We start from the raw sequence: 64,312 nt of genomic DNA, 5'->3' as shown, positions 1-64,312 counted from the left end.
ATGATTTTGGTATACAAAAAAGGCATGGTGGAGGGTGCCTGTAAAATCTGTCACTCGAGAGGATGAGGCAGGAGAATTGCTTGAACCGGGGAGGCGGAAGTTGCAATGAGCTGAGATCGCACCATTGCACTCCAGCCTGGTAACAAGAGCAAGCAAAACTCCGTCTGAAAAATCAAACAAACAAACAGAAAACCGGTGAGGAAGGTCCTAAGATGGGGAAAGTTTATTCTCCACTTGAAGAAGGGAAAATAAAGAGGACAAAACTGCATAAGAATTGAAGAGAAAGAATGAGTTACTAGCTCTTAGCCCCACAATACTCACCTAAACTCAGCTGTTTTTCGGGATTGCACAGGTGGTCCCTACACATTTTGCCTGCAGTTTGAGCTGTCTCAGTGATATCCTCAACCAGGTTTTCAGCGTTGTGCACTATGATTTTCACACACTTTCCTAGAGTGTGTAACTCTTCGGTGTTTAACACATTATTTTCCACCAAGTCATCAAAAATGCCAACCAGAACGGTAATGACCAGCGACTTCACCATGTGGACCCGAACACCTTTGGATGGTTTCTCATCTGTGAGAATGATAGAATCTCAGATATGGACAGAAGTTTGGATAGCCCATTCTAGGGTAGTGGTTCCCAAATTTTAACGTTCATAAGAATCACCTACAAAGCTTAGTAAGCAGCGCTTCCTGTACCCTAGTCCAAACAATTTTTATTTGATAGGTGAGAATGAGCCCATGAATTTTCATTTCTAACAATTTCTCATGGATGCTAAAGCCTCCAGTGCAAAGACCACACGTGGACAATCTCCTGTCTTGTTCAACTCTCTCCATTTTCATAGATGGTGAAATAGATTCAGAGAAGCAAAGTGAATTCGCTAAGGAACTTGGTGACAGCTGACTCAGTTTAGTCCTTGCATTTCCTACCATCTCTTCAATTTCTTTCACTTGTATCAATAAGTAGTTTGAAAAGACATTGCATTCAACACGTGCAGCAGTAAAACATAAATGCATTCATCTGTAAAATAACACCTTTTTTTGTTTCCTTTATCAAGGCTAGCAGGGAAGCTCGGCCTGCGGAGACTGAGAGCACATATTGTAGCTGACCCATTTGCTGCTGTACGTGAAAGTTCACACAGAGAGCAGAAATGTGCAGGAAATGCAAGTTACCCTGTTCAACCGCCAGGCTTCTCACCCTCACTCTAACAGAACACTTATAAAATGGGTGAGAATTGCAGGTCAGGATGAGTTAAAAGAAGAGTCCAAAATCAAAGGAAAAGCTTAAGAACAGAGATCCAGATGTTTCTACATTTCTCTTTCATTTGAGACATTGTAACATATTCATGAAGACACTTGGTTCGCATTTTTAGTGCTGTGACCCAGCTCACGTATCTCCCGCCACACCCAGAGTAAAATAATTAGGTTTTGGGAGACCCTCTCCACTCTGCTTTCTTCTTTCCCTTGAATATAACTTTCTCGAAGGACAGCCATAAACAATAGAAAAACTGAAGCCACTCACCAGCCATGGCTGCTCCTGCTCCCTGGACAGGAAAAAGCTATGAAAGCAAAAGCAATTTCAACAGCCTTGCTCTCCTCTCAGATGACCAGCTTGTTGATATTGCCATAGATGGAAAACTTCAGGTCCTCAAATTCTCTTTTTCTTTGCCAAGATAAAATTAGACTCCTGATCTCATGTATAACTGTTTTCCTTTGGAAAATAGGAAGCAGAAAGTGTTTTTTTTTTCTTTTTGACATAACAAAGTGAACAGAATGAAATCAGGTACACTTGCATGAGAACCCATCTCTGTGTTCTTTCCCGTCTATTTTTAACACTGTTAATAAATCAAATTACACCTCTGTTTGTCTCTCTGGTGCCATCAGCCACTAAATGGTCAGGAGTCTTTACTTCACTGATACTTACTCAACCCCAGAAGTGTGATTTTGGAAGATAGGGGAAAGAAGCTGACTGAGGACTGCCAAATGGTGATACTCCTTTCACTATTTGAGAAACCCACATAAGTGAGTTTTCTTCTCTTTCCTGATCCACTCATTTTTAAATTGGGATGTTGTTTTTTCCACAAGATCAATGTATTTTTGTTCATTAAATGAACAAGAGACTCTTTCACTTATTTTGAAACAGATATATGTGTGCCATTAACATCAAACAACAGAAAAGTTTATAAAATGGAAAAATATAGATTCTTAAATTTCACATGACAAGGTAATCACAATGATACGTTTAGCTTGTATCTGTGTGTAGTATTTTAAACAATTTTATAAAACACTTAATGCAATACTGATTTTATCTACGGCTCTAATCATTGGCCTCCTAGCATTTTTTGGCCTTTACTTCATTCTGAACTGGACTTATGAGTTGGCTTTGGCCAACATGATGGAGCAGAGGAATCTGATGGAGTGTCCAGTCTGAGTTTTACAAATCCTTGTGCCCTTCTTCCTCTTGAACACCTGAAACTAAATGAGAATGAGCCTGGGCTAGATTGCTAGCTGAATAGAGACCTCATGTGAAGAAGAGCCCAGTCATCTCAGCCTAGGCCATCCTAGACCAGCCTCCAGCCAGGTGTTTTCCTAACTTATCAGGTATCCCAGCCTTGTCAGCAGAGATGCCTACCCTACACATAGATGGTCTCAGACACAATCCCAGCAGTGATGAAAAGAAACATTCAGCTGACCAGCCACCTTGTAACAATAATAAATGCTTCTTGTGTGAAGCCACTGTATTTCAGGGTGTTTTGATACTCAACACTAGATAACTAACAGACACATAATCACCTACAGATTTTTTTCTGTAGTGGCAGTATCTTAAAATTATCTTGCTGATAATTTGCTTAATTTAACTTCCACAATATGTGACAAACATTTTAAAAAATCAACACATGAAACACTATCTGAGTTTTGATGGCTGTATACTATTTAAAATGTGGATAGATTATAATTTTAAAAGTTTTTTCAGTAGTACAGAAAAGACTGCAATAAAATCAGATTTTATGATTTTATCTTTGGTCCCACAAACTAGGTGTAATTTCTCTAAGTTATTTGCCTTACTTTTTAATGAGAATCTTTGGAACAACTAATAATGCCTGTTTGATCTATTTAATGATATAAAGATTACAAACAATGCTATTAACTGTCTCATATGAAAAATGAAATGTAGCTCATTCACATTGCCAGTTCTTTCTCCTATTCTATCTAATATTTGATAATAGTGTAATTTCCAATTACTTCCTTGATTCATTTTGAAATATAATGTACTTAACTCACACTTCTTCTTTCATCAATTTTGCATAGTAGCTTAATTCTCCTCTGTGTAAGTTGATCAGAGTTTCCCGGGTACAATTTACTCCATCTCTTCTCACCTCCACACCATTTTTTCCCAATTTCCTATTGTAGTAAAAATACATACTCCCAAACTGACCATCTTAACATTTTTACATGTCGTGTTTGGTGATACTAAATACATTCATAATATCATAACAGTCACCCCCGTCTACCTCCAGAATTCCTCTTTATCTTGTAAAACTGAGATTCTATATCATTAAATAATAACTCCCCATTTCTTCCTCCCCACTGTTCCTGACCATCACCATTCTACTTTCTCTCCTTATGAATAAGATACCCTAGGTACCTTATATGTAAGTGAGATCATACAGTGCTTGTTTTTCTGTTGCTGCCTTATTTCACATAGCCTAATGTTCTCAAGGTTCATTCATATTGCGACAAATGTCAGAACTTCGTTTTCAAGGCTAAAATTCCGTTATGAGTGTATACCACATTTTGCTTATCCATTTATCATTTATTGGTTAGTTGGGTGGCTTCCACATTTTAGATATTGTGAACAATGCTGCTGTGATTGTGGGTGTATAAATACATCTTTGAGATCCTGCATTCAATTATTTTAGGTACATACCCATAGATGGAATTTCTGGATCATAGGGTAACTCCACTTCTGATTTGTGCAGAACTGTCATACAACTTTCCACAGTAACTGTACCAATTGAAATTCTCACCAACAGATCACAGGGTTCTAATTATTCTACATCCCTACAAACACTTGTTATTTTCTGTTTGTTTGTTTTGATGGGAGTCATTCTAATGGGTATGAGGTGCTACGTCACTATAGTTTTCAGCATCATCGGCTTTCATCCTATTGTTGGGACTAAGTCGCAGTCGGTTTTCTTAATTGGATATTACGCGAGCCATAAAGATCAATAATCCGGTTAGCTTCTTCCACTTCCTTTAGACTCACCCACCATTTTTAGTGAAATTATATTCTCTATTAGAAAAGAAAAGACACAGTTCATTTGTCTTCACCTTTATTGAAATACAAAATGTTAAGCATGCAATCTGTACCAGTAAAGGTGTTTCTTGAAGTTGATAAAGGAGGGCTGGGCTGCTTATAGTTTCCTGCTGGAGAGAGAAAGAAAAGGTTAAGATGGTCACCCCTTGCTGCCTTCTTCCCATTCCTCATCATGATTCTTCTTCCATCCTCTTCCATGTGCTCTTGACACTTCTCTTGACTTCCATCTGTGACCTGTTAATCTTTTCACTAAAATGTGATCTTCATAAAATCTAAGTAAAATTATGTTACTTCTTTCTTCTAAAGCACTAGAAAGGCTTCTTGTCTCACTGAGATAGTAATTTTTAAAGGTTTACCATGTGATAACCAAGAACCATGAGATCTGGCTTCTCACTGCTTCTCCTAATTTGTCTCTGCCATTTTCCCCAGTCACATTCTCTTTTGGTCACACTGTCTCCTTGTAGTTCTTTAAACATGTTTAGTGCATTGCTACCCTAGGGCCTTTGCACTGGCTATATTCTGTGCTGGGACACTTTTCCTGAATAAGAACCATATGGTTCACTTTCCAATTCTGTCCATTCTTTGTTCTCATTTCATTATTTCAAGGAAGGCTTTCCTGAGTGAAATATCTATAGGAGTACAGCATCCATCATTTTGTATGTTTCTTTGTCTTCATTTATTTTTCCTCTTACTTTATTTTATTTATTTATTTATGTTAAGTGGGGGCAGGTAAGAGTTATAGAGAAAACAACATAGGAAGCAGTGGGAATAAGGAATGCCCCACATTGGGAAAGGAGGAGCAAGCCTTTCCTTCTGCAGTTCTCCATTGTAAGATTGACTTTTTTATTCCCTTTCACATGCCTTTATGGATCATAGCACAGTCTGCAAACACATACTTGTTCATTAACCCACATTTTCAGTATCTGTATCTCCCACCAAAATGTGAGTCCTAGATAGGCTGATGTCATGCATGCCTCATGTACCTTTCTGTCACCAGGATGGACCCAATGACCTAACAGACCACTCTCAGTTTTTATTCATTTCATAAATGAAGTAATTAAAATTATTTCAAAATATTTTTCGTTCTCTAAAACTTAAGAACTTGTAGCCTAATACGTAAAGATTATGGTTGGCATTATTTTGTTTTACTTTGATCTCCTGGAATTTTTTTTTTTCCCTAAACCATATTTTAAACACTTGAATGACAGAAACTAGGTATCTCTCTACTTTCCCTTGACTGACAAAGATTGTTTTTTCCCTCCTTTTCCTTTTCCTGCTCTGTGGTCCCCATACCTTCTTCTATCCATCTGTCTCTTCTCTTTTGATCACTCAGTTTTGTTTCTCTACTCATGTAAAACACAAATTCTGAAAGGAGTTTAATCTAACAAGCCTCCTTTTATTTCCTCAGAAGAATTAACCAGATAGTTTGTATTTCCTGTTTAAACTGTGTTATTGGATCCTGACGATGTCTTCCCCTTTCTGTCTCATTGTTGTCTTAACCTTTGGTGGAGGTAGTGCTGAAGAAACCCTTTTCTCTACTCCATGGCATGCTTTCCTTTAGCTACCTAATATGGCTGTAATATTTAATTTTTACAAAGAGTGAAACTTTACCTCTGCTTTTTGATATTCCCTGAAAAAAGGCTGATTGTAGAAGCAATCTCAAGCTGCAGTAGAATTAATGTGTGATTGTACAAAAGAGATATGCCCAGAAGAATAATTAGTAAAAGGAGAAAGTAAAAGACAGTGAGGTGTTGAACTCCGAAAGTTTCAAGAGGTCAGAAATTCACCTTAACTTTTCGAGTTTAGGATTAGTAAAGGCTCATGATTGCGACCGAACTGGTTGTTCTTCCAGTCCTTCAAAATCTTCACAGCACTGAGTGACTGATTTGACCCTAAACTCTTTTTCCTTGCACAATGCAGGTGATGCAGGTGCATAATTTTGCATTCAGTGCACTGTAGTGTTTCCTCAGAGTTGTATGTTCTGTCTGCTAATACTTCTATGTTTGTTGACTGTCATACCTTCTCAAGGAGACTGTGAGCTATTAGGGATCAAGGGTTTAATAAAAATCTACTTAGCATTTCTCAATTCCCTTTGCTAAAGGTACAAATATGCAGATTCTCTTCATGGATTTTTCAATAGTAAGCTCTAGGATTTGGGAAAAAAAAGATCCCCTTTGCACATCATGCTGCCACTGTCATAACTGTCTTTCTTCTCCCCATCTCTCCTGCTGAGTTCTAAATTCTTTGAAGTCAGGTACCTGCTGTAATTTGTATCTGTGTTCCTAAAGGAGAAAACCCAGAAAATGGTTTATTAAGGAAAAAAATGGTGCTATTAGCCAGTTCAGGTCTTAGGAATCAACTCTAAAGACTCTAAATCCATAACCCGTTCTACGTTTCAGCTCCTGTTTTTTCAGGGGTAAAAAACAACAACAAAATGTAATTTATACATTCAGTGCAATTTCCATCAAACTACCATTGACATTCTTCACAGAATTAGAAAAAAACTACTTTAATTTCATGTGGAATCAAAGAAGACCCCGGCTAGCCAAGACAATCTTAAGCAAAAGAACAAAGCTGGAAGCTTCAAGACTACAGTAACCAAAACCGCATGATACTCATACCATAAAGATATATAAACCAATGTAACAGAACAGAGACCTCAGAAATAACCCCACACATCTACAACAATATGACCTTCTACAAACCTGACAAACACAAGGAATGGGGAAAAGATCTCCTGTTCACTAAATGGTGCTGGGAAAACTGGCTAGCCATATGCAGAAAACTAAAATTGGACCTGTCCCTTACCCTTCATACAAAAATTAACTCAATATGGATTAAAGGCTTAAATGTAAAACCCAAAACAATAAAAACCTTAGAAGAAAACCTAGGCAATGCCATTCAGGACATAGACATGGGCAAAGACTTCATGGTGAAAAAGCCGAAAACATTTGCAACAGAAGCCAAAATTGACAAATGGGATCTAATTACACTAAAGAGCTTCTGCACAGCAACAGAAACTATCATCAGAGTGAGCAGGCAAACTACAGAATTGGAGAAAATTTTTGCAATCTACCCACCTGACAAAGGTCTAATATCCAGAATTTACAAGGAACTTACACGAATTTACAAGGAAACAAACAAACAACCCCAGTAAAAAGTGAGCAAAAAATATAAACAGACACTTCTCAAAAGAAGACATTTATACAGACAACAAACATGAAAGAAAATCTCAACATCAATGATCATTAGAGAAATGCAAATCAAAACCACAATGAGATACAATCTCATGCCAGTCAGAAAGGCGATTATTAAAAAGTCAAGAAACAATAGGTGCTGGTGAGGCTGTGGAGAAATAGGAACACTTTTCCAGTGGGAATGTAAATTAGTTCAACAATTGTAGAGGACGGCATGGTAATTCCTCAAGGATCTGGAGCCAGAAATACCATTCAACCAGGCAATCCCATTACTGGGTATATACCCAAATAAATATAAATCAATCTACTATAAAGCCATATGCACACATATGTTTATTGCAGCACTATTTATGATAGCAAAGTCATGGAACCAACCCAAGTGTTCAGCAATGATAGAGTGGATAAAGAAAATGTGATACATATACACCATGGAATACTATGCAGCCATTAAAAGGAATGAGATCATGCCCTTTACATGGAAGAAGCTGAAGGTCATTTTGTTAGCTGAAGCTCAGCAAACAAAAACAGGAACAGAAAACCAAACACTTCATGTTCTCAATCAAAAGTGGAAGTGGAACAATGAGAACACATGAACACAGGGTGGGGAACAACACACACCAAGGCCTTTTGCGGGGTGGAGGGGAAAGGGAGGGAACATAGAAGACAAGTCAATAGGTGCAGCAAACCACCATGGTCCATGTATACCTATGTAACAAAACTGCACGTATTGCACATGTACCCCAAAACTTAAAGTAAGATTAAAAAAGAGCCCTCTATGACAAACTCATAACCAAATTCATAGCCAATCATAGTGAATGGGCAAAAGGTGGAAGCATTCCTCTTGAAAACCAGCACAAGACAAGGATGGCTTCTCTCACTATAACTATTCCACGTAGAACTGGAAGTTCTAGCCAGAGTGATCAGGCAACAGAAGGAAATAAAAGGCGTCCAAATAGGAAAAGAAGTATATCCTCCAATATACAAAATTTGGTAGCATGCATGTAATGTATCTTTATAATAGAATGATTTATATTCCTCTGGGTATATATACCCAGTAATCATCCATACTATTCTCTACATGTGATATTTTCATCTAGTTCTGATATCAAGGTAATATTAGTCTCGTAAAGTAAACTGAGAAGTGTTTACTCCTCTCATAATTTTTGTGAAAATAAAAGCCAAAACAGAGTGAAGGGTGGCAAGGTTGTGAAGAAAAAGGAATGCTATCCAGCACGATGGCTCATGCCTGTAATCCCAGCACTTTGAGAGGCTGAGGCAGGTGGATTACTTGAAGTCAGGAGTTCGAGACCAGCCTGGCCAACATGATGAAACCCCATCTCTACTAAAAATATAAAATGTAGCCAGGAGTGGTGACACATGCCTGTAGCCCTAGCTGCTTGGGAGGCTGAGGCAGGATAATCACTTGAACCTGGGAGACAGAGATTGCAGTGAGCCAAGATTGTACCACCGCATTACAGCCTGCGTGAGAGAGTAAGACTCCATCTCAAAAATAGATAGATAGATAGATAGATAGATAGATAGATAGATAGATAGATTAAGGAATGCCTATACATTGTTGGTGGGGACATAAATTAGTTCAGCCACTGTGGAAAGTAGTTTGGAGATTTTTGTATCCAAAGAAATATAAATCATTCTATTATAAAGATACATGCAAGCAATGTTCATTGCAGCACTATTCATACTAGAAAACACATGGAATCAATCCAAATGCCCATCAATAATAGAATGGATAAAGAAAAGGTGGTACATATACACCATGGAATACTATTCAGCCCTAAACAGGAATGAGATCATGTTCTTTGCAGGGACATGGACATGGATGGAGCTGGAAGCCATTATTCTCAGCAAACTAACACAGGAACAACCAACCAAAAACTGCATCTTCTCACTTATAAGTGGAATATGAACAATAAGAACACATGGACAACAGGGAGGGAAACAAGACACATTGAGGCTTGTGAGGGGCTCATGGAAAGGGAGAGCATCAGGAAGAATAGCTAGTGGATGCTGGACTTAATACCTAGGTGATGGGTTGATCTCAGCAGGAAACCACCATTTCCTTTGTAACAAATGTGAACATCCTGCACATGTACCTCAGAACTTAAAATAGCTTGGAAAAAGAAAAAAGAACTTAAAACAGAACTGCCAGGGAAGCAAAAAACACTTCCAAACTCACTCTACAAGTACAATATTACTCTGATACCAAAACCAAACCAAGATACATAAAAAAAGAAAGAAAATTATTGGCCAATATGATTGATGAATATTGATGCAAATACTAGCAAATTCAACAACACATTAAAAAATTATTCCTCATGACCAAGTAAGATTTATCCTAGGGATGCAAAAATGCTTCAACATATGTCAAATCAATTTATTGTAATACATTGTATCAACAGAAGAAAGAACAAAAAACATATAATCATTTCAATTGATCCTGAAAATCATTTGACAAGATTAAAAATGCCCTCATCACGAAAATTCTCAAAAAACCAGGTAGAGAAGAAATACTTCAGAATAATAAAAACTGTATACAACAGACCCAAACATAGTATTATACTGAGCGGGAAAAACTGAAAGCCTCTTCTCTAAGATCAAAACATGGCAAGGGGCCCACTTTCAACACTGTTATTCAACATAGTGTTGGAAGTTCTAGGCAGAGCAATTAGACAAGATAAAGAAATAAAGCGCATCCAGATTGGAGGGGAAAAAGTAAAATTATCCTTGTTTCCATATTATATGTTCTTATATTTGGAAAAACCTGAGGGCTCCACCAAAAAATCTATTATGGCCGATAGACAAATTCAGTAAGATTGCAGGATACAAAATCAATCTACAAAATTGGTAACGTTTCTATTGGCTAGTGGTAAACAATCTGAAAAGAAATTTAAAATTTTCATTTACAATAGCTACAAATAAAATAAATACCTACGAATTACATTAACCAAAGAAGTAGAAGACCCTTACAATGAAAACTATAAAACATCAATGCAAGAAATTAAAGAGAATGTGAAAAAAAATTAAAAATTCCTTGTTTGTGGGTTGGAAGAATCAATATTGTTAACTTGTTCATACTACCCAAAGCAATCTCCAGATTCAATGCATCCCTTACCAAGATACCATTGACATTCTTCACAGAATAATAATAAAAAAAAAATTCTAAAATGTATATGAAACCACAAAAGACCTGAAATAGCCAAAGCCATCCTGAGCAAAAAGAACAAAACTGTAGGAATCACAATACCTGACTTTAAATTACACTACAGAGCTGTAGTTATCAAAATGTCATAGTACTGTTGTAAAAACAGACACGTAAATAGAACAGGTTACAAAACGCAGAGATAAATTCATACACTCACAGTGAACTCATTTTTGACAATAGTGCCAAGAAATTCATACATTGGTGAGAGGACAGTCTCTTCAATAAACGGTGCTGGAAAATAAAACTAGATATCCATATGAAACAGAATGAATGCAGACCCCCAACTCTTGCCATATACAAAAATCAAATCAAAATGAATCAAAGGCTTAAATCAAAGACCTCAAACTATGGAACTATAACAAAAAATGGAGAAACTCTCCAGTCCTTTGGACTGGGCAAAGAGTTTTTTAGTAACACTCAGGAAGTATGGGCAACCAAAGCAAAAATGGACAAATGGAATTGTATCAAGTTAAGCACCTTCTGCACAGCAAAGGAAACAATCAACAAAGTAAAGACAAAACCCACAGAATGGGTAAAAACATTTGCAAACTATTCATCTGACAAGGGATTAAAAACCAGAATATAAAAGGAGCTCAAACAACTCTATAGGATAAAATTTTAATAATCTGATTTTAAAATGGGCAAAAGATCTGAATAACATTTCTCAAAAGAATACATATAAATGGCAAACAGTATATGAAAAGGTGCACAACGTTAGAGAAGTGCAAATCGAAACTACAATAAGGTATTATCTCATGTTAGCTAAAATGGCTTTTATCTAATAGGGAATAACAAGTGCTAGCTAAGATTTGGAAAAAGGAAACCCTCATACACTGTTGGGGATAATGTAAGTTAGTACAACCGCTATAAAGAACAGTTTGGAGGTTTTTCAGAAAACTAAAAATAGAGCCACCATATGATCTAGCAATTCCATTGCTGTGCATATACTCAAAAGAAAGGAAATCAGTATATCGAAGAGATGTCTGCATTCCTATGAATATTGCAGCACTATTCACAATAGCCGAGATTTGGAAGCCAACTAAGTGTTCATGAACGGATAAATGAATAAAGAAAATGTGGTACCTAAAATAAAGAAATAGTGGAATACTATTCAGCCACAAAAAAACAATGAGATTCTGTCATTGGCAACAACATGGATAGAACTGGAAGTCATGGCCGGGCGCGGTGGCTCAAGCCTGTAATCCCAGCACTTTGGGAGGCCGAGACGGGCGGATCACGAGGTCAGGAGATCGAGACCATCCTGGCTAACACGGTGAAACCCCGTCTCTACTAAAATAAAAAAAAAAACTAGCCGGGCGAGGTGGCGGGTGCCTGTAGTCCCAGCTACTCGGGAGGCTGAGGCAGGAGAATGACATAAACCCGGGAGGCGGAGCTTGCAGTGAGCTGAGATCCGGCCACTGCACTCCAGTCCGGGCGACAGAGCGAGACTCCTCCTCAAAAAAAAAAAAAAAAGAACTGGAAGTCATTAGGCTAAGTAAAATATGTGAGGCACAGAAAGACAAGATCATATGTTCTTACTTATTTGTAGGAACTAAACATTAAAATGATTGAACTCAGTGAAATACAGAGAAGAAGAATGGTTACCAGAGGCTAGGAAGTGTAGTGTGGGGTGCAGGGGAATTGGGGACAGTTAATTCCTCCAAAAACTGTTAGAAAGAAGGATTAAGACCTAGTATTTGCTGGCAAAACAGGGTGACTAAAGTCAATGATAATTTAATTGTACATTTAAAAATAACTGAAATAGTATAACTGAATTATTTGTAATACAAAAGACAAATACTTGAAGATATGGATGCCTCACTTTTCATGATGTAACTATTATGTATTACATGCCTGTATCAAAATGTCTCATGTAAGCCTCAAATATGCTACGTGTATACACATAAATATATACCTAAAATGGAAAATTAAAGAGATAGAGAAAAAGAAAACTAGACTATCATTTAATATAGGAATCCTCTTACGCAGTATATATTCAAAAGAAAATATCTCATTCTTCCAAAAAGACACATGCAGTCATATACTCATCATAGCACTATTCATAATAGCAAAGACAAGGAATCAACCTAGGTGTTATCAAGGGTGGATTGGATAAGAAAATGTAGTGCACACACAACATGGAATACTACACAGTTATACAAAGAATGAAATCATATCCTTTGGAGTGACATGAATGCTTCTGGAGGACATTATCCTAAGCATATTTACTCAGAAACAGAAAACCAAATACTATGTGTTCTCAGTTATAAGTAAGAGCTAAACGCTGGGTACACATAAATAGAAAGATGGGAAACAATGGACACTGGGGTCTGCTAGAGGAAGGAGGGAGATAGAAAGACAAGGGTTGAAAAGCTACCTATTGTGTACTGTGCTCACGACTTGGATGACAGGACCAATTGTCACCAAAACCCCAGCACCATGCAATATTCTCAGGTCACAGAAGTGCACATGTACCTCTTAATATAACTTTTCAATTAAAAAATGTGGGCGACAATGGGAAAAAATTAGATTTTGGAGAATTTTGGATTTTGAATTTTTGGATGAGGAATAACCACACTTAGGGCTAGATACCTTGACCCGAATGGAGTTTCAGTACTACTCTCCAACCGCTTCAACTCCTGAACACACACACACATCTGCCCACAGGCATTCATACAACCTACTTCTTTTAATGTCCTAGGAAGATTTAGAAACATCTTGTCAATGTCACTCAGTGATGAGCATCTGTGCCCTACCATCTGGAAGCTCAAATGAAAACCAGACCTAAAAAGAGAAAGTCTGTAGACCTTTGCTCTGATGTAGAATCTTTAACCAGAAAAACTGCAACAAATACAGCAAAATGAATAACAAAAATAAAAAAGTACTTGCACCTGCAACAAGTATAGCAATAGGAATATCTAAGCATTGAATGAGCTTCCTCAGGGTTTTTAAAATCTGCTCTGGATCTGATAGCCGTGAAGGATACAGGCAAATTAGTCCATTCATTCCATCTCTTCAGGGAAGGCCAGATCTGCTTTCTATGTTTCCAACTGCAATAGTCCAGCATCCAGTGTAGTCAAGTGGTAGAAGCATCTTTAGCCCACTGTTCAGAAAATATCCTCCTTGTCACTGGAGAAGGGATATTCTTGCCAATTTGGTTTGATAAGTGTCAGAGTAAAAAGTCACTTGTGAAATGTTGGCAAGAAACATTATCTGTGAATAAACCACATCATAAATCCCAAGACTGGCTCTTGCCTGAAGAAAAAGAAGAAATATTGCTTTTTTTCTAAGTCAGCTAAGGCATGCAATGGAATTCACTTTGTTTTCTAGACACTGGATTATATTTCTAGTGAATATATTCAAAATTCAGTGAGTATATTGTTACTGATATTTGACAAGCATGCTGTATGTGGTGCAGATATTAGAGTAGCATATTCCCTAAGTTCAAGAAGTCATCAATTTAGTAGAGAGTAAGAGAAAGGTAAAATGGGGCAGAGGAAAGTGGTCCATGGAAAAGACATACTTAAATGTGCATTTCAAGAGTGATATTTACCAACTGTGATTTAAGTTAATTATGAGCTCTGAAATGCAATTGCCTCATCTATAAAGGGGAGGATAATAATTCATACACAAAAGATATCTGAAACATCACAAGTATATGGGATAATATACTCAATCTCTACAGTATAATTCTATTAATAGCTTCTCAATTTACCAACTTAAAATAATTTTAATTAGAATTAAACAATATTCACAAAAAATATTTACACAAAATTTTAACTAAATACAAAAATGGTGCAACAGAACAAAAGTGAAAATCTAGAAAAGGTTGACTAGGGAAGAAATACATAATATTGGAGGAAAAAAGTTCTTATGGACAACAGAAATAGTAAAGAAGAATTAATAATTTATTACATAGTTGACACAGAAGTAATGAAGACATAAATATTATACAAAAGAAGGTGTAAGGGAAAAGTAATGGCAATAGCTCTGTATATAATCATGGACACTTTCTTTAGTCTAATCTTTTATTCAATGGTAATGGTAATAAAATGTATTGAATAATAAATTGAAATTTTATATAGAACTATGTCTGTCACAGTTAGAGGAAAGTTTTAACTAAGTCTTGTTTCAGTTAAGTGAAGTAGGTAAGAGATAGGATGGAGACAAGTGTCTCTGCAAATGTTTTGTGAAATTAAGGAAGTAGATTTCACAAATGTTTTGTGAAATTAAGGAAGTATTTGTCTTTTGTATTACAAATAATTTTTCTTCAGGTTATTTTTCTTCAGGAGAGCACCATGATATGGTTGGAATTTACACAGTGGAATGTGGAGCTAGGTGTAATATGGGAGTTATAGATAACTAAATTGGAGTTTCTGAGAGTCATCTGGAAAGGAGGAGTAAAAAAATGTGAAAGAAAAGAAAGACACAGAAATCAGCAAGATTGATGTGGAGAAAACAGTGGACCGACAAAGGGCTTCAAAGACAGAGGCAAATGTCATATGGAAGGCTGGGATCAAATGATTTTAAAGAACAGATCTATGTAATATTAAAGTCTACTAATTACACTCAAGCTAGAAATGTCTGGGTCTTTTGTGTGGTATCATTGTTTTTGATCACGGAAAAAATTAATTCTAACTCAGGATAAGGTCAGCACAATGTGGAACCAGTCTGTCTCCTGAGGGAGGGCATCTCATTATAGACAATATGAGCGGAGCCAAGACCTTCAGGCCATAGGTGGCCAGGAGAATGCAAGTCCCAGGAAACTGCCAAACATAGTGAATGAAAAGATTCAAATGACTTTTATTTAAACCTTGATAAGGAAGTTAACCATGTTAAGTTACAAAGTAGAAACATCTTCAATGATAGCAGTTGTTTAATACCTTCTTTACTCTGGACCACGCTAAATATTTTGCATACATTAACTCATTCAATCCTTAGAACAATGATATCTATATTCACATCTATTAGTAAGGAACTCAAAGAAAGCCCAGAGAAGCTAAAAAAATGAAATTAATTTACCAAGTACTAGATGGTTGTGTCAGTCTATAAAAGCAAAGTTATCACACCAAAGCTCAAATTTAGAATTATTCAGATATATTATGTTTTATGTACTTCATACGTCTAGGTAACACCCACTTTAAGGTAGGGTTCCAATGTGCTTCTTTTGCTTTTCTGCTTCTCTACCCTCTGCTCCCACTATTCAATAAATAGTTGAAGTCTGGGCAAATTGGACTGCTGAATGATCCCAACATTGCAGACCTTTTCTATGTGGAGTCAGATTCTAATGTACTCCAGCATAGATCATTTTCCACCAAATTCTCTATGGTTGCTCACAGTTTAAGGAAAATATTTTGCACCTCAGAGAAATTCAGTGATTACTAATTCAGTGAATATATATATAATCTCCTTGGATAAAGGGAATTGAGTTTATAACTTGGAGCCAAGCTTGAGTTGGTTTTCAAAAATCTTATCTAAAGTCAACACCAGTGTCTGTGCTCTAGCGGGTGAGTGTATGTTTCTGTATTGATAACCCCAACAAAAGATATCCTGTGTAGAAACTCATTATCTGGTGTAAAAGAGCAGAAAGAAATAAAATCCTCCTCTTTGTGGGCTTTTTTAGTAGCATCATCCTGAAAGTCTTCTAGATACGGTCAGCTTGTGTTTCCAGAGGCTTCTATTGAGTCTTTTAACCACACAACCCCACGGTTCTCAGGAAATACAAGATTTGTCTTCTGCAACTAGCAACTGCCAAGAGAACCACATTCTCCTCTTAACCTGTGTGCAATCATATTTATTAATGTGTTGACTCTATCATTTATTCACATGCCCCTAAACACATACATCCCAGTAACAGTCTTTTCAACAAATTTTACCTTTTCTAATCCTCAAATTTTAACAACATTCAAACATCAGAGTCTCAAATTTAAATACTGTGATGGTTAGTACTGAATGTCAACTTGATTGGATTGAAGGATGCAAACAATTGTTCCTGGGTGTGTCTGTGAGGGTGCTGCCCAAGGAGATTACCATTTGAGTCAGTGAACTGGGAGAGGCAGACCCATCTTAAATCTGGATGGGTACCATCTACTCAGCTGCCAACACAGCTAGAATAAAGGAGGCAGAAGTTGGAAGGACTTGACTTCCTGAGTCTTCCAGTCTCCATCTTTCTTCCATGCTGCATGTTTCCTGCCCTCAAACATCAGACTCCAAGTTCTTCGGTGTTTGGTCTCTTGGAGTTACACCAGAGACTTGCCAGGGACTTTTGGGCCTTTGGCCATGGACAGAAGGCTGCACTGTTGACTTCTCTACTTTTGAAGTTTGGGGACTCGGACTGATTTCCTTGCTCCTCAGCTTGCTGACGACTTATTGTGGGACTTCACTTTGTGATCACATGAGTTAATTATCCCATAAAATCCTATATATATATATAATATATATTTATCCTATTAGTTCTGCCCCTCTAGAGATCCCTGACTAATACAAATACAGAACAAACATCTCCCAACCAGCAATACAATTCACAGAAGCCACATTATTGTGTACTGACGGTATGTGTTCTTTCACATTAAGCAGTAAACATAAAGAAAGGGAAAAATCCTGGATGCATACGGATGAAGTCAGTATTTGAATGTCTGGTGTTCTCAAAGACATCAGCACTCACCACCACGGCAGGCCTGGATGATGATCACCTTGGGTTTGTCCTTCAAACTTGGACAGTTCCTGATATTCAACATTTGAAAGACTTCTTTGACTTCTAACAGATCTGGGACTTGCTCAGACTACTTCTTCCCACAAATCCTTCCTGAATACCATGAGACATGAACACCAGGAAGGGACTGTCAAAGGTCTTGTGCTCTGGGCAATGAGCAAATGTCTTCAGTTCTGTAGTCATGTCCTGAAAGAGATCCATACTACTGATTTTGCACTATGTGATTCACTATTATGGCACCTTAGAAATCAAATAAATAAATACCTAAGGGATTTCTTAAGGAATTTCATGACAAACAGTGAGTGGCAAGGAAAATTCTAGTCTTAATTTAGAGAAAAGTAAAGAGAGTGTTACAGAAATCATCCTGAGATTTCTTATGGAGAGAAGGTGGCATTATTGAGTTAATAAAACATTTCCCAATTAAGTTTTACCAGGCTCTTACCGAATGACTCTTATGTTAAAAGAGAACATGTAGCATCCAGAGCCCTCCATTGGCAAGTTTGGATTTTAGATTATCAAGAGGTTACATTTCCTGGTCATACAACTAAGCTTTCTAAGATTATTTAGGAATATGAAAGCCATTACCATTGTCCCTATGTGTGATAAAACTTACTGAAACAGTGACATTTTCTTTCACATCCATGCTGTACCCCAGAGTTTCCACCAGCATCGTTATATCTCTGACATCAACTTCAGCTCTGACCCTCCCGGGAAGAATGGCATTCCTCGTGGATAATGGCATTCTTCTCTGTCCCACTTTGTGTTTCTTACATCATCATCTATGTGTGAAGCCATAAAGAAAGAGGTACATTCTTAGGAGGACAATCTTGATCTAGTCATTAACACCATTGAGTGAATTCACTGCTAATGGAACACATTCCAAGCCAGAGGAGATTTCCAGTGGTGCAATACAGGCATCTACTTTCATATCTTAGAATCAGCATTTTACGAATATTTTAGAGAAAAGAGAGCTTTTCAAGGCCATGCATAATTAAACACCCAGAAAACACTAAGATACAATTTAACGGAAGTAGTCTTAATTAAATGTTTCTTTAAAAAATATATGCTTGCCTATTTATTTACTTATTAGTCATGATAGCAATCATTAGACATTGTTTTAATGAGCCTTCGTGCCAACCTTTAGGATTTCTTCTTAGTACACATCAGTTATTTTAACATTGTCATGTTGCAGATTATCAGAACCATAGAATAAAAGATGTCTAAGCTTCTGGGTTGAGAAGAGCTGCCTATTAGAAAAGAATGACGATTTTAGAATTTTCATGAATGAGAAATAAGTTTCCACCATATCTGAGCCATTATAAGTGTTTCACCTTTTTAAAACATCCTGCATTAATGGTTATAGGCGTGTGTAGTCTCATTTATATCCCTAAATTATTGGAATGCTTTAATTTCAGGATAGATATTTTAAATTACCTATTCATTAAGGATTTACGTATTCACGTGAGTGCAATAAAAATGGGAACATTGTTTGTCATGTTCATTTTTCTCTATCTAGTCCATGGAACAGGGTACAGAATACAGTTAGCATGTGAATAATTATTTTTCTAGTGGTCTAGTAAGTAATATTAATTCTAATGAAATTATTTAGTGAAGTGTTCTTTTAACAAGTATTTACTGAATGCACACTATGGGCAACCAACTGTTAGATGAGTCCATACTTATGAATAAGTCAGACATTTAAAAATTTTATCTTAAAGCTTAAAGTCTAATGGGGGAAACTGAATTTATTTTTTAAATTACCAAAACATGTAGTAAAAGTTATGGTTAAGGAATTATATGGCATTTCAGGAATAGGGGCTCTGAAATATAGTAGTAGAAGTAGAAATGGAGAGAGAGATCCCAATTCGAACAATAAATCCATAAACTTGGCAAAAGTTTGAATGTTGGACGAGAGTGAGAAGAAAGAGCTCAAGATGAGTTTCGGGTTTCTGGATTGAATAACTGGTAATGGGGACATCATTAACCAAGATAGGAGAAACTGAAAGAGAAGCAGCAGGGGGGAAAAATGGCACATTCAACTGTGGGAATGTTCAGACAAAGGCGTCTCTGGGAGATGTGAGTGAATATGTTCAGTAGACGCTTGAATTGTAAAGTCTGGCACTTAAGTGGAAATCAGGATTTAATACACAAATTCAAAATTTGTTCATACAAATGTGTACACAGGAGTAGTGAAACTATCGGAATAGCCTCTGTGGAAGCAGAATAGATTAAGAAGAGAAAAAATAATATGGTCAATCCATGAGAATTACCCATAACCCTCTTACCCTGGGATTATCCTATATAGGATTCAAAGAACGCTATTTCCTTAGAAGCACCATTACCTAGGAAGGAGAAAATACTGCTTGAGAGTCTTGTGTGTTAAGGTAACTTCCTAGTGTACCTAAAGAAAGATGGACATTGAAATAGCATACTCTCTACTAAATTTTTTTCCACTTACTTGACTGATTGATAATAAATCCTGTTCAAGATGTAAGTCACTTGAAACCACGTACATCACTTGGGAAACAAGAGGGTCTTCACTGAATGACTGGACAGTTATTTAACAGCTAAGGCAGAATAGATGAGTATCTGTGAGTGACACCTTTGATCTCCTGCTTTGTATGGTGAAAGTGGAATTGAGACATCGTCAGATATAGAATTAATAATTCTCTTGACATGTGTATGTCGAGGTGGCTCCTGAGGCATCACAGGTGTGTGAAAGTAAAGTTGCCTAACTCAATTTGATGAACACTCTGGAGGAAAAAAAGACATATATGCTTGGACTCCTAGTTTTGCTAAGATTTATCACAGCAGAAAGTGGTTAACGGTCTTATATGAAAAATGAAATGTAGCTCATTCACACTGCCAAATTTCTCTCCTGTTCTACATACTATTTGATGGTGGTGTGATTTCCAATTATTTCCTTGATTCATTTTGAAATAATAAATACTATACTTTACTCTCATGTCTTCTTTCATCAGTTTTGCATAGTAGCTTAATTCTCTTATGTGTAAGTTGATCAGAATTTCCTAGGTGCAATTTATTCCATCTTTTCTCACCTCCAATTATCCCCCTTTTCCCCAATGTCTTATTGTCTTAAAAATACATACCACAAAATTGACCATCTTAACATTTTTAAATGTAGTATTTGATGCTAAATCCATTCATAATGTCATATAACAGTCACCCCCATTTTCCTGCAGAATTCCTCTTTATCTGGCAAAGCTCAAATTCTATATCATTAAATAATAACTCCCCATTTCCTCCTCCCCACAGTCCCTGGCCATCACCCTTCTACTTTCTGTCTTTATGAATTTGAATACCCTAGGTACCTCATGTAAGGGAAATCACACCATATGAGTTTTCTACTGCTGCCTTATTTCACATAGCATAATGTCAAGGTTCATTCATATTGTAACAAATGTCAGAACTTCCTTCTCTTTTAAGGCTGAATAAAATTCCATTATGTTTATACACCACATTTTGCTTATTCATTTATCAGTTATGGGATAGTTCCACATTTTAGATATTGTGAACAATGCTGCTATAAATGTGGGTGTATAAATACATCTTTGAGACCCTGTTTTCAATTACTTTAGTTATGTACCTATAGGTGGAATTTCTGGAGCATATGGTAACTCTACTTCTAATTTTATGAGGCACTACCATACAGGTTTCCATGGTGGCTGTACCATTTGAAATTCTCACCAACAGAGCACAGGATTTCAATTATTCTACATCCCTGAAAACCCTTGTTATTTTCTGTTTGTTGGGGGTTTTCTTTGATGGGAGTCATTCAAATGCGTATAAGGCAGTATCTCACTATAGTTTTCGGTAACATCTTCTTTCATCCTATTGTTGGGGGTAAGTCGCAGTCAGTTTTCTTCATCAGCCAAATATAGATATTTCATGAGCCATAAAACTCGAAAATCCAGTTAGCTTCCTCCATTTCCACTCACCCACCATTTTCATTGAAATTATATTCACTATTAGAAAAAGACACCATTCATTGGTCTTCACTTTTATTGAAATACAAAATGTTAAATATGCTAACTGTACTAATGAAGGTGCTCCTTGAAGTTGATAAAGGAGGACTGGGTTGCTTGTGGCTTCCTGCAGGGGAGAGAAAGAACAGAATGTCAAGATGATCACCCTTGTTGCCTTCATCCCATCCCTCATCATGATTCTTCTTGCATCCTCTTCTATGTGCTCTTGCCACTTCCCTTGATTTCCATTTGTGACATCTTAGTCTATTCACCAAAATGTGATCTTTGTAAAACCTAATTTAAAGTATATCACTTCTTTTTTCTAAAGCACTAGAAAGGCTTCCTGTCTCACTCAGGTAACAATTTTTAAAGGTTTACCATGTGCTAACATAGAACCATGAGATCTGACTTCTCACTGCTTCTCCTAATTTGTCTCTGCCATTTTCCCCAGTAATGTTCTCTTTTGGTCACACTATCTCATTGCAGTTATTTAAATATATTTAGTGCATTGCTACCCCAGGGCATTTGCACTGGCTGTATTCTGTACTGGAACACTTTTCCTGCATAAGAACCACATTATTCACTCCCCAACTCTCTCCATTCTTTGTTCTGATTTCATTATTTCAAGAAAAGCTTTTGAGTGAAATATCTATAGGAGTACAACATCCATCAATCTGTGTTTTCCTTTCTCTTCCTTTATTCTTCCTTTTATCTTTTTTTGCTTTCTGGCCTGTGATGTATTTACCAGTTTATGTTTTCAGAGTCTGTTTCTACTCACTAGAATATAAGCTGTCTGAGTGTAAGGAATCTATTTACTTTGTTAATTGGCATATTCCAAGCATCTAGAACAGAACCTGGTGCACAGTTAGTGTTAGCAAATATTGGTCAATAAATAGTTCAATGTCCAAATGTCACCCCACTGGATGGATTAGGCACTGAAAACTGTTATGCTGAAATGATGCAATATTGTGATTGAAGTGTCAGAAACCAAGAGTAAAAAATTATGCGGTAAATGTTGGAAGTATTGAGAACAACTTTATACATTTCACTGTAAAATATAATTTTAAGTATGCATGTTGGAGGGAACTTGATAATAGTCTTATAATCTAGTGTGAAATAAAGCTGTTATGAGTGAAGAAAGTAATCACTTGGTACAGACTCAATGTACCCATTCTATAACATTGTGATCAAAATAATAACAAAAGTTACATGGGAGCTTGAAGGAACTTCTGGACTGTGATTAAGGATTCAGAAGCCAACTCTGAGTGATTGGTGATCTGCATTGTGAGAACAGTCTGAGAACCAGAGCCTAGATCAACACAAACTCTACAGTGTAGGATGTATTTTCTACTATCTGGTATGTCGGTAATGTGGTATTTGCTGTGACATCCTCACTTAGAGGATCAAAATGTTGCTGTCTCCAGAGTTAGCTCCTTTGTTTACTCTGTTTTGTTCAGGGTTTGATGCAGTGTTTGGTTACTTAGTCTCTCTCTCTCTCTCTCTCTCTCTCTCTCTCTCTTTCTCTCTCTCTCTCTCTCTCTGTGTGTGTGTGTGTGTGTGTAAGAAAGGGAGAATAAAAGAGAAAGACTATGAGAGATAAATGAATATAAATAGTAATGGAAGGATGAGCATGTTTCCACTTTAATAATTGTTATCCTGAGTTATTCATTATCACATTCTGCTGCAGCTTTTCTTACTTCCTTGATTGATTGATTGCCTGATTAATTGTAGAGTTGGAGGAATCCAAATGCATATAAGTCAGAAAAAAAGTAGCAGATAATCACCAGACTACATCAACAAAAACACCAACTTGACCATCCAAGTACTCAGCTGTCCTTTGTCATTGGACCTGACCACCAATATCACTCCCTCATTTATTTTACACACCACCAACAACTCTCAATACTTAACCATTTTCAATTGCCCGGAAAGAGGTAGAAATATCTTGTCATGGACAGTCGTTCTATGGTGGGCATTTGGGCTTTAGCCCTTGGAGTTTCAAATGATTGCTGTACCTGAAAAATAAAATAGGCTATAGATGAGATAAGACTCTTTTGAGGTCTCAGAAAGCATCTTGCACCATGAACCAGACAACACCTGGAATGAAAAGAGCTTGCACGTTTCATAGAACCAAGACCATGGGCATTCTAACTCCTCAACATTGCCCCCTGCCTCTTAGAATTAACACTCCATGTCAGACTGCACTCTTTACATCAAAATAAACACCTTGTGTCTAATCCAACGTCTTTCAACATTCATTTTCTCTATTTTCCATTTCTGACCTAGAGATCTGACAATAAGTTATTCCTTGGAAATTGTTCATGAAAACTGCATAAGGAAGGACTCTGTACTTTCAATGCCCACCAAAGCTGATTCCTCAACTGAAGGAGAATTAAATCCGAGTATCTTATCTTTTTTTTTTTTTTTTTTTTTTTTTTTTTTTTTTTGAGAAGAAGTCTTGCACTGTCTCCTGGGCTGGAGTGCAATGGTGCGACCTCAGCTCACTGCAACCTCTGCCTCCTGAGTTCAAGCAATTCTTCTGCCTCAGTCTCCCAAGTAGCTGGGATTACAAGTGCCCGCCACCAAGCCTAGCTAATTGTGTTTTTTTGTATTTATAGTAGAGACGTGGTTTCACTATGTTGGCCAGGCTGGTCTCAAACTCCTGACCTTGTGATCCACCCACCTCGGCCTCCCAAAGTGCTGGGATTACAGGGGTAAGCCACCGCGCCCAGCCCCAGTATCTTATCTTTAAGACCCAAACACTGAACAACTTTCATATCTCCGCCACCAAGCTGATCTTGAAGTTTTTTTGCATCAACTAATTGGTAAGAGTCTACTTATCCTAAAACCAGAATTTTCAGTTCCTTTTTCTATGAATATCCTTGAAAGTACAATGTCTAACTCCTAATTATCCAAAAAGATTTAAAAGATTTAACTTCCTAGATCTCTATTCACAGGAACTCTGTCTCAATTTATGCTGCATTTCCTCCTCCTCCTCCTCCCTTCTCCTCCTCCTCCTCCTCCTTCTCATTCTCCTCGTCATCCTCCTCCTTTCATTACTTTTTTTTTTTTTTTTTTTTAAGACAGGGTCTTACTCTGTTGCCCAGGCTAGAGGGTAGTGGTACAATCTCAGCTCATTGCAACTTCTGCTTCCTGGGCTCCAGTGATTCTTCCACCTCAGTTCTCAGGTAGCTCAGTTTACAGGCTCTAGTCAATATGCCTGGCTAATTTTTGTATTTTTTGTAGAGATGGGTTTCGCCATGCTGCCTAGGCTGACTTCAAATTCCTGGATTCAAGCCACTCCACCCTCCTTTGGACTCCTAAAGTGCTGTGATTACAGGAATGAGTGACTGTGCTAGTCCTGGATGGTTTCTTCTTTAAATGCCAAGGTGTATCTTTATTTTCCCATGGGAGTTTTACTGTTTTCTACAATTTTTACTTTACTAAAAATTATACTATTCTATGTTAATGCCAGTCCCATTTTCTCTTTAAACAAGAGGCAACATTTATCTATGTATTTATGCATGTATTTATTCAGTAATTATTAGTTGAATATCTGCTACATGCCCGATTTGTTGAATTACTGAGCAAATCTCTGCTATAATGAAGTTTGCATGCTAGTGAGTAAATACAGGTTAAAAAACAGACACATAAATAAACTATGCTGAGTGGGTGGAGGTACGAGCTATGGAGAAAAATAATATAGGAAGTAGTGGGAATAAGGAATGTCCCAAGTTGGGCAAGGAATAGCAAACCTTTCCTTCTACACATTTTATTGAAAGAATGACTTCATTTTGTTCCCTCTCACATGTCTTTATGGATCCTATCGCAATCTGTAAGCGCATATTTGTTGGTTAACCCACATTTTCAGTATCCATATCTCCCACGAAAATGTGAGTCCTAGAAGATAGGCTTACATCATGTAGGCCTCATTTACCCCTCTGTCACTAGGAGGAACTCCATGACCTAGCAGAGCACTCAGATTTCATTCATTTAATAAACTAAGTAATCAAAATTATTTCAAAATATTTTTCCTTCTCTAAAACTTAAGAACTTATAGTCCATAGCATAAAGCTTATGGTTGACATTTTTTTATTTTACTTTGATCTTCTGCTGGGATATATTGGAATTGTCTTTTCCTTAGCCATATTTCAAACACCCGAACGACAGAAACTAGGTACCTCTCTACTTTCACTTCCCTGACAAAGATTGTCATTGTGAAGTGAAAGGTGAATCATGACAAATTCTTCCTGAAGAAATAAATGAATAACTAGAAAAGAAAGAGACACTTACCTTCCGAAATACTTCCTCTAGGTGGCAGCACCAAGAATATTTCTGGAAGCATGTGATGAGCTGTGTGATGAAGACGGAGCCCATTGTGCTATCTCTCCAGGACACGTTATCTATGATGATACAGATGGGTATGCCTTGGGCTATGACTTTCACTATGTTTTTGTTTATACTTTCATTTTGAGAATTTTTTAAAAAGAAAAGCGTAGCTTGGGAATTATCTTTACAGATTTGTAGGAAGCACTTACAACCTGACATTTACCCACTTTCCACAGAAAGTAAACAGAAAACCTAGCAAAAGGTGACCAAAAGTTGCAGTTCGTAAGCATTGCAGGAGATTGTGTAGTGAATGACTTTTGATTCTTGGGATTGACTTCCTACTACAAAACTCACTCTCATTCTCTCGGCTTTTATAGGGGCTTGAGAAATAACTGGAATTATCCCACTTTACAGAGGAAGGAATAGAAGCTCAGAAAGATGAAGCAACTTCCCCATGTTCACACATTGAGTAACCAACAAAAAATTGCTACCAGGCTCTATGGTTGTTTGCAGATTATGCCACGCTGTCTTTCACCATATAATAAACAAAATGATGAACACATGACAAGTTTCAGTTATAGAAGACAAAAAAAGTGATAAAAATCTACTGTACAGGATGGTGCTAATAGTAACCAATACTGTTTTATGTACTTGAAATTTGCTAAAAGAGTAGATTTTATGCTAAGTATACTTCTCACACACAATCACGGAATGATGATAATAATTAACAGAGAAGTGGAAGAATCTTTTGGAGAAGAGAGATATGTTCATGGCATAGATAGTGGTGGTGATTTCAGGAGTACATACATATCTCCAAACTCATTAAGTTGTACACATTAAATATGTACCATTATTTATGTCAATCATACCTCAATAAAGTGTTTTTAAAAAATAAGATTTAAAAAATATACAAATCAAAAACAGTTAAATGTACGCTCCTTAAGATAATTACCTAGAAGTGAAATACTAACCAATGTTCCCTGAGATTAGACCTAATCAACCCCACAACTTTGGAGCCTGGTAGCAATTTTTTGTTGCTTACTCACTGTGAACATTGGGGAGTTCCTTCATCTTTCTGAGCTTCTATTTCTTCCTCTGTAAAGTGGGATAATTCCACTTAATTCTTCTACTCATTTTAAAGGGTATCCACAGTTCTAGGAGGGCATGCAATGGCACTGGTCATTGTAGAATCACATGGGAAATATGGAGAAGAAGACTTGAAGTTGATCATTTGAGAAAGAGAAGTCATTCCTGGAATCCATAAAAACACTACGTAAAATGTTAAATGGGCTTAATAAAAAAAAAAAAAACAGAATTCATCATATGTTTAAATGGTGAGTGGTGAATGGGTTTCCATGTATTGGGTTACTTTAATATTTGGTATGCCTCTGACTGTAAAGTGTAACACTTATAATAAAAGTATAATTTTCAAAAATGTGTGTTTTGGAGGGGGTCGGAATCTGTTTTCATATCACACATAAGATCATGTAAAATATGTGGAGAGCACACAACATTCTATCAGATCATTGTTTCACAGGGATTCTTGATTTTGTAGATTCATTCAAAAGGTAGCCTCAGGCCCACAAATCCCTTACTGCCACTGAAAGATACATACGTGGGGTTGAAGAGCAGAAAGCAATGAAGTCCTTCTCCACGTGGGTCTTGTAAACAGCGTCTTCCTCCAGGTTCTCAGGTGACTGTGAAGAGGCCACTTCCAAGGATGCTGGAGAGTCTCTGACCCACAGTTCCCCACGGTTTGCTGTAGAGACATTAACTTTCTGCACACTGCTGTGCCTCCCACAGAATGGCTATCACAATTGCCCACCTTGTTCTTTTTGAATATTCATTCTTACTAGTTTCAAACATACAGAGCCACACAGACACAAATACACACACACACACACACACACACACACACCACTTTGCTTTCTCTCCAGTGTCATTCAACAGTGTGCCTACTGATAGTGAGATCATCTTGAATTTATCATATTTAGAAAAAAAAATTGTTTTCTTTCGAAAAATAGCTTCCAAGAGCTATGAGACAATTGGTCTCAAATTCCTGACCTCAAGCCATCCTCCTGTCTTGGCCTCCCAAAGTGTTGGGATTATAGGCATGAACCACCATCCTCAGCCAGCCATGAGACAATTGAATCTCTGGAGCAAAATTGAACTGCAACATTCTAAAGTTTCCTGATCTGTTTACTAATTTCCCCCTCAATAATTATAAGAAAAAGGGATGCTGTTTTACATAATGGCCCCAGTTTCAAATGAAATTCTTCTCAAACCACACAATGTGCAAATGTCTGTAAAACATTTACAAATCAAGCTATCATGAAAATGATTCCATTCCAAAGTTTCAGTATTTCTGTTTAACTTTGATTTAGGGATTCTGATGATCTCCTTCACCGCTTACTGTGGATAAAATTGTACAGAAATTTCTCCGCTGATGAGACAATTTCTCATTCTACCAGACCCTTAGGTAGAGTTTCTTTAGAATTCATTGTACTTTATTTGCACTGGATGGGGTCTAAGACTGTTTCCCCTAAATATAAACCAAACATCACAATCCTCTGCATACACCCCAAGCTACCTACACATACTCTCCCCCAGGCACTGAACTACACACCAAACAGCAAGAATACTGAATCTTGTAAACTTCAAGGCATTATTTTTTAGCACCCACCGCCTCTGGCAGGCCCTGGAGCAATGAATGACCTTAGGTTTGTCCTTCGACTGAGGCCAGTTTCGGTTTTGTTGAATATCTGGAAGACAGGTCATAAAGGCAAGCAACATCTGGGTTTTCTCATCATGTGCAAGTTCCGCAAGATTCCCTCCCCCAGGAAGATGCCATGAAGACATGAGGGCACCAGGACGTGCTGTCGAGGACTTGTGCTCCTGGTCCCGGGCCAGCAATGCCCTCCAGCGCTGACTCCAATATCCCTGTAAAGAGCCAGTCTAACTTCCAGTCAGACGAAGCATCACCAATGAATAGGGACCCGTCCCTAGATTCCCCCATGAGTGAAAGCAAGCAACATACGTGACGCTCCGGTCATGGTGCTCACATATTGCCTTAACTCCAGTCATAGAACAGCCTGTTTTATGGTTTTTTTTCCTTCCTCTATGGGCTGTGGGTTCCCATTTCTCCCTTCCTACTGACATACTCTCTTCTTAGTATATTGTATATCGTTATGTGTTACTCGTGTTACTTTTTCTTTTCCATCTCAATCTTTTCTCTCCCTACCTACCAAGAGTCATGTGTTATAAATGCAACACAGCACCTTCTTTGTAAAATCCGTCCCACTCTGCTTAGAATAGAATCAAACTTCTGGCCTGACCATACTCCACCCTCATACTGTGTCCATTCTCCTTCAACCTCTAGTCACACTGGTCTTCTCTTTGTGGTTCTCATGTGCCAGGTTCGTTTTCAGCTCAGCTCTTTCACATTAGCGTCTCCTACTTTGAAGGCACTGCATTCGTGTCTTTCCAGAGCCGTCTCCAACCAACCCAAAAACATTGCTCTCAACCCTGCAATTCTGTCTCATGTTTCCTTTTTCTTTTCGTTTTGCTTACTTTTGGCTGTCTTGTCACTGTTTCATAGGCACACACATGCACACCTGGTGCTTGAAGTTGTCTCTTTTCTTAAAATTTCACCGTTTCTCTCCACTGTAACCTAGATGAATGCCAGCTGGGAAATTCCCGTCTCATTTACCTCATTTACAGACCTATTCCCAATGTTAAGAATAGCTCTTGGCACCAGGTTTAGGACTCAATATTTGTTTTACAAGTGTGCCCCCATTTAGCATTCATTAGTCTATAATTTTCTGGGGATTCTTGGGGCTGCATCCCAATCACATGATTTTGGAATTCAATAAGAAATGTAAAAACATGTGCCAATCATGTTTAGTCTAGTTTTCCAGAATTGAGGATATTTGGAGGACCAAAGAGACATAGATTTACCAATCTAGTACTCTCATTTTGCATATACACGCACGCACACACACACACACACACACACGCACACACACACACAGGTTGTTAAACCTTGTTGAGCTTCTTGAAGCTAAGTAGTTATTAGAAGGATGTGTGTTGAATATGTATGTGTTTGTGGCAGCTGAGGGGTTCTTACCCTGGCTGTCAGATTCTCTTCTACATCCACACTATAGTCCAGACCCTCAAGCAGCTCCTTCATCCCTGTGATGTCAAAGTCAGCTCCATTCCTTGGAGGCAGATGGTCAAACTCTGTATTGCATATGATGAGAGCCAGGCGTGTGCGGTCATTTCTCTCCTTTATTGGATAGATCTGCAGGATATGGAGACACAGTAAATTTAATTTACTCAAGTCTTCTTTCAGCCCCTTTATGCCTATCAATGTTGCTTTTTTAAGTCTTCATGCAGCTGCTCTCTGCTCTAACTTGCATCAAAGACACTGAGTTTCTCTCTCTGAAGAACCCAGGGAAAGAACCAGGACATATCTGAAATGGTTATTCAAGAATCTTGAGGAAACTAGATAATTTCTACCCCTTTTCTTTTCTCTTTTCTTCTTCAACTACTCCAATCTTTCTTAGCATTCAAAGTTCAGGTCAAATTTCATACAAAGCAAGAGATGTTGTCATTGGCGCCACTGAAACAATGAATACAGCAAAAGTCTTTGCCTTTGGAAGCATAGCTATTTTGTGACTATTTTTAACACATAAATGTACACTGTTTTTCAAGCTTTAATTATATTTCCCAAGTATCCTTCATGTCTAGACTTTTCAACTAGAGTGCAACCAATTACTAGTCAGCTATCTTATCTTGTAAATATGTTTATTCCATGACTAATGCTACAATGTTCATAAAATCCAAATAATTACAAGAATAAATACATGAGCCATAGAAATACCAATTTTCTCTCAACTCATGAAAATGATCTGCATTATGGGTTGAGAGAGGATTGGTATCATTGTGAAGTCACATAATCTTTCCCTTACTAAAAGCGTTATTGCAAATGGTTACTGCCATCCCCACCCCCAATCATTTAGTGCTGTAAGAAATGGTGCACTGAAGGAAAGCAATTTCTCTTCTTTTTTACTGTTTAATGCAGATAGCATAGCACCTCTTCAGCTCTTTCTTTACATAGTCTCAGGAACTCTTCATGAGGGCAAAGCTTGAGGGCATCTATAGATTCTCCTGACTCAGGTGGTCCAGCCTCGATATTCGGATGAGCTGCAGGATATCACATAACATAAATTGTGATTTCTGCCTCTGTGACCCAATTTGTCACCTAAGAAGCTCGAGAGAGAAGACGTCCTGGGAAGAAGATTTCTTCACATACAGGGGTTTTAGTGGTATCTCATATCTAGTATTCTACATCAGGAGATGTATTGCTACTCGAAAAGATAGAAAAGAAGATCCACCCAAACATGTAATCATAGATTCTGATCATTCTGGGGAAAACATTTCTATGATGTTGGTGTTAAATTTGGCCTTTCTTTATACAGTCAAAAGAATTTGATTTTTCCAAAGGTTTTACTCCAGGATACTCATTTATCTGTGTGGACTTTCTATTGTGTCTGTGCAAGAGTATACTGAGTAAATAATTGTCAGAGTGTGATCTACTACAAATTTAATATGTGTTCCATGTCCAGTATTTAATTTCTACTATCACATGTAAAAAGTAAAGTTAAACAGGTAACATTAATTCTAATAACATTTATTTAACATAACATATAAAAAGTATTATTTTAACATGTGTCTTTAGCCACAAGCCAAATGCTTAATAGTTATCCCATACAGGATGGAACAAAATCCCATTTTGGTGTAATTGTCCCCTTCTAATCCCCACTACACATACCGATACATACATACACCAAACCGCAGAATATTGAATCTTGTACTTTCAAGGCATTATTTTTTAGCAACTTTGTTGTTAATTTTTAGTGATTCTAGAACAAATGAACTTCAATTATCCCTGTGCAAATTGTAAAGCCAGCTATTTGTAAAGCCAGCCAGTCTGAACTCTGGAGATGTAACAAGTTGTAAGAGTGTGTATGAATATCAAACCTTCTGAGCATCTTTTTTCATAGATTACACAGTGATATATGACCTTCGTCCTATTTCAGAAAATTCTGCCAATGTGAAGACATGCTGGATCCTTGGATATTCCCTGGTTAGAGGGTATGTTTTCTAATCCAACGTTTTCTGTTTCCAGTTCACTTACAGGTTTGGAGAACTTCCTAACTTAATCATCTCCTAATGATAATTATGTGTGTATGTGTAGATAAAATTCAGGTAAAATTAAAAATTAGATAAAATTTCTATCTTATATCCAATAGTAAAATTAGCATGAAAGCAAATCATTTCATTACAGGATGATACATATTATAGTGCAGACTGCTGCCCAAAGAGAGCTGGGTACACTGTAGGTACACTGGCAGTGTACCTAAATTTTTCTGGGATCACTCTGGAGACTCCATCTGAAGATAGAGCCCAGGGAGCTACTTTAGACCCCACCTGTGAGGGGCTGCAGCTGCCTTATTCCTGCCACAGCCTCTGCTAATCAGATAGGTTACTTCAGTTTAGAATCGAATGCTCATTGTGATATCTGGGTTTGCTAAAACCATTCTGAAGCCTCTATTACTTCTACTCTAATTCCGATTAGTTGCACTATCACTGACTTTTTGAAAACGGAGATTGTTTCCATGCCATCCCAGGTTTCAGAAAAAAACAAAACAAACGAAAAGCCCTGCGAAGGGACCAGTTTAAATACGAATGAGAATGCTACCTTCTTATAATCTTGAACAACTGTCATGCTAGCATGTGCTCCCTGTTGGTAGGAACACCCCTTTTTCACAAAGGAGTGCTGATTGAAGAAGCTCATTTGATATGGTGAGGTCTCAACAATTTATATTTCCTTTTGTTTATTACTATTTATCATTATTGGTAATCTGTAATACTTCATGGCTCAATCTTTAAGCTTAAATTCTGGGGGGGGAATTGAGTCTGTCTCTGGTGAACTTCAATATGAGAATATTTAACCTCTAATAATACATAATTCAATCTGGGTCAAAAGTTCCGAAAAGAAGTTTTAAAATTTTAGACACTTTACAGAGATTCTCCTTATCATATTTTATAACTCGCAGAAATAAGTAAGCACTGGAAAAGTCTAGTTCATAGCATCCACATAATAATTATGAAAACTAATATTTATTGAATGCATACACTTTATTTATTTATTCATCCTACGTTATTTAGGCATCCACTATGTGCCAAGAAAACTACTGATTACTGTTATTAATTGGTGAAGAAACCAGTTGTGTTCTGGTGGGAGAAACTTGGTAGATGTTGTTTCTGTTTACTGAGATGAAAAGGGAATAAAAATGCAACAGTTTTATTCTGGAGAACAAAGTGTATAGTTTTAGCTGTATTTGTTTTGTGATGCCAGCAAAACACTCAAGCAGACCTGTTGAATATGCTGCTAGAGTTAAATGAGTCTGGAGTTCAGAGGAGAGAGTTCCAGATGAGAGCTAATATCTTGGGAGTTGTTGGCATGTGGTGCCTGTCATTATAATGTTTCTAGGCCTAGACGATCTTATGATAAGATTCCAGAAAGTACTGGAATTGTCTTCATTTCACAGATGGTAAAACTAATAAATAGGGAGCTCGGGAAGTTAAGCAACTTGCAGGAAGTCGCATAGGTCACAGGTGACAGAATCTAGGTTTAGTTCTATGTATCCCTTACTACAAGGTGTGAACTATTAACTATTTTTGTACAAAATCTAAACACAAGGACTCAGTCTTTTATCTGATTGTAAACTGGACTCCACCCCACAAAAGGTGAAGTGGTCTCTAAAAGGACAATGACAGGTTTAGTGAAAATGATAGTTTAGGAAGGGAAAGACAAGGGAATCACAGAAGACACTGCTTAGGCCTTGGAGTTAAATAGATTCTGGGAAAATTGAGACATTCATTGTAAAAGACCCAATCTTACCTTTTTTACTGGGGGATATTTGGTCTATGTTAAAAAAGGTTTGAAGAAGCATTTGACCTGCCATACGTTGTTTCTCTTGGATAGAGTCTGCCATGACCCGAACTTTGTCTTCAGTTTTTGCATCATAATATTTCTTTTTTTCCTCTTCCTTCCAGTTCAGCACATTTTGTTCCACCAAGTTATCTAAAACGCCAGTGAGGAAATCTTTGCCCAGGGATTCCAGCATCTTAAGTGGCTTTTTTCTCTGGTTGCCCTCTGTTAGAAATAGAAAGACTCCTTTAACTATGGGCACAGCTTAAAGAGTTTCACCGTCACTTTAGATATAGTTCTACAATGTGAAATACTTCTGAAAGTATGTCCTGCTTCACCATCTGTCTTCCTGTACCCGTAGATTTCTGTCATTCATCAAATTCCTACCCAGCTGTTTAACAATTTATTGCCACCTAATACTTTTTATTTTCTTTTTTGTTCCTTTTTCTTTTCTTTTCTTTTCTTTTCTTTTAGCTTCTCATCTTCCTTCTGTGGCATTGGACCTAATGCTAACTTCCTGGTCATCCACTGTATTCATTTTTCTCTTTTACTGGTTCACGACCCATAGTGATAATGATCTGCCTAAAATATGTATTCTCGGGAAAGTCAATGCTCTTGTCTAGAATATAAATTCTTCCTACAGGCTATATGATTTTTACTCTTTTCTGTATTTAGTTTTCTTGGTGAAAGAACTATATCTTTGAATTTGCATTTTTTAACATACATCCTATACCCCCATCTTTGTATTCAAAATGTTTAAAAGTACTTAATATGCTTGCTAAATACATAAATTAAAGAATAAATGGATGAGTGCATCCATACTTATAATTCTTTCAAATCTTGTTCTCAATGAAAATTTAAAATTGAAAGTAACCTGATTACTAATCTTCCAGTGTAGTCGATTAATTTAATTTGACACCATGTTAATGTATTACTCCTTACAGTAATTTGAATATTTATGAGGAAATATAGATATCAAAGTAATACATCCTTTATTTCAATACAACAGATATGATTTTGGCAGATTGTACAGAGAAATGCTGGATATCTTATCAATTCTCAATCAATGCTATGAAGACATTATACAATCCGTGTAGATGTAAGGATAGTGTTGACACAAAATGACATTTAAAGAAATCATGTCAGGACATTGCACAAAAACTCTGGCACAGAAGCTCCAGCCTCATTGTCTGGGTTATCTTGAATTAATATTTTCATAAATGTTTATTGGACAGCTATTATGAGAAAGACATTAGACATTGAAAATCAGGAAAAAAGTTACCTAACACAAACTAACTTAATAAAGGGTAACATCTCCCATGTACTTATTATAAATAAAAAAAGGAATGCATATAAAGCAATATAAATCATCATTATAATTATCATTATTATTTACAAATCACTGTACCAAGGGTTTTACAAATGTTAATATACTGGACCCTCACAGTAAGCCAGTGGGGTAGTTATTACATTCCTTATTTTATATTTACCATTTAAATGATAACTTGCTTCATATCATGTGAATTAGGATTCAAATCTTGTTTTTTTTTTTTTACCATATTCTATAAGTTAATCATGATATGGTTCAATTAAAATAGTTAATATTCATTGAGTCCCCATCATGCCAAGTGCATTACTGAAATTTCACAAAAATTCCATGTAAAACATATATTAACCTCTCTTATATGGAAAATGAAAGGTAATAAGTAATTAACTCAAATAATGTGAAAGAACATCGAGTATATAGTAACTGGGAATAAGAATTGAAATCTAGGGGTTCAGAATCAAACTACATTGCCTGAGAGTTGGTGAAGAGCTTCTTAAGAGAATGTAGACAAGATGTTTAAGGGGCTCAGAAAACATTAGTACATTCCAACAGGTGAGATCACAAAGGCTTCTGAGAACAGGTAGCAAAAATATTAGTCTTGCAACATCATGTACGGGTGTTGGAACACAGTGTGATTTGCAAACAGTACACAGATTAGTTTGTGGGATATCCAATCTGCCTGAGTTCTGGGCTTTTGTTTTATTTATTTGTGTGCTCAGTAAACTAATATAGTGTTGACTGAATAAATGATATGTGAAGAAATATAATAAGCAATAAAATTGAAGAGTTTTTCACAAAAAATGCCACGTATGACAAACACACAGCTAACATCATGCTCAATGGTGAAAAGTTGAAAACCCTTTCTCTAAGATCGGGAAGAAGACAAAGATACTCACATTCACCACTTGTTTTCAACGTAGTTCTGGCCAGAGCAATTCGACAACAAAAATAAATAAAAGGCATCAAAATTGGAAAGGAAGAAGTTTAATTGTGCCTGTTTAAAAATGAAATGGTCTTATACACAGAAAACCCTAAAGGATCCACACAAATATTTTGGAACAAATAAACAAATTCAAGAAAATTGCAGGATAAAGAAATCAACATATAAAATCTGTAGTGTTTCTGTATAACAATAAACCATCTTTAAAATAAATAAATTTCTATTTAAAATTGCTACAAAAATACTTAGAAATGAATTTAACCAAATGGGTAAAAAAAAAAACACATACACATAAAAGTATAAAACTCCAACCTGATCAACATGCTGAGACTCTGTCTGTACAAAAAATTTAAAAAGTTGGCTGGCCATCGTAGCAATGTGCCTATAGTCCTTGCTTCTTGGAAGTCTGAGGTGGGAGGATTGCTTAAGCCCAGGAATTTGAGACTATAGTGAGCAATAATTGTGACACTACATGCTAGTCTTGGCTACAGAACAAGATCTTGTCTCAAAAATAACAACAATAATAACAAATCTCAAAACTATAAAATATTGATAGAGGAAATTGAAGAAGACAAAAATAAGTAGAAATATATTTTGAGTTGATGAACGGGAAAATTACTATTATTAAAATGTCCATAATACCCAAAGAAATCTAAAGATACAATGCAGTTCCTATCAAAATTCTAATGGCAGCTTTTACAAAAATAGAAACAAGTCCTAAAATTTATATGGAATCACAAGAAAACCCTGAATACAAAAGCTATTTTGAGTAAAGGGAACAAAGCTGCAGGCATCACACTACCTGAGTTCAAAATAGACTACAAAGGTACAGTCATCCAAATAGCACGATAGTGGCATAAAAGTAGAAACAGAGAGCAAATGAACAGGACAGAAAACCCAGAAATAAACCCAACTATTTACATTAATTTGACTTTTCAACAAAGGTTTCATGAACACACAATCTGGAAAGAACAAATTCTTCAATAAATGGTATTGGGAAAATTGGATAACCACATGCAGAAGAATAAAAATCTCTAAACATACACAAAAATAAACTCAAAATGAGTTAAACATGTAAATGTAAGGACCCAAACTGTGAAACTACTGGAAGAAAACAGAGGGGAACAGCTTCATGACGTTGGTCTAGACAATGATTTTTGGATGTGACACAAAAGGACAGGAAACAAAAGCTAACATGTGCAAATGAAATTACATAAAAAACTGAAAAGCTTTTACACAGCCCAAGAAACCATCAAAAGATGAAAGAGACAATCAACAGTATTGGAGAGAAGATTTGCAAATCTGATAAGGAATTCATATGCAAAATACAAAGAACATAAACAATGCAATAGAAAGAAAATAAACTGATTTAAAAATAAGCAAAGGACCAGAATAAACATTTTTCAAAAGACATACAGATAATATGTATATGAAAAATGATCAACCTCTCTAGCCATCAGGGAAATTGAAGCCACAATGAAATATCACTTCCCACCTGTTGGAATGGCTATTACCAAAAAGACAAAAGATAACAAATGGTGGAGAGGATGTAGAAAAAAGAAACTCTTGTACACTGTTGGTAGAAACGTAAATTAGGCCCTGCGTGGTGGCTCACGATTGTAATCCCAGCACTTTGTGAGGCCAAGGCTGGCGGATCACCTGAGGTCAGGAGTTCTAGACCAGGCTGGACAACATGATGAAACCCTGCTTCTAGTAAAAATACAAAAATTAGCTGAGCATGGTGATGGGCACCTGTAATCTTAGCTACTCAGGAGGCAGAGGCAGTAGAATGGCTGGAACCCTAGAGGCAGAGGTTGCAGTGAACCGAGATTCCATGACTGCCCTCCAGTCTGGGCAACAGAGTGAGACTGTCTCAAAAAAGAAAAAAAGAAAAAGTAAATTAGCATAGTCTTTATGGAAACCTATATGGAGACACCTCTGAAAGTCAAAAATAGAGCTAAAGATATGATCAAGAAATCTCACTATTTAGTATATATCAAAAATTTGAAAATAAGTGTCTCAAGGAGATATCTGAACTTCTATTTCCATTGCAGCATTATTCACAATAGGCAAGATACAAATTCAATCTAAATGTCTGCAGACAGATGAATAGATGAAGAAAATGTGGTTTATATACACAATGCAACACCATTCAGCTTTTAAATGGAAGTAAATCCCATTGTTTCTGACAATATTGATGAACATGAAGAACATTGTATTAAGTAAAATAAGCCAGGCCAAGGCACCAAAAGACAAACTATCACATTATCTCGCTTATACGTAGAATCTAAACAGGCTAAACTCATAAAAGCTGGAGGTTGCACATAGAAAATACATACAATATTTATTTGTCAAATAAATAAATAAATAAATAAGTAAATTAAAAGTATGGCCTGAGGTATAATCTGCACATTCTGATGGCATCCATTATAGGCTTAAAATAATAAATAAATCACCCTCAAATTTATGGATTCAGCCCAGATGTGGATGTCGGTATTGAAGCCCATACATCCAATATACAAAGAGGTATCTCAACTACATCTCACAACCTCATTCAACTCAACTTACGAAGATGAACTGTTCGTTTTTTCATTTCCATCCTTCATTTTCTTTTCCATATACTAGTAAATAATACCTATACTCCATGTACAAAAAAAGCAGCAAAACCTGGTGATATTCAACCTCTTTGGCCTTCCTGTATCTTATTTCCCTTCTTAATTCACATTGCATCGATTTTATTTGCTAAACATTTTCAGAATCTGACCACTTCTCTCAATTCTAATTGTTCATTACTTCTATTCAGGCCAACATCCTTTCTGAAGACATAAATTCATAAGAACTTTATCAACCTACTCTCTGCCCTTTCTAGTCTTCACAATGAGGAGTGTTCCAATATCTAGATTTGACCATGAAAACTTTCAGCCTATTCTAATCTAGGCCTTCTCATTCACTCGTCTTCTGATACTGTTCCCACCTTGCTCATTACATTCAAAACATTCCACCCTTCATTTCGTTTCTAGAAAGCTTCTATTTAGGGATGTCTGTATTTCCAGCCCCCACCTTCTCATTCCTTCTTGTTTTCCTTCTGCTGTCTGTCTAACCTTCAAGTCTCAGATTAGATGGCATTTTTTTTCAGTTAATCAAGTCTTTTCTTAGGGATCTGTATATTTTCAGCAGCCCCGTTTCTAATTTCTTCCGACTTTTGTACTGTTCTCTGTCTATCCTTCAAGTATCAGACTAGATGATATTTTCTTAAGGGAATACTTTCTGATTCTTCTGGAGGAGGCAGTGTCAGATGTATATTCTCCTAGGGCACCTTGTATCTCCTTAGTGTAGCATATTTTTTCCATTTATTTATTTACGTATTTATATATTTTTGTGAGACGGTCTCACTCTGTCACCCAGGCTGAAGTGCAGTGGTGCTATCTCGGCTCACTGCAACCTCGGCCTCCCGGATTCAAGCAATTCTCCTGCCTCAGCCTTCTGAGTAGCTAGGACTACAGGTGCACGCAACCATGCCTGGCTAATTTTTGTATTTTTAGTAGAGATGGGATTTCACCATGTTGGCCAGGCTGATCTCGAACTCCTGACCTCAGGTGATCCACCCATCTTGGCCTCCCAAATTGCTGGCATTGGATTATAGGTGTGAGCCACCACGTCCAGCCTTTTTTCTTTTTTTCTCCATTTAATTGTGATTCCCAGCCTCCTTATCACTATCCACTGTTAGATTTTATGGTCTGTGAGGACAGGGGCCATAAAATACACCTGCACTATTTTTGGCATTCAGGGGATATTTATTAATTATTTACTGAATCAGTAGTCAAGGCAATGTAGGAACAAATGAATATATATATAAAATTTAAGTATGGTTCAACTCTTGAAGAATATGAAACCACTTTTGCAAAATTATAACTGAGGAAATTACAACAGCGAAAGAAATCAGACTGGGAAAGCCTTTGTGGCTACCTGTCTGCAGTTTGGTGCTTCCTGTCCAGTGATGGATCCAGAAACTAGCCCAAGTTGCTGCCTAGTTCTCTTGGACTGGGGGCTGGCTCTGGTACTCTCTCCACTGGCAGGCACTGCCAACCCAATGTGCATGCATTTAATTGCAGTGGAGAAATAATCCTGGATAAATGTCCTCTAACTGTAGCCCTATCACAGGGTTTCTGTCTATAGTCACATTGCAGGGTGTCTGGTGAGTAACCTAGGTGCTGCCAATGCCTCCTTCCTTCTCCTTACTGGTTCTGTGACCCCAGAGTGGGGTGTCTGTCTGTAGCCCCATTGCAGGGTGTCAGAACTGGTGAATATACTAGGCACTGCTAATGCCTCCTTCCTTCTCTCAACTGGTCTGTAGCTCTATGATGAGGTGTCTGTAGCCCCATCGCAGGGCATCTTTTGTAGCTCCACCACGGGATGTATTTATGGCTCCACTGGGATCTCGGTTGGCTCTAACTAGTAGGAAGAGTCTTGGTTCAGGAGACTTCTTCTCAATCAGGAAGATTTTGAGATTTCTCAGACAGAGAACAGGAGGATAGTTTGGAAGGGATACTCTTAGAGTTCCTGGTTAGGGATCATCTGATTTGGAAGGTCGTTTGTCTGTCTCATCTTTGTGCGTGTTTGTATATGTGGAGGGAATCTCAGAAGGAATTGCTGGAGGAAGTCCAGCAGGCCTAACTCAGAGAACTCTTCTTTTCTGTTACATTTGATGAGCCCTGGAGAAAGTTCAACAGGCCTGTCTCATGGTGACTATCTGCTCTTTGCCTTACCCAGAGACTCCATTGTGAATTACTGTTCTGAGGTCGTCCCTCCCCACCTGGAGTGGATCAAAGACAACAGGGACCAACAGGAAAAAGTTTAAGCTTTGCCAGGTTGATACTGGGTGCTGAACGAGGTGACTAGTGTCTGTTTTGTTATGTGAATTCTGCTGGGATGGAAAATGTTAAACAGTTCCCCATGCAACCAGTTGGGCAGCATCTTGCATTTTAAGTATCTTGCCTATGGTTCCATACAATAGAAAATGGTGATTTTCTCTTGTAAAGTGGCTTGAATCCCACAACTATGGTGAGGTGAGCAGGGTGATCAGAAGCCATTCCGTTCCTCTGGAAGTTGCAGTGGAAGGGAACCCAGAAATCTGGTATGCCAGCAAAAAGAGTAAGAAATTCTTACAAGCTAGGTTTCTGGTCTCTCTCTCTCTTTCTCCATCTGTGTAAACAGTAAATATCACTCTTTGTCTCTCTGTAAGTGTTTGATTCACAGAAAAAAGAATTTGCAAGACTAGTCCTAGCCTGTAGCAAATCTGGTGTATTTTGTGCTAAGAATTTGTCTTTCAGTGTTCTGTAACAGAAAGAGGGGTATTGCAGGATATAATATGGGTTTAGGACCCCTTTAAACCTGCTTTTCAAGCCAGCTCAGCAGGCTGGACAGTTATAAACTTTGATATGGGTCCCTGAAACCAATACTGTATGGAATTTCTGTCTTGTTTGGTCTCTTTAATATCTTAATCTTGTGACCAAATGTGGATACTTTCTTTTGGTTTACAACATCCAGCCCTAAAAATTTTTCTTGAGCAGTTAAAAACCTTGGTAACATTAAAAGTGGCTTCTCTAGTATCCTTCTTGGAATAGCAATGGAAACTTCTCAAGACTGTAACTCAGTAGCTAAGACTTTGCCTTTTGACAATAGTGGCCCAGGTTCTATTCTTGGCTTCTGGAATGATTTCTTTCTGGCTTGCTATTTGCATAACTTTGCCATTTAATGAGGTTCTCCCAAAACTCCATGGATAGCTTCTGATTTCCTCTCTTGAATTTTCCTTTCTCTGAACTACCTTGGGGAAATTCTAAATCTTGTAAAAAGAAACTGCTTACCATGTCTTTGAAGCACCTGGGAGGTTACTTTTGGTAAAGTTCAAAAGCCAGAAATATTGGCCGCATGGCTAAAGTTGGGTAATAAGAAATTTAAAAGGATTTTTTAAAGAGCACTATGGTTCAAAGTCAGCTTAATTAAAAGTGAATAAACAAGTTATATATACATTTAAAAGGCCTTAATGTTTTTCTCTTCTTGGATCTCATTTAGCCATAAAATGTTTTTTTCCTCTTAGTCAACTGAATTATTTTTCTCCATTTTTTTGTCTTACCACTCTTAATACACACATGAGAGGCCCTAAGATAACTTCTGATAGCCTGGGACTCCTTGGGAAAAACAGGGGAGGCACCACAGACCCCATTTCAGGAAAAACAAACAACAAAAAACAAACAAAAAACCCTCTGTTTTCTTCATGACACCCAAGGAATTAAAAGTAGATAGATCCCTCTCAAAATCAAAGGCTCTGTTCTGTTTTGCATTGTGTTGTCTGACAGTTTGAGTTTTGGGGATATCAGAAATTACTTTGCATTATGAGAGAGCTTTGGTATGTAATAACTAGGTAGGAAATATACTTTAAGGGATGGCTAATAGTATTTTCACAGGAATACTTGGCTCTTTGCACACTTGAATCAGAGAAGCATGCTCCGGATCACCTGGAAGATATGGAAACATCCCCATACCTGACTGAGAGATGAGACTTCCTTGGGGGATGGCCTGATTTCAAAATGGGCTGATTGGCTTTAGGTTGCCTTGCAATAAAATGCAGGTTAGAAGCACTGTACTCTTTTCTCCAGTAGTATTTCCCTCCTTTTGGGGATCAAGGGTCCAGTATAAAATGGCACCCTTCATTTTGGAGATCTGTCTTTATCTTCAGCTGTGGCTGCTTATTTGGCTCGGAAAAAAATGTATGCTTTCCTGGCCTTGTTTCTCCAAGGGCTCCCCTCTGAAGCCAGTAATCCAGTTAACAACTGGCAAAAAAAAATCTTTCAAGTACTGAATTTTCTGTCTTCTGTGTATTTATATTAACTTCTATAATTCTGATATTATTTAGTGTACATTGTTAGTAATTTGTAATTATTGTTATGTAAAAATTGTTGGATGCCACAGAAGTAAGCAAAATTCCTAGTTGATTATAGCTTTAATAGGGTTTATAGACTTTTGTCATCCACAGACATTTTGCCTTGCTTTTGTCCTTTTCAAAAAGCAGTTAATAATCAGATATAGGACTCTGAGTGCAGGTCTCAGATAACTTTAAAAATTGTGCTATTGGAATAGAGGGAAAAAATGAAACTTCCAGGACTCTCATGGAGAGGTGATGTCTTAAACGTCACCAATCCTTTTGTTTTCAGAGTCAAGATAACTTATTTCTTTAGAGATATTTGCAACTTTTAACAAGTAGGTAAAATACACTCCTGTGAAAAAATTTTGAAGCATATATGTTTCTCTCTACCTGATTTCTCCAGAATTTGGAAACTCTTTGTAAGTATTCTCAATTTATGGCAGCATGGTTAATTTCGTAAATACAATAAAAGTCTGTGTTCTTTTGCAACACAACACAATTGGAGAAATCGGTTATTTTACCAAGGCTTTGACTGGAATGGCACGCTTCCCTTAAAAAATCGAAGTTGACTTATACAGTCAATAAAAGCCCCTTGGGGAATCTGGCCTCATACCTTGTCTACAGAGTCCTTGTACAAGGTTCTTGATCTGCAGTAAGTAAAGAATATCACTTTCTAACAGGTTCATGAGCTCCAAGTTACCTTGGGACGTTGAGAGAAAAGGAATTTGCCCAACCCATAGGTATTTAAGGGTACAAATGCATGGCTGGGATCGGCTCTTAAAAAGTCTTATCTGAGATTCCTCATGAAACAGAGTTCCATCAAAGCCAATTTAAACAATAAACGGCTTAAATAAAAAATAATTATTCTTGTTGCACTTTATGCAAATAGTCAGGCCAAGTACAATAAGACTAAAACTTATTTTGGTAAACACATTAGTTCTATCATAATTTATTTTAATAAAATGGAATCTGGAGAGAAAATTATGCTTCAAAAGAAAATATACAAATACATCTGTTGTTAGTTGTCCTTGAGTTTTTTCTACAGTTTGGACTAAATCCTAAATTCTTTGTGGATTAGAAGTCCCCAAATTAATGCTTTCAAATCTTTGCTTTTAAAATTGAGAATTGTCCTCTTCATCCTAGGATTTGTTATTTACCTTACAGGAGGCTATTGGCTTAAATATTACAGTAAAACTACAGAGGACAGTACTAATGTTTTTGCATTGCAAGCATTGGAAACCCAGTCAGTCCTGCATGAGTGTGCTCAGACAATTGCAAAGTGGGTCCATTCTTCTCACCTTGGGGTTCACTCTAATTTCCACTATGTCCTGTCAGCAGGAAGAAGCCAGAGTGATAGATGGCCTTTTCCCATCTTTATAGCCTACACCTTAAGATTAAGTTATTAGAAAACCCAAACGGAGGGATTGAAAATGCCTTTGCAAAATTATAACTGAGGCAATTGCAACAGCGAAGAAATCAGACCTAACCAACTCTATCTTGCTTCTATCCCTTAAGCTGTTCTTATTCATTCCCGGGTATAGGCCGAACTGACTTTGGGAAGGAATTTAGTTCATGGTTTGACTGAAACAAAACCAATAACAACCTTTTCTCGAAAAGACTCTTCTTGCCTGGGGTCCAGTCTCCCTTTGCAGGACTAACAAATTAGCTACAAGATTAAAAATTACTATTTAAGGGTCATGCAGCCTCTGGCTCCTAGAGTCGAAACGTGCCCCTTGTGCTTCCAGGGATAATATCATTTTTTAAAACCTAATATCAGCACTTAATATATTTTTCAGACACTGCACTCAATGGATCAGCTGACACCACCCAGACCAGTAATCTAAACCAACCAGTTCTGCCGTCGCACCCAGGAAGAGAAGTCAGCAAGAAAATCTCACTTTGACACCCTATGATTCCATCTCCCACCTGAGTAATCAATACTGCCTATTTCCCAAGCCCCTACCTGCCAAATTATATTTAAACATTGTGATTTCTGAATGCTCAGGGAGACTGATTTAAGTAATAATAACACTTCCCTCTCCCAAGCAGCTGACTGCGTGAATTATTCTTATGCCATTGCAATTCCCCTGTCTTTATAAATTGGCTCTGTCTAAGCAGTGGGCAAGGTGAACCCGCCTGGCAATTACAAATTCTTAATAGCAAATCAGGTAAGTTTGATTTCTTTTAACAGACGATAGTTGCATGTTGGACGTTTCAACAGAAGGAAGGTGTGTTCATTCCCCTGTCCATTCAGGTATATTTAATCAGCATAAATTCTTGAAACTTACTCTGCTAGTATTGGGGGTACCGCTTTTGAAGCATGTTTGTACACTTTAAAGTTTGCAGTCAAGTGGGAAAATAGATATGCAAATAAGTAAAATGAAAAATATTATAAGAATGTAAATAATCAGCAGAAGCTCAAGAAAAGCATAAGCGAGATGTGTCTCAGGTAGAAGATAGCTGTCCAGAGAAGGCAGGGCTTGGCACTGAGACCTGAAGGACTGGTAGGAATTTGGCCCTTGGAAAACTAGGGGCTGGTCTCTTGGCAGAGAGCAGTGAAGAAAGAAGCACAAAGACGTGCGGGTGTCTGGTGTAACTGGAAAACTGGAAGAGCTGGGCTTTGGAAAAAATAGAAATACAAAGCCAGGACTGAAGTGGCAGTGATCAGAGACAGGGCAGTGATCAGAGACAGGGCAAGATGTTTGCAGAAAGGTAGAGTAATAGCAGAGTTTGAGAGTCATGCCCACCTGAGACCACTCCTCCTAACAGACTTTTGACTTAAAGCATATTTTGAAGGCATTCTCTAAGTATCCCCTTCAACTATAATATGGCAATAATAGCACAACTGTGTTCATTGATTTTAAATATTAAATCAGAGAGAGTGCATGAAATAGCTATCATATGCTAAGCATTTTTTAAAGAGATGGTTACTATAGATTTTTTTTTGTTATTATAATAATCACTAAATGAAAGCAGCAGTGATAATAAAAATGAAAGGAATCAATTAGAGGAAAAAACTCATCAGGATCGCAGTTTTGGTTCCGGGTAAAGTGATGTAATACTTAAACATATTATAGGATACAATTCCTCAGGAGTTTAAGGTAACAACAACTGACTACATTTGGTTGTTTATAATTATCAAACCATGACTTGTTTTTGACTAGTGACTTTCAATTTCCCCTATCTTTATCTAATGATCCCTTGATTCTGGAGCTTAAGTTAAATGTTGTGAAGTGAGACATAAACCTCGGAGAGAATTGTTCTACAGGGAGAATCAAAGGAGTAAAGAAACTCAACAACAAGGTAATATGAGTGAAGTAAATACAGTATGTTTTTATGAAGCTAAAATCATGCTTTACAAAGAGTAATGGAAAAAATGGATACACAAGTTTCAAAAGGTAGAAGAACTTGTCTGAAAGTTCAAATATTAAAAAAAAAGGCAATAGGGAGCCACTGTATGTCCCTCAGCAAAGTTAATTAATTACATTAATAGATCACTAGCAGGTAAGCAGAGAGTGTTAACTAACTGGTCAACTTTCCTAATAACACTAATCTGTACACAAACCTATGTCAAGTCAGTTTCATAAGAATTATGTGACAATCTTCAAAGGTAATAAATGCTTGCAGGGTATTTAGGATTGAACTATTCATGGTGAGAAAGGGGGTAGTCATCTGACTTTTTTATATGACTGCAGATTACTGTGATATGTTAGAAGGTTTAGAATCCACTGATCTAGTCCAATTTCTCCCTTTGCCTATGAGGAGAATGAAGCCAAAGAAGCATATTACCTGCTGAAATACTAGCTGCCTAAGAAACTCATGACTCTATCCCTTAGGCTTTTTCAGCTTCTGTGTATAAGACAGGTGACCTGAAAGTTGTGTGCAGAATGGATTGGAGAGTTAAGTCCTGGAGAGAAGGGGATCAGTTAAAAACAACAACAACAGCAAAACAAAACAACAGTGATATTAAACCATGAAATATTATATTAAAGTAGTCAGTACCAGGAACAAAGAGAAAAGGGAAAAAATTGAATCACTTTAAACAGACAAAAAATGTAATTCACAATAAGAGATGTCAAAGAGAGTAACACTTCAGAGGCTCTCAGATCTGATTCTGGGAGAAAGGTTTATGATCTGGGCAATTAATTTGGAATCAAAAGAAATATTTCAGAATGCATTTTGAAACTTCTAGAACACACAAATAACTTGCTCTGGCTTTCTTTACCCTCCTTTTGATTACCAGAAGCTAAAGGAAAATAATTAACTTCTTTCTGGCTAGAAGACATCTGGAAAACATATGATCTCCTTCAATATCTCTAACAACAGGTCCCATGATTCAAACTACACACAATCAGTAAGAAAAGGAATTCAGAATGTGTGCTATTGACTCACTTCCTTTCTTGTGTTTATTACAGAGCAATAAATCAAGTGTTTTCTAAGATCCTACTCCCAAGTTCCTAGTCAGAAAAGGACTCACCTGCCATAGGTAACAGCCTCTGTCCTTTTCTACAGCGTTGAAAAGAGCCTCAGACTCAAAAATGAAAGTAAACTATGTCTTTCCTTATTGCAAAGGGCGGAAACATGTAATTACAGATTGTGAAACTGCCGTTCAGACTTCCAGGCTCATTATCAGGAAATGCCTTGTCGTCAGCAGATTGGCATGCAATTACTGGAATTTAGTTTCTGACGTGGTGAAAAAAAAAATGAAAATGATAAAACATTGTCCTGTGGTTTGACACCTCAGCCTGTTTCTTTTCTTGTTTCCTGTGGCCACTCTAACTTCTTCTATCCAACTGTCTCTTCTTTTCCTGATCTGTCAGTTTTTCTTTCTCTGATCACGTAAAACCACAAATCCTGAAGGAGTTTAATATAACAAGTCTCCTTTCATTTCCTCATAAGGATTAACCAAATAGTTCATATTTCCTGCTTAAACTGTGTTGATGAATCATCACGATGTCTTCCCCTCTCTGTCTCCCTGTGGTCTTAACATTTTATTGGAGATAGATAGTGCTGCAAGAACCCTGTGGTCTCCTCCCTGGCATGCTTTCCTTTTACTACCTAGGATGGCCATAACATTTAATTTTTACTGAGGATGAAAGTTCACCTTTGCTTTTTGATATCCCCTCAATGAAAGCTGATTGTAGAAGGAGGCTCAGGCCATAGTAGAATTAATGTTTGATTTTACAAAGGTGATATGTCCAGAAGAACAGTTAGTAAAAGGAGAAAGAAAAAGGTGAGGATGGCCAAGTAGAAACAGCTCCAGTCTGCAGCTCCCACAGAGAAAAACACACAAGGCGAGTGATGTTTGCATTTTAAACTGAGGTACCCAAGTCCTCTCACTGGGACTATCTAGGCAGTTGGTGCAACCCACAGAAAGCAAAGAAAAGCAGGGTGGAGTGGCAGTTCACCCAGGAGCTACATGGGACAAAGGGACCTCCTTCCCTCTGGCAAGGGAGATAGTGAGGGACTGTGTTGCCCTCCCGGGCTACTATGTTTTCCAGGATTTTGCAATCCAGGGTTCAGGAGTTCCCCTCGTGAGTGTACACCATCAGGGCCTTCTGTCTCAACACAAAACTGGGCAGACCCACGGCTGCTCTTCTGGTCGGCAGCTGTTTGGGAAGGCACTGACTGAGCTGCAGGAGTTTTTACATAGTCCAGCAGCTCCCAGAACTCTAGTGAGGCAGGAGTCCCATCCACTCCCGTGGAAAGGGGGCTGAAGCCAGGGAGCAAAATGGCCTCGCTCAGCAGATCCACTCTCACAGAAGCCTCCAAGCTTAGATCCACTGGATTAGCATGCCCTCTAGCCAGCATAGCAGCCTGGAGTAGGCCAAAGATGACCGAGTTCCACAGGGGAGGGGCGACTGCCATTACTGCAGTTCTTGTCAGCGGTTTTCGCCTACCAGTGCTATGGAGGCTGGTAAGATTGGACTGGGCAAAAGTCTTCACAGTGCAGCACAGTTACTGTGGCAGATCATGGCCAGACTGCTTCTTTACGTGGGACTGAGATCCATCCCTCCTCGCCCGGCAAGAAATCCTTGCAGGAATTCCAGAAACTCCAGCCAGGAGTTTACAGACAGAGCTCTCATTTCCCTCGGACAGAGCACCTGCGGATAGGGGTTACTGTGGTCTTAGGTTCAGCCAACTCAATCTTCCTGCCAGCTGGCTCTGAAGAGTATCAGCGATCCAGACAAGGGGGATTCCCCCAGCCCAGTGCACTAGCTCTGCTAAGGGATAGCCAGACTGCTTCCTTAAGTGGGTTCCTGATCCCGGGACTCCTGACTGGGTTAGACCTTTCAACAGGGGTCACCAGGCACCTCATACAGGAGAGTTCCAACTGGCATCAGGTTAGTGCCCCTCTGGGAAGAAGCTTCCAGAGGAAGGAGCAGGCAGCACTCTTTGCTGTTCTGCAGCCTCCATTGGTGATACCCAGGTGAACGGTGTCTGGAGTGGACCCTCAGCACACTGCAGTGGACCTGCAGAAGAGGGGCCTGAATGTTAGAGGAAAAACAAAAATCAGAAAGCAACAATAACACATCAACAAAAAAGACCCTACAAAAGTCCCATCCAAAGGTCAACAGCTTCAAAGATTAAAGGTAGATAAATCCACAGAGATGATGAAAAATCAATGCAAAACCACTGAAAATTGCAAAAGCTGGAATGCCTTTTCTCCTCAAATGATTTCAGCACTTCTCCAGCAAGGGCACAGAACAGGACTGAAGCTGAGATGGGTGAACTCACAGAAGTAGACATCAGAAAGTGGGTAATAACGAACTTTGCAGAGCTAAAGGATTATGTTCTAACCCAAGGAGAAGAAGTTAAGAACCATGATAAAAGATTACAGGAACTATTAATTAGAATAAAAAGACTAAACCAGTCAAAAATAATAACTACAACTACTTTTCAAGATGTAGACAGTACACTAAGACATCAAGAGAAACAACAAAAGTTAAAATTGGGGTGATGCAACTAAAGTATACACTTTTATTAGTTTTCTTTTCCATGGTTGTTTGTTTATGCAATTAGTATTAAGCTGTTATCCGTTTAAAATAATGAGTTATAAGATAGTATTTGCAGGCCTTATGGCATCCATACAATGGATACACAAAAAATAAAAAGCAAAAAATTAAATCATACTACAAGAGAAGGTCAACTTTGCTAAAAGTAGTACAAGAAGAAAGGAAAAAAGGAAGATAAGACCATAAAACAAGCAGATAACAAATTTAAAAAATGGCAGGAGTAATTCTTTACTTATCAAGAATAACGCTGAGTGTGACTGGACTACATTCCTTACCATAAAAACATAAAGTGGCTGAATATATGAAGATATAAGACTCAATGATCTATTGCCTACAAGAAACACACTTCACATAGACTGAAAATAAAAAGATGAAAAAATATATTTCATACCAGTGGAAACCAAAAGGAAGAGGAGTAACTACACTTATGTCAGACAAAATAGATTTCAAGACAAAAACTGTAAGGAATCACAAAGAAGGTCATTATATAATGATAAAGAGGTCAACCTAGCAATGGAGTATAATGATTGTAAATATATATGTACACAACACTGTAGCACCTGGATATATAAAGTAAGTCATATTGGAGCTAAATACAGAGATAGACTTCAATGCGAAAATAGCTGGTGACTTCAACACCCTATTTTCAGCATTTGACAGATCTCTCAGACAGAAACTCCACAACAACAAAAAATTAGACTTCATCTGCACTATAGAGCAACTGGTATACCTACAGGACACTTCATTTGATGGCTGCAGAACACATGTTGTTCTCCTAAGCACAAGGATCATTTTCAAGAATAGGCCATATGTTAGGTAACCAAACACATTTTAAGTTTTCAAAAAAATTGAAATAAATTATCAAGCATCTCCTCTGAGCACAATAAAATAAAACTAGAAATCAACAACAAGAGGAATTTTGGAAACCATACAGACACATGGAAGTTAAACAATATGTTTCTGAAAGACCAGTGGGTCAACAAAGAAATTAGAAAGGAAATGGAAATTTTTTTTGAAACAAATGATAATAGAAACACTACATACTAAAACCTATGTGATACAGTAAAAGAATTACTAAGAGTTTCTCTAAGTGGCTACATCAAAAGAAAAAAAAAAAAAAAAAAAAAAAAAAAAGAAAGAAAACTTGACTGACTGAATAACCTAACAATGCATCTTAAATAACTAGAACAGCAAGAGTAAGCCAAACTCAAAATTCACAGAAAAGAAATGCTAAATATCAGAGCAGACGTAAATAAATTTGGAATGAAGAAAAAAATAAAATCAATGAAGAAGAAAAAAATAAAATCAATGAAATAAAAAGTTGATGTTTTGGAAAGACAAACAACAATGTCAAATCTTTAGCTGGATTAACACTAAAAGAGAGATGACCCCAATAAATACAAGAGTCAGAAGATAAATTACAACTGATGATACAGAAATTCAAAGGATCTTTGGTGGTTACTAGGAGTAACTATACACCAGTAAATAGAAAATCTAGAGGAAATTGATAAATTTCTAGACACATACAACCTGTCAATTGAGATTGAACCATAAAGAGATTCGAAACCTGAACAAGTTAATGGCAAGTAACAAGATTGAAGCTGTAATAAAAAGTACCCCAGCAAAGGAAATCTTGTGAGTTATTGGTTTCACTGCAGAATGTTACCAAACATTTAAGGAAGACCTTATATCAATCCTACTCAACTGTTCAGAAACATAGAGGAGGAGGGAATATTTCTACACTCATTATATGAAGCAGTATTACCCTGATACCAAAACCAGACAAAGACATATCTAAAAAGAAAAAGAAAACAAAAAGCCAATATATCTGATGAATATTGATACGAAAATACTCAACAAAATACTAGCACACCAAATTCAACAATACATTAAAGAATCATTCATTATGACCAAGGCAGATTTATCCCAGGAATGCAAAGGTGATTCAATATAGTCAAATCAATAAATGTGATGCATTGTATCAATAAGATGAAGGACAAAATCCATCAGATTATTACCATTGATGCTGAAAAAACATTTGATACAATTTAATTTACTTTCATGATAAAAATCCTAAAGAAACTGGGTACAGGAGGAACATACTACAACATAATAAAATCCATATATCACAGACCCACAGTTAATATCATACTGAGTGGAGAAAAACTTATAGCTTCTCCTCTCAGATCTGGAACATGACAAAGATGCTCACTTTCACCGCTGTTATTCAACATAGCACTTAAAGTCCCAACTAGAGAATGAGACCAGATAATAAAATAAAAGGCATTTAAATTAAAAAGAAAGAAGTCAAATTATCTTTGTTTGCAGATTATATTTTCTTCTTATTTGGAAATCCTAAAGACTCAACCAGAAAACTATTGGAACAGATAAACAAATTTGGTAAAGTTTCAGTATATAAAATCAATATACAAAATCTGTAACATTTCTACATGCAAACACTAAACAATTTGAAAAAGAAATTTAAACAGTAATCCCATTTATAGCAGCCATAAATAAATGCCTAGGATTTACCCTCACCAAACAAGGGAAAGATCTCTACAATGAAAACTATAATACATTGATGAAAGAAATTGAAGAAGACACAAAAAATAAAATGATATTCCATGCTCATGAATGGAAAGAGCTAATATTGTTAAAATATCCGTACTACCCAAAGCAACCTACAGACTGAATGCCATCTTTGTCCAAATGCCATCTCTGTCCAATAAAAAGAATGTCCAACAACATTCTTTCCAGAAATAGAAAAAAATAACTCTAAGGTTTATATTGAACTGCAAAAGACCCAGAATAGCCAAAGCTATCCTGAGCAAATGGAACAAAACTAGAGGAATCACATTACATAATTTCAAATTATACTACAGAACTATAGTAATTAAAACAGCATGGTCCTGACATAAAAACAGATGCATAGACCAATGGAACAAAATAGAGAACACAGAAGCAAATTTACACACCTATAGTGAACTCATTTTTGACAAAGGTGTCAAGACCCTGGGGAAAAGATAGCCTTTGCAATAAATGGCGCTGGGAAAACAGGATATCCATTTGCAGAAGAATGAAACTACACCCTTATCTCTTGCCACATCCAAAAACAAATCAAAACAGATGAAAGATTTAAATCTAAGACCTCAAATTATGAAACTACTAAAATAAAACATTAGGGAAACTATTAGGACATTGGTGTGGGCAAAAATTTTTTGAGTAATACCCCACAAGCACAAGCAACAAAAGCAAAAATAGACAAATAGAATCACATCATATTAAAAAGCATATGTGGAATAAAGAAAATAATCAAAGGGAAAGACAACCAACAGAATGGGAGAAAATATTTGCAAACTCTCCAAATTAAGAGGGATTCATAACCAAAATTTATAAGGAGCTGAAACAACTCTATAGGTAAAAAATCTGTTGATCTAATTTAAAAATGTGTAAAATATTTGGATAGATATTTCTCAAAAGAAAACATAAAAATAACAAACAGGCTTATGAAAAGATGTTCAGCACCATTGATCATTAGAGAAATGCAAATCAAAACTCCCAATGAGACATCATCTCACCCCAGTTAAAATGACTTTTATCCAAATGATAGGCAATAACCAGTGCTGGTGAAGATGCGGAGAAAAGGAAACTTTCATACACTGTTGAGAATATAAATTAGGGCAACCACTATGAAGAACAGTTTGGAGCCTCCTCAAAAAAATTTAAGATAAAGCTACCATATAACCCAGCAATTCCACTTTGGGGTATGTAGCCAAAAAAAAAGAAAATCAGCATATTGAACAGACATCCACACTCCCATATTTTTTGCAGCGCTGTTTTTACATCAACTAAGATTTGGAAGCAATGTAAGTGTCCATCAACAAACGCATGGATAAATAAAATGTGGTACATATACACAATGCAGTACTATTCAGCCATAAGAAAGACTGAGATTCTGTCATTTGCAACAACACAGGTGGAATGGGAAATCATTATATTAAGTAAAATAAGCCAGCCAGAGAAAGACAAACCTCGCATGTTTTCATGTATTTGTGGAATCTAAAAATAAAAACAATTTAACTTACAAGTATAGAGAGTATAAAGTTGATTACCAGAAGCTGGAAAGGTAGTGGAGGGTTGTAGGAGGTAGGAATGGTTAATAGGTACAAAAAGTTAGAATGAATGAATGCATAAGACCTAGTAATTGAGAGTACAGCAAGTGACTACAGTCAAAATAATTTAATTGCACATTAAAAAATAACTAAAAGGGGATAATTTGATTAAAACACAAAGAATAAATGTTTGAGGGTATAAATATCCTACTTTTTCATGATGTGATTATTGTGCACTGCATGCCTGTATCAATATATCTCATATATCTCATAAATGCATTCATTATTTGTAATAACACAAAATTAAAAGTTAAAAGCATTTCATACTTTTCTCTGTTGTTATACATATTCTCCAACTAAAAATGCTGGTGGGGTGGGATTATGGATCAAAAGACTACAAGGCAAAAGATTACAGGGACCATGTCTTTAAAACTTTCAAAATAAGTGTAAATACTTGCTAATGTGAGTATATGTCAACACTATTTATTTCTCTTTCACTGGAAGTTAGGGAAACAAGGAATGCGGTGGATCCTTCTTCTGAGTAAAGGAAAATAGTTTCACTAATTTCTTGTCTTTATTTCAGAAAATGCCTGCCCTTCAAGGCAGATAAGAGAGTGTTTATATATTATATATTTTTAAGTCTAATGTTCCCCTTTTGAGTCAAATTATTCTTTTCTCTTTGGGTGACATTACTGATTATTATTATCTCCAATGGAAGATAGCCACATAAATGAATGGAGGGAAAGAGAAGTCGTTTGGAAATGAAAGACTAACAGAAAAAAGTACAAATATTATTTGAACCCAATTCATTTTTACTTTGATTCCTAGTTATGAATTCTAATTCTATCCAACCTTAGTTTTAGGAATCTTGGCAAAGAATTGTAACACAGGCAATTTTGACTTCTTGTATGCCATTCAACCTGCTGTCCATTCTGCAAGCCATCTTTCTTAACTATAAATCTGACTATAGATAATGCCCCTGTTTAATAATATTCTAAAATAATTTACACTGTCCCCAGGACAAATAATTACTCCTGCACGTTTCATCCGTTCATCTAATCTTTTCAAACCATAATTTAACTTTTACACTGCAACCATACAATTTTCTTTCCCAAATTTGTCTTATCATCTCGCACTCTCAATTGAGAAAAATCTCAATGATTTTTCCTCCCCCTTATAAAATTTTCTTTTGGATATAACAAATCGATCACAATGAAAGCATGCACACTTACACGCAAACATAAGTCTCTGTGTTCTGTTTTCCTGTCAATTTTTAACACCGTTAATAATTCAAATTAAACTCTTATTTTTCATTGTACCACCACTAGCCTCTAAATTGCTGGGAGTTCTCACTCCACTGATGCCTGCACAACCCTGGAAGTATAAATTTGGAAGGTGAGGGGACAGAGTCTGACTTAAGGCTGCCAGTGATACTCCGTTCACTATTTCAAAAAGTCACATAAGTTATCTCTTTTCTTCTCTCTCCAGTTCTGTTCATTTGTCTATTGGGGTATTGTTTATCTATCACACTCACTTGGGTATTTTTGTTCATTAAATATGCAAAAGACTGATACTTAAATCATTTTTGAATAATAAATATAGGTTTGCCACTAAAATTAAACAACAGAAAAGTTTATAAAGTGGAAAAGGATTATCCACACTCTTTAATTTGACACAAGGTAACCACAGTTATACGTTTAGCTTGCATCTTTCTGAATTTTTTCTATGCTTTTGTAAAATACTTAATACATTACTGATTCTATTGATTTCCTTAATCATTGGCTTCCTAGTATCCTTGCCCTTTGCTTCAACCCTGAACTAGTCTTATGATTTGGTTTTGGCCAACATAATGCAGTAGAAGGATCTGGTGCAATTCCCAGCTCAGGCTTTACAAAGCCTGGTGCTCTTCTTCCTCGTGGACACCTGAAACTAAATTAGGATGAGCCTGAGCTACATTGCTAGCTGATAAGACACATCATGTGGAAAAGAGGCTAGTTGCCCCAGCCAAGGTCATTCTAGACCAGCTTCCAGCCACGTGCGTTCCAAACATATGAGAGATCCCAGTCCTTCAGTAAAGATGCCTACCCCATGCACAGGTGATCTCAGACACATGGATAATCTCAGCAGAGTCAAGAACTACTTAGCTAACTGGTAATCTTGTGAACAATAATAAATGCTTATTGCATTAAACTACTGAGGTTTTGGGTGTTTTGATACCCAGAAATAAATAACTGGCAGATACATATTTACCTATACCTTTTTTCCTTATAGCACCAGTATCATATTATTATATTATCAACAATTTGCTCCATTTGTTTAATTTTTGCTTCACAACATATGACAAACCCTTTAAAAATCCAACACATTAAAATTCAATACTATCTGATTTTTGGACATCTATAAATTATTAAAAGTGTCAATTCAATATAATTTTAAACGTTTTGTCAAAGTAATACATTCATGAGACAGTCTGTAGTACAGAAAAGAATACAATAAAAATCATATTTCCCAGTACAACTCTTCCCACCTTCAGTCCCACATACTAGATGTAATTTCCTTCAATTATTTTTGTTTTGTTTTGTTTGGCAGTAACATTTGGAATTTTCAATAATGACCCTTACAGCTCTGTGTTTCCTGATATATAGAACATAAACAATGCCATTGACTGCCTCATATGAAAAATGAGATGCAGCTCACTTACATTGCCACATATCTAGTCTATTCTACCTAATATTTGATGATGTCATGATGTTCAAACCTTTTATTAATTGTGAAACAATTAATAATATATTTAACCATAATTTCTTCTTTCATCAATGTTGCTCAGTAGCTAAAATTTTCTCTATGTAAGTTGATTAACGTTGTTCTCATACCTTCTCACTTTCAATTGTATCATTATATTTTCACAATTTTTATCATAGTAAAACGTCATAACAAAATTACAAGCTTAACGATTTTAAGTGTACAGCCAAATAGTATTAAATACATTCATAATTTTGCACAACAATCACCCATCTACCTCCAGAATTCTTTCTATCTTGTAAATATGAAACTTTATAACCATTAAATGACTCTTCATTTTCTCCTGCCCTAGCACCTGGCAATCACCATTCTACTTTCTGTCTCTGTGAATCTGATAATCTAGGTGCCTCATATAAGTGTGATCATATTGTATTTTTGTGTGTGTGAATGGCTTATTTTACCTAGCATAATGTCCTCAAAGTTCCTGTATATTTTAGCATATGTCAGAACTTCCCTCTTTTCTATGCTAAATTACATTTTAGTGTATCTATATATGATATTTTACTTATCAATTTTTCAGTCCATGGATACTTTTGTTACTTCCACATTTTAGATAACATGAGCAACGTTGCCATGAACATGGGTGTATAAATATATATTTGAGACCCTGCTTTCAATTATTTTAGGTATGTACCCAAAGGTGGAGTTTGGATCCTATGATAATTCTAGCTTTACTTTTGTGAGGAACTTCCATACTGTTTTCCACCGTGGTGCCATTTGACATTCTCACCAACAGAGCACAGGGTTCCAATTATTCTACATCCCCACAAACACCTGTTATTTTCTGTTTGTTTGTATGTTTTGGTGGGAGTCATTCTAATGGGTATGAGGTGGTATCTTTCTTATACTTTTAGATACCATCTTCTTTCATCCTATTGTTGGCGGTAAGTCACAGTCAGTCGTCTTCATCAGCCAAGTATAGATGTAGCATTAGCCATAAAACTCGAAAATCCAGTTAGCTTCTTCCACTTCATTTCCACTTGTCCACCATTTTCATGGAAATTAGATTGTCTGTTAGAGAATCTAAAAATATACAGTTCATACAATCTAAAAAGATACCATCTTTACTTTTATCAAAACACCAAATGTTGAATATGCAAGCTATACAGGTAAAGGTGCTCTTTGGTGTTGCCAGAGGAGGGCTGGGCTGCCTGTGGTTTCCTGCAGAAGAGAGAAAGGACAGAAGGTCAAGATGGTTATCCCTCACTCCCTTCATCCCATCCCTCATTATGATTCTTCTTCCATCTTCTGCCATATGCTTTTGCCATTTCCCTCGACTTCCATCTGTGACCTCTGTGACTGTTTAGCAAAAAGTACTTAGGAGTATCTTTGTAAAACCTGAATTAAATTATGTCACTTCTCTTTTACAAAGCACTGGAAGGTTTTCCTATCTACTCAGATAATATTTTTTTAAAGAATTACCATGTGATGTTCAAGCACAATGTGATGAGGCTCCTCACTGTTTCTCCTAATTTGTCTCTGTCATTTCCCTCACTTGTATTCTCTTTTGGTCACACTGTCTCATTGTAGTTCTTTTTAAACATGTTTAGCATTTATCTACCTCGGGGCATTTGCCCTTGTATTCTGTGCTGGAACACCACTCCTGCATAAGAACCACATGGTTCACTCTCCAACTCTGTCCATTCTTTATTCCAATTTCATTATTTCAAGGAAGGTTTCCTGAATAAAATACCTACAGTTGAGCGTGTATTTTCTACTGTCCAATAACTGTGGCTGAATGTCAGTAATGAGAGAGCCAAGTAAAAAGCACTCCCTGGCAGAACCTCCCACCAGCCTGTGCACTGGGAAGAATGTGCACTGGGGTGGAGCCTTGGGAAGTTCATGCCATTTGCAGCAGGGAGAAGCCTGGCCCCTCCTCTTCCTGGGTGGTATCTGGTATTCAGACTGCAAGGCAGAAAGGGCACTAGCAGGATTCTGGCTCTATGAAGGGTACGTTTCCCATTTTTTTTCCTTTTCACACAATAAACCCTGCCCTCCTCACCTTTCAGATTGTCTGTGACTCTAATTTCTCGTGGTGGTGTGACAAGGACCCCATCCTTAGCTGAACTAAGGAGAAAGTCAACAACAGTAATGTGATACATGCACTCAGAGGACCAAAGCCCTGCTTTCCCCATAGTTAGCTCCTGTGTTTACTCTGTTTTGTTCAAGGTCTGATGCAATGTTGGTAACTAAGTGTGGTAGGTGGGAGAGAAACAGAGAGAGAGACAAAGAGAGGGAGTGTATGAGAGATCGATGAATATAATCAATAATGGTAACATTTATACATTACTATTTTAATAATTACTAACCTAGGACTTTCATTGTGTATTACATTTTGCTGCAATTTTCCTTACCTCCTTGATTGATTATATAGTTGGGGGAAACTAAATGCATATAAGTAGAATAGAAAAGAGCACATAAATTCTCACCAGACTGCATCAATAAAGAACTCTAACTTGACCATACAAGTAGTCAGCTGTCACTGGTCATTGAACTTCACCACCGATATAGCTCTTTCATTTATTTCACCCTCCAACAACTCTCAATACTTACATTTTCAATTGCCAGGAAAGAGGTAGAAATCTCTTGTCAAGGATACTCGTTCTATGGTGGGCATCTGGGCTTTATCCTTTGGAATTTCAAATGATTTCTGTACCTAAAAGAAAAAACAGTAGATGAGACATGAGGGATTTTGGATTCTCAGAAAGCACCTTGCACCATGAACCAGGAAATACCTGGAATGAAGACAGCTTCCAGGGTTGATAGGACCAAGCCCATGGATATTCCAACTCCTTAACACTGCTACCCTACCTCTTAGAATTGACACCCCATGTCAGACTGTACACTTTACATCAAAATAAACACTGCATGCCTGGTCAAGGCTTTTCAACCTCCATTTTCTCTATTTTCCATTTTTGACCTACAGATGTGGAAATCAATTGAATATCCCTTGAGATATGCTCATGAGAACTGGATATGGAAGACTTAATACTTTCAACCCTCACCAAGGCTGATTCTTCAATTTAAGGAGAATTAAATCCCAGAATCTTGCTTTAAGGCCTGAACACTGAACAACTTTCATGCCGACACCACCAAGCCAACCTCTGAAATCTTATGCAAGGACTGATCAATGAGATCCTGCTTACCATAAATCCAGTATTTCTAGTCTTTTTCCAGGAATACCCTCAAAAGTACAATGTCTAATTCCTAATCATCCAAAAGGACTTAACTTCCCAGTTCTCTATCCACAGAAACCCTGTCTCAATTTATGGTACAATCTTCTTTAAATGCCAGTGGTATATATTCTTCTTCCCACAAGAGTTTTACTGTTTTCTACAATTTTTAATTTAGAAACAACCACTTTCCTGTGTTGATACCAATCCTATTTTCCCTTAAAAAGAGAAGGAACATTTATCTATTCATTTATGCATCTATTTATTCAGTATATATTAACTGAATGTCTGCTATATGTCAGGCATATTGAGGTGCTGAGCAAATCCCCGCCTTCCTGAAGTTTGCATGTTAGTGAGTAAATACAGGTAAAAAACAGACACATAAATAAACTATTAATATATGCTTAGTGGGAGGAGGTAAGAACTGTGGAGAAAATCAAGTAGGAAGGACGGGGAATAAGGAATGTCCCAGGTTGGGCAAGGAATAGTAAACCTTCCCTTCTGCCCTTTTCCATGGAAAGAGTGATTTCTTTTTTATTCCCTCTTACATGCCTTTATGAATTCTACCACAATGTGTAATTACACATTTTTTTGTCAGCCCATATTTCTAGTATCCATATCTCTCACAAAAGTGTGAGTCCTAGGTAGTCTTAAGCCATGCAAACCTCATTTACCCCTTTGTTATCAGGATGAAGTCCATCACCTCCATCCAGTTTTTATTCATTTAGTAAATTAATCAAAATTATTTCAAAATATTTTCTATTCTCTGAATTTTAATAACTTATAACCCAAAACATGAAGCTTACAGCTGATATTATTTTGTTTTACTTTGCTCTTCTTCTGGGATATATTGACAATTTCTTTCTCTAAACCAGATTTTAAACACTTGAATGACAGAAATCAGGTGCCGTTCTACTTTTGCTTGCCTGAAGAAGTGTGTCATTTTCATTCGATTAGTGAATAGTGATAAATTCTTTCTGAGCAAATAAATAAATGACTAGAAAAGGAAATGGAAGCTTACCTTCTGAAATATTTTCATTAGGTGGTAGCACCAAGAATATTTCTGGAAGCATGTGATAAGTTCCGTGATGAAGATGGAGCCCCTTGTGCGGTCTCTCCAGGACACGTTATCTATGATGATACAGACTGATATACCTTGGGCTACGACTTTCACTATGTTTTGTTTATATTTTGTTTTGTATAGCTTGGGAATTTACTTGATAGATTTATGGAAATCCCTTATAACCTAACATTTACTTAGGTTTCACACAGAGGAAACAGAAAAGCTGGCAAAGGTTGAGCAAAAAAGACAGCTTATAAACATTACAAGAGATTGCATAGTGATTGTATTTTGATTCTTGGAACTGACTTTCTATTATGGACATTATGTTCATTCACTTTGCTTAGAAAAGGGGTCTTGAGAAATAACTGGAATTGTTCCACTTTACAAAGGAAAGAATAGAAGCCCAGAAGTATGAATAAAGATTCAGTGAGGAAGCAACAAAAAATTGCTTTCTGGTTCCAAGATTGTTTACAGATTGCACCATGATGTCTTTTACCATACAATAAACAAAATAGATGAGCACATCCAAAGTTTCAGTTACAGAAGATTAAAATATCACAGAAAAATACTGTATAATGTGGTGCCAATAGTAAATAATCCTGTCTTATACACTTAAAAATTTGTAAAAAGAGTAGATCTTATATAAATTATCCTTATCACACCCTTGCAGAATGATGATAACAAAAAATAGAGAGCTGGAGGAATCTTTTGGAGGAGACAGAGATATTTACAGCATAGATTTGGGTGATGATTTGAGGGGTGTGTACTAATCTCCAAACTTATTAAGTTGCATACATTAAATATGTACGGTTTTTGTATGTCAGTTATGCCTCCATAAAGTGGCTTAAAACAAGACTTAAAATTTACAACTTGGAAAGAGTAAAATGTAAAGACCTTTTGGATGATTACCTGGAGGTGAAATGCAAACCACTGTTTCCTGTGATTAGACACAATTAGCCCCACCCTAACATTTCCCACTTTTTTTAAAGGGCATTCACATTTTATCTGGACACTCAAAACATTGCTCTTTGTAGGATCAAGTGGAATGTATGTAGAAGAGGGCTTGAAGTTGCTCATTTGGAAAGACAGCCAGTACTAGGATCCATAAAACTTATATTCAAAATATTAAATGGATTTGATAAAAAAAAAAACAGAATCCATCATTTATGTTTACATGGTGTGTGGTGAATGCAGTTACTTGTATTGTATTGCTTTATAATATTTGACATATCTTTGACTGTAAAGTGTAACACTTATAATAAAACTACAATTTCTTAAAATGTGTGTGTGGGAGGGGGAAGGAATCTGTTCTCACAGCACACATAAAATCATGCAAAATATATAGAGAGCACACACCATTCTCTCAACTCATTGTTGCCTAGGGCCTATCTTGATTTAATAGGATCATTCAAAGGTGTCCTCAGAACCCCCACATTTTTTACTGTTGCTAAAAGACACATACGTGGTGTTGAAGAACAGAAAGCAATGAAGTCCTTCTCCACGTGGACTCTGCAAACAGAATCTTCCTCCAGGTTCTCAGGTGACTGTGAAGAGATGACTGCCGAGGGTGCTGGAGAGTCTCTGACCCAGTGTTCCCCACGTCTTTCTGTAGAGACATCAAAGAGACATCAACTTTCTTTTCTTTTTTCTTTTTTTTGTCTTTTATGTTACGTTAAGTTCCAGAATAGAAATGCAGAATGTGTAGGTTTGTTACATAGTTATACGTGTACCATTGTGGTTTGCTGCACCTATCAACCTATCATATAGGTTTTAAGCCCACGTGCATTAAGTATTTGCCTTAAGGCTCTCCTACCCCTTCCCCCTGACCTCCTGACAGGCCCCGGTGTGTGATGTCCCCTTCCCTGTATCCACGTATTCTCACTGTTCAACCCTCACTTATAAGTGAGAACATGCGGTGTTTGGTTTTCTGTTCCTGCATTAATTTGCTGAGGATGATGGCTTCCAGCTTCATTCATGCTCCTGCAAAGGACACGATCTCATTCCTTTTTATGACTACACTGTATTCTATGGGATATATGTACCACATTTTCTATATCCAGTCTATCATTGATGGGCATTTGGGTTGGTTCAAGAGACATCAACTTTTTATACACTGCTGTGCCTCCCTTCATGGCTATCACAATTGCCCACCTTGTTATTTTTCAGTGTTCTTTCTAACTAATTTAATACATATATACAGACCTACACACATGCAAACACACACACACACACACACACTCTCTCTCTGCTTCGTCTCTAGTGTCATTCAACAAAGTGTCAATTAACAGTGAATTTATCATGTCATTACCAGTTTTCAGTTAAGTTATTGCTGCTTTCTTAAAAAACAAAACATACATCCCAATAGTCATGAGGCAATTGGAAGTCAAGAGTAAAAAGAGAGAGAGAGAAGATTGACTTAAACCCCTCAAGTTTCCTTAACTCCCTACTCATTTTCCTTTCAACAGTTATGAATAAATAGGGTGCGTGTCTCACATGATAACTTCAGTTTCAAGTACAAATTCTTCAGAAACCACACAATGTCCAAATGTCTGTAAAACATTTACAAAGCAAGCTATCATGAAAATGATTCCATTCCAAAGTTTCAGTATTTCTGTTTAACTTTGATTTAGGGATTCTGATGATCTCCTTCACCGCTTACTGTGGATAAAATTGTACAGAAATTTCTTCGCTGGTGAGACAATTTCTCATTCTACCAGACCCTTAGGTAGAGGTTCTGTAGAATTCATTGTACTTTATTTGCACTGGATAGGGTCTAAGACTGTTTCCCCTAAATATAAACCAAACATCACAATCCTCAGCATACACCTTCGTAACTGTTAGATGTTCAGTCCCAGCACTCACCGCCTCTGCAGGCCTGGACAATGATGACCTTAGGTTTGTCCTTCAGACTGAGGCAGTTTCGGTTGTTGAATATCTGGAAGACGGTGTCATAAAGCAGCACATCTGGGTTTTTCTCATCATGTGCAGTTCCGCAGATTCCCTCCAGGATGCCATGAGACATGAGCACCAGGAACGTGCTGTCGGAGGACTTGTGCTCTGGTCGGGCAGCAAATGCCCTCAGCGCTGACTCCATATCCTGTAAAAGAGCAATGTCTAACTTCAGTCAGAGAAGCATCACAATGAATAGGACGTCCTAGATTTCCCATGAGTGAAACAAGCAACATACGTGACCT

General features: G+C 37.0%; 3 protein-coding genes across 3 annotated transcripts in view; all 3 read right to left on the bottom strand.

Annotated features, from left to right (window-relative positions):
- Nucleotides 1–1,609, bottom strand: part of LOC108513174 (inactive caspase-12-like) — a 14,907-nt gene extending 13,298 nt beyond the window's left edge. Inside the window, 2 exon segments of the mRNA XM_017848863.1 lie at nucleotides 322–573; nucleotides 1,522–1,609. Coding sequence (XP_017704352.1) covers nucleotides 322–573; nucleotides 1,522–1,528 — 259 coding nt within the window. The 5' untranslated portion in view covers nucleotides 1,529–1,609.
- Nucleotides 1,610–21,458: 19,849 nt separating this feature from the next.
- LOC108513171 (caspase-4-like) lies at nucleotides 21,459–47,545 on the bottom strand. The gene is made up of 9 exons (XM_017848856.1): nucleotides 47,430–47,545; nucleotides 33,734–33,988; nucleotides 30,860–30,969; nucleotides 29,858–30,064; nucleotides 28,365–28,704; nucleotides 27,380–27,523; nucleotides 25,729–25,838; nucleotides 23,347–23,450; nucleotides 21,459–21,562 (listed from the first exon to the last, which is right to left on the bottom strand). Exons 1-8 carry the CDS (start codon nucleotides 47,434–47,436, stop codon nucleotides 23,352–23,354), a joined length of 1,272 nt encoding a protein of 423 aa, XP_017704345.1. The 5' UTR covers nucleotides 47,437–47,545; the 3' UTR covers nucleotides 21,459–21,562; nucleotides 23,347–23,351.
- Nucleotides 47,546–54,330: 6,785 nt separating this feature from the next.
- Nucleotides 54,331–64,312, bottom strand: part of LOC108513170 (caspase-5) — a 28,941-nt gene continuing 18,959 nt past the window's right edge. The window contains exons 5-9 of the mRNA XM_017848855.1: nucleotides 63,981–64,215; nucleotides 62,581–62,724; nucleotides 61,077–61,186; nucleotides 59,436–59,538; nucleotides 54,331–58,043 (exon numbers count right to left, since the gene is read on the bottom strand). Of these exons, the coding sequence (XP_017704344.1) occupies nucleotides 59,440–59,538; nucleotides 61,077–61,186; nucleotides 62,581–62,724; nucleotides 63,981–64,215 (588 nt within the window). The 3' untranslated portion in view covers nucleotides 54,331–58,043; nucleotides 59,436–59,439. The remainder of the gene's footprint in view (nucleotides 58,044–59,435; nucleotides 59,539–61,076; nucleotides 61,187–62,580; nucleotides 62,725–63,980; nucleotides 64,216–64,312) is intronic.

The sequence above is a fragment of the Rhinopithecus bieti genome, unplaced genomic scaffold (genome assembly GCF_001698545.2).
Source record: "Rhinopithecus bieti isolate Rb0 unplaced genomic scaffold, ASM169854v2 scaffold_30927, whole genome shotgun sequence".
Taxonomy (NCBI): domain Eukaryota; kingdom Metazoa; phylum Chordata; class Mammalia; order Primates; family Cercopithecidae; genus Rhinopithecus; species Rhinopithecus bieti.
The sequence above is the reverse complement of the archived record's forward strand: the minus strand, read 5'-3'. Positions and strand labels throughout refer to the sequence as shown.

Excerpts from the sequence above, each read along its gene's own strand:
- LOC108513171 (XM_017848856.1), bottom strand. Across the intron at positions 30,970-33,733 it reads AATATCCCCCAGTAAAAAAG|CTCATCCGAATATCGAGGCT; the intron begins GTAAGATTGGGT and ends GATATCCTGCAG. Across the intron at positions 23,451-25,728 it reads TAGAGGAAGTATTTCGGAAG|GTACAGCAATCATTTGAAAC; the intron begins GTAAGTGTCTCT and ends TTTATTTTTCAG.